The 72,089-nt window shown below is 40.4% G+C and overlaps 3 protein-coding genes across 6 annotated transcripts in view; 2 read left to right on the top strand and 1 right to left on the bottom strand.

Annotated features, from left to right (window-relative positions):
• Window positions 1–8,054: 8,054 nt before the first annotated feature.
• On the bottom strand, window positions 8,055–55,647 carry ranbp10 (RAN binding protein 10). The gene is made up of 15 exons (XM_034685788.1): window positions 55,164–55,647; window positions 35,932–36,043; window positions 33,786–33,838; window positions 22,768–22,935; window positions 22,667–22,689; window positions 21,280–21,464; window positions 20,744–20,856; window positions 19,567–19,675; window positions 17,561–17,709; window positions 17,218–17,440; window positions 15,396–15,535; window positions 14,062–14,210; window positions 12,999–13,110; window positions 10,276–10,417; window positions 8,055–8,579 (listed from the first exon to the last, which is right to left on the bottom strand). The coding sequence occupies exons 1-14, from the start codon at window positions 55,360–55,362 to the stop codon at window positions 10,287–10,289; spliced, it is 1,866 nt and encodes a 621-aa protein (XP_034541679.1). The 5' UTR covers window positions 55,363–55,647; the 3' UTR covers window positions 8,055–8,579; window positions 10,276–10,286.
• Window positions 55,648–59,254: 3,607 nt separating this feature from the next.
• On the top strand, window positions 59,255–69,239 carry tsnaxip1 (translin-associated factor X interacting protein 1). Of its 3 annotated transcripts, XM_034685782.1 has the most exons (10): window positions 59,264–59,468; window positions 59,553–59,640; window positions 61,712–61,739; window positions 61,972–62,112; window positions 62,239–62,332; window positions 65,053–65,249; window positions 65,388–65,541; window positions 67,194–67,357; window positions 67,593–67,706; window positions 68,948–69,239. In XM_034685782.1, exons 3-10 carry the CDS (start codon window positions 61,722–61,724, stop codon window positions 69,032–69,034), a joined length of 969 nt encoding a protein of 322 aa, XP_034541673.1. In that variant the 5' UTR covers window positions 59,264–59,468; window positions 59,553–59,640; window positions 61,712–61,721; the 3' UTR covers window positions 69,035–69,239. The 3 variants fall into 3 exon arrangements, with proteins under 3 accessions (XP_034541672.1, XP_034541673.1, XP_034541675.1); XM_034685781.1 differs by lacking the exon at window positions 61,712–61,739 and having other exon boundaries at window positions 59,255–59,468; XM_034685784.1 differs by lacking the exons at window positions 59,264–59,468; window positions 59,553–59,640 and having other exon boundaries at window positions 61,606–61,739.
• A 1,617-nt stretch (window positions 69,240–70,856) lies between these two features.
• Window positions 70,857–72,089, top strand: part of nutf2 (nuclear transport factor 2) — a 21,933-nt gene continuing 20,700 nt past the window's right edge. The window contains exon 1 of one of the 2 annotated variants that reach the window (XM_034686287.1): window positions 70,857–70,984. The gene's annotated coding sequence lies outside the window, so the exon portion shown is untranslated. Of the gene's footprint in view, window positions 70,985–71,121; window positions 71,239–72,089 lie in introns of those variants that run through there. The other variant, XM_034686288.1, reaches the window with a different exon arrangement.

The following is a 72,089-nucleotide window of genomic DNA, read 5'->3' on the forward strand; positions in this document are numbered from 1 at the left end:
AAGATAAATAAAAAAAAACTGTAAAAATTTAATTATTATAGTAAAACACATAAGACATTTAAAATGATTTAAAACACATTCAAACTCTGTGAAAAGGAAGAAAAGAAAATACACTTGCAGTTAATTTGAACAGGCATGCAGCTGTTATAAATCAGTGTGAAATGAACTCAAAGTCATACCTGTGTTTTGTTGATGCATGTCTGAGGAAGTAAAAAAGTAAAAGTGATAAAATAAAATTTCCTCAAGAAAGTGCAAAGTTCAGCCCAGGACTCACTTTCTACTACAGCTCCAATTTTGGTCTCTTGTTGTCCTGCTGTGTGTGTGTGTGTTTGTGTGTGTGTGTGTGTGTGTGTGTGTGTGTGTGTGTGTGTGTGTGTGTGTGTGTGTGTGTGTGTGTGTGAGAGAGAGAGAGAGAGAGAGAGGGAAAATGGGGAGAGGTAAAGGTAAGTTCTTTATATTCTTTGTATTACATACTGTAATGTATCCTGCAAAGAGAATAAACACAGAACAGCACATCTTGATATTCTGGTGCAGAGCTCGTGAACAAAGAGTAATTTTGCACACATGGATGAGACAGAACTAATCGAACAGCATAATAATAAAATAAAAAAAAGAAAACATATATTGTCTTGTCTTCATTTCTTGCATTCGATGGTATACATTTCCACCTGTGTCTGAAATAAAGTGAGAGCCTGCAGCATGTTTGTGTGAGCTGATTAATGTTCTGTGCTCTGCATATTCCACCCTATTGTACATCTCAGCCAGACTCCAACTGTGGCAATCAAATCAATCAGCAGTGCTTATGAACCCATTACAATCTGGCTGAGAGCAGGCAGGCTTTGCATCCTTCCACCGGCCGTGAGGTAATTACTGTGCAGTCGAGCCGGATCCGATGGAAGGAGAGAAAGATGGAGGTCTGACGGAGGGGTAGACAGAGTAATAAAACATGTCCCTAATGACTTGCATGTGACTGTGAATATGCATTACAGCGATCGGGTATAGACTCATTAACACCCTAACAAGCCCCCTCCGACTGTGGAGTACCTCAGAAACCATGCTGACTGTTACATCCCCTTTCTGTATGCCAGAGGTCTCAGCACTGTGAGGTAACGACGGCCCCTGAGGACTGAAGGAAATTTAAGGGCCACTACACCGACAGCCAGAGGAGGCCCACTCCTCTCACCCTGTGCACAATTACAGGCTCAGCGCTCTGCGGTGGGGGGTCACACTGAACCGGTCTGCAGCTTTATAATGACTAATAAGCCTTTCATTGTTTATTGCTTTTTTAAACCCTGATCAAACTTATATGGGCTTTTATTTATTTTATTCTTTTTCTTTTACGTCATTCTGACCATCAAACATTAAATTGATATCCCTCAGTTTGAAGGCAGGTCAGCAGGGACAAAGGGTTGAATAAATACAGGCAGATGGCACTCCACCAACAGCCTGAGGTCCAGGTGAAAAACACATCATTCACTAACACACTAGGGAGGATTTAAGAGCAATCGTTTGGGTAAAATGATGAACAGAATTTCTGATGTAAATATTTTATGTTGAGGTAGCAATAATAAAACATTGAATGTCACAGATATTTGCCTCCTTTTAAATGAAATGAGAAAAACGAAAATAACAGACAAACATGTCAACAAGTCAACAGGTATAGTGAGTAACACTCAATGAACAACAATACAAAATAAAAATAAAGGAAGAACAATAGGATAGGATAGCAGTTGCTGCTGACTTTTGTTAAACTCGAAAGTCTGATCAGAAACTGCAAACAGCACTAGAAGGGGGTCAGGTTTCAAAATGACATGCTACATTTCTGAAAGAGTATTGAATTATATTAGACCAAAACAAAGTTAATCTTGGGCAGTCAAAAAAACTATGAAGAAAGTTTGCTTCTCTGTGATGGCATTTGTCACAGAGTGGGGATACATCTGGAAAACATGTATGTAGCTTTGTTTTAGTGTAATGAAGTCTGTGAACTATCTTAGATTGAATAATGCGGTGTCTAGAGTTGACAGAGTGTTTATGTATGTTCTCTATAGAGCTTTATCCCAGAGAACATTTTCCATCGTTTCATCCCACTCCAGTTTGAACAGAATTTGGACCGGGCACTTTAGCTAACAACACATTCAAGAGCTTTTTAAAAAAAATGTAATTTCTATTTAACTTTCATTTTTAATTTTTAGATTTTAGATTTTTTTTAGCATGTTATCTACATTACTCAGGTCCTACGCTGCTGGACCTGAGTAATGTTTTTCATTCCTTCATGTTTTTAATATGATTGAATGACAATAAAGTGAACCTTGAACCTATAAACAAGTCCTTCTGACCACATTAACTTCTCCTCTGACTGCACTACTAGCAGTACATGGTTTTTATGTGTCCGACATCACAGTTTAACATTTATCTGATAAATATAAAGCACCAGTCAAAAGTTTGGAAACACCTTCTCATTCAAGGGTTTATATTAATTCTAATGATTGGAAACACTGTAGATTAATACTGAAGACATCCAAACTATGAAAGAACATATATGAAATTATTGAATGAAGAAAAAAGTGTTAAACAAAGCAGAATCTGTTTTATATTTTAGATTCTGTAAAGTAGCCCCCTTTTTCCTTCATGACAGCTTTGCACACTCTTGGTATTCTCTCAGTCTGCTTCATGAAGTGGTCTCCTGGAATGGTTTCTAATGAACATGAGCCTTGTCAAGAGTTCATTTGTAGAATGACTTGCCTTCTTAATGTGTTTGAGACCATCAGTTGTGTTGTTCAGAGGTAGGGTTAGTACACAATGGATAGCTCTATTTGACTACTTTGGTAATCCAGATTACGTTAAAACCAGATTATTTCATAGTTTTGATGTCTTCAGTATTAATCTACAATGTTGGAAATAATTATAATAAATAAAAACCATTGAAGGAGAAGGTGTGTCCAGACTTTTGACTGGTATTGTTCCTGAGGATGTGTGGTTTCTTTGGTTTAGGCACAAAAACAACCTGACTGTGTTTATGATAGATCTTATATTGGATTAAATGAAGCTCTCAGATGTGATAAGAGAAACAGCTTTAAATTATAGTTACCTTTATAGCATTGATAGATACATATTAATAAGACAACATGTTCAAGCTTCAGTCCCAGCATACTCTTTGATACCCTGTAATATTATCACAATCCTCCTTTGTTCCCGCTCTAAGAACAGGAGACCAAAAAGGCTTCATCACTAACATAGTCAGTGTTCGGGTGCTAGGGGACACACTGGGAACCCCTTATTGGTCCTTTGTTGTTTCTATAAACTGACTCTCATATACATAGCACAGCTTTTTCAGAATCACCAACAAGAGTTCTTCTGAGAAAGAAAATCCTGAAGGAAAATGTATGCAAGCATAGAATTAGAAAAGCACGAGAGGTGAAGAAACACAAGCTGACTTTGTCGTGCTGTCATCTGAATATATCTCCCTCTATCCCTCTCTCCAACACGGTCTCAGCAGATGTGTGTCTAACATGAGTCTGGTCCTGCTGGAGGTTTCTGCCTGTTAAAGGAAGTTTGTCCTTGCCACTGTAACTTGCTAAATGCTGCAAAGTGCTCTGCTCATGGTGGATTAAGATGAGATCAGACTGAGTCCTGTCTGTAAGATGGGACTGGATCTTACCTGTCTTGATGTTGGGTCTTTGTTGATATCAGAACATAGAGTACGGTCTAGACCTGCTCTGTTTTGTTGGGATTTGGCGCTTTATAAATAAAGATTGATTGACTAACTGACTTATATGATCTAGGTCGTGGCCTGTATCTGATCTGTATGTAAGAGTGATGATATAACTCTGTTGTTTTTCTGCTCTGTATGAATAATTAACATGTTTGTTGATTGAGACATTAACCCATCATTCTACTCTGATCCACTCCAGAGAGAACCAGAGATTTAATGTGGAACACACTACTGGATCCTACATGGCTCTCTTCTGCCCTCTACTGTCCAGAGACTGTTAGACAGAGAGGTACCACACAGTAAAGACTTAATGACTTACTTCATTTAAAGGAATACCTAACTTCAAATGTAGTATGCAGTATGCTGTACTTACTGCATACTGCATTACTAGGTAGCATGCAGGCCATTTCCAAACCAGCCGACAGTTGTGTTGTTCAGAGGTAGGGTTAGAACACAATGGATAGCCCTATTTGACTACTGTTGTAATCCAGATTATGGCAAAACCAGATTATTTCATAGTTTTGATGTCTTCAGTATTAATCTACAATGTTGAAAATAATTCAAAACTTTGGACCCTTAGATAATAGATATGTTGCACAGGTCTAGCTCCGCCTTTAATCATGTGCCCCATCCATCAACCAATCAACCAATCAACCAATCAATCAATCAATCAATCAATCAATCAATCAATCAATCAATCAATCAACCTCTGACCTCCAGAGTCACAGAGGTGGAGAAGGACAACCAAAGTTACTAACCATAGACCTTTCTGGAGTCCCTGAGCTCCCTTGTCTCGTAGGTTCCTCTGAGCTGCCGTAGACGTCCTCCTGCTGTGGACGTTCCAGACTCCAGCTGATACGGACGTGCTGGACTCCAGCGGCAACAGCTACTACTACTCATCTCATCACTATCACCGCTCCCTCTCTCTCTTATTCTCCTCTATCCCTCTTTCCAGACCCAACTGACTAACATGAGTCTGGTTTGCTCGAGGTTCTGCTATAGGGGGTTTGAAAACAGCCTGCCTCTGTCGGTTCATTGTGATGTCTTATGTCAAGTCTTACCATGTCGACTGTGTTCGTGTTTCAGGTGGTTTTGAAGTAAGTTTTTGTTTTGTTTTTGAATTCTGCATCTTGGGTCTCCCTTCCAGTTTTACCAAACGTGACAGCTTACAGCCTCAAATGGATCCTCCTCGGCCTTATTTGACTTCAGGAGAGTGAATCAGACAAAGAAGAAGAAAACAGGAAGAAGCAATAAAAACAGGAGGTCAGCGTTATGCTTATGGATGTATTTTAATAAAAATAATTCTGTCAAAATTAAACAGAATACAATATTTCTTTTTTTAAGATGTTTCCAGTACATAGTTTTTTTCAATTATAGTTTTTCCTTTTTTATTTTGTTTTAAAGGTTTTAAAAGTCATGCTAAGTAGAGGGTAACTCAATTTACATTTTTTTGTAACATTTTTATTTTTTGCTAAAACTCAAAATTCAAATTATGAAATAAAAATCATGACAAAAGTCAACGGTCTGTGATGCCTCAATCAGTTTCTCCAGCCTCCCCATGAGAAGTCCGTGTGGCTTCAGAGTCCACATCCCTCCGCTCGGCTAAAACAACCACTGATCACATCAGGGCCTAAGTCTATGTAGAGTCTGGAGGAACTAGGATGCGCAGGAACAGAGCTGAGATCCAGCCCGGGGTTAAACACAAAGGACAGCTGGGAGACGTGTTCCTTACAGGCAACAGAGGTTGTTCTTTAACAATAAGTGTGTATGTAACAGAAGTCCTTTACAGCTGTAGAAGCAGAGGTTGTGAGTGTGTGCTGTGTGTGCGGTTATTATTACAATAGTTCTTATCATACTGGAAGAGCTTTAGAAAAACAGCTGGGTAACATTTTGACCACATACCCTGTAGTAAACTCCACAGTGCATACACACATCTCCAGGATTACATCAGTCCACATGTCTCTACCACACACTCAAATCTTATAAATGGTAATATACACGTCCAGGTGGATCCACCAGCCATTTCCAGGAGTGACGGTCTGTCACACGCAACATTCAGTCAGTGCTATTTGGTAGAAAACAGGTCCAATGTACAAACTGAAGACTTTCAGATAAAGCTAAGGGGAGGAGATAAACACGTTCTTAATCAATAGGCAGCTACTGATGAACATGGAGATATGATACAGCTGATGTACAATGGTGTGAAAAAACAGGATGGCTGTGTCAGGATGTCAAATTACTGCATGAGGAACCAACAATCTCTACTTCAATAAAAACACATCATTAATAATAAAGGGGGCAACAAACGACTCCGGCCCAGGACTGACATGTTGTCAAATAAAGCCTCAGAGTCACGTCTTCTTCGTTAAAGTGATGTTGTGAATACCGCTGAGGAATAAATCCTGCTCCATGAGCCAGTCTTTAGCAGCTTAGCTTATCGGGCAGGTTAATATTTCACGCCTTGAGCTGAATACGGAGAGTTACGGGCAGGCAGGCAGAGCAGCGTGTAAATGAGCAGCTGCCGTTAAGAAGACAGATTACTACTACAACTAGCTAAACTAGCAGTTTCTGGGCCTACTAAGGGAAGCTGCTACAGCTTGGCTGAAGGGCAAGGGATCAGGAGATATATCTAAAACATAACAACAATGTGACGACAGAATAGTTTTAAAGGGGTGTTACAATTTAGACAAATGTTCTATTTGTCTGTTTCCATAACTTTTAGTATCAAACAGCGTGGGACAACAACGTCACTGCTGTTCAGGGGCTTTAAAGCATTGATCACTATTTTAGTTTGGTTACATCTGATCAGATTTGAAAACTTGACCCCCCTTGGACCAGATCAATGCGGTCACTTGAGCAGCATCAGACCTAAAAGAAATATGCTCCTTTCACATTATTCTTCACACAGAGCAGAACTCGTGGACACATTTGGGTGTTGGGCTGTATAAAGGAATCTGACTCAATGTTATGTGCCTGTTAAAAATAAAGGAGGTGTGGACAGAGCTGTAAGTAAGGGATACTAGTCTTAATCCACCTTTCTACCACACACAGCTCAAAGATGAACTAAACCTCGTCACCATCTGGTCGACAAAAGCTCCTTTAAGTGAGTAACATCATCTCTGATTGAGAGGCACGGGGCAGGGTGTGATTGTGCAGCAAAATAAAAATAATTCCACCAGATCAGTGTTCGGTCCGTCTCTGATCCGTCACAGCACCAGATCTGATAGGTTTCTATTCTAGTCAACGTGTTAACTTCCACTGGATCCTCTCCGTTGCGTTGAAGCTGCGTCTCTGATCCTGCAGGTCGGAGCATAGATTGTATAAAATATGGCCGTAGGTAGGATCCGTGACATCACCCATCTGTTTCTGAAGAGCTGTTTTGAAGCCAATTGTCGTCGGCAGCCATATTGCTGCTGTCGAGTGATTGTGACGTAAAGAGGCGGGCTTTGAGCCTCCTAGCCAACAGCTGCAGTGTTCCCGGCTGTCAATCAAGTCAGCTGTGCCACTCATTGGAAGACTTGTAATCTTAATATCTTAATAATTACCACGTTAGAAAAAAATTCACCCCCCTACAGTGTGTGCCGATCAAGAAATGAGCTATCCAGACTCCACTCGTCTTTTGAACCAGACTGTAAACATGTTTATTTCTGCTGTAAAGAGCGTCTCTTTGAATTGGTGTGTATGTGGTTTCTGGTGTTTCTGCAGACAGACTCAAGTGGACCCTCAATGAACTGCAGTTTTTAGCCAGGCCTGGAGTCAACAGGTCAGAGGTTTTCAGAGGACCAGAAAGACAACATGGATGAGGAGAGGAGGAGGAGGAGAATCCTTGATTCAGTGATTACTGCGGGAAAACCTTGGTCACATGACTCCAGCTGTCTGGAGGTTCTGTGCTACATTCCAAAAACGCAACTGGTGGGTGTTGACGGACGAGAGAGCATGGAGGCGGACCGCAGCGGATCAGAGACGGACCGGACATGGATCTGGTTGAAGTCCTGTGTTCAGGCTGTCAAGAAAACCATCTTCTCCATGCTGGCTGTGAAGCAGCTGTGCCCACACACCCCCACACACATCCACACCCACCCCCCCTCCCACACACACTCACCCACACACCCACACACACACACCACTGATTGGACTGATTAGAGACAGGCTGCAACATCTGTACTGATGTTTTGGTAACTGGCTCCAGATGCTGTCAGGTATGTTTTCTTCAAGGTGTGTCTTGTTCTTTGGCAAAAAGCCATCCACACCTCCACACAGCACTTTACCTCAAACCTACTAACACAATATGGGGCCCACATGATAGTCCTGTGTTAGTCCTGTGCATAGACCAGAATGAGGAAATGTTCCAGCTGTTTTAATGCTAAGCACTCTTCATCCTCACACGTGTATCTGAAGAAATGAACGTGGATGCTTTAGGAGACCTAGGTCGTTAGATGACAGATGAAACTGGGGTTCATCAGATGAGGGTATTATGGTCTGTGGTATGGTGAACAATAACAACGCGAGTGAAACACTGAACTTAGGGGATCAAAACGCACCCGTTACAACAGAAGCAAAAAGAACAGGGGAAGTTTGTTTTTGTCCAGAATGAGCACAACAAAGTGATAAAAACAGAACTATAAAAAAGGCTAGATAAACAGAATAATAATAATTATCTTTAAATAGTGTCACACATTTCTTTATTTGATAATACTAAATTAAAAGGAAGCTTTCTTCTTTCCCGCTCTCCTCTGCTTCTGTTTATACCGCTGGCTCGGTGTGGCAGACGGCCTAACACACCACTCACACGCTCGCTGTTTCCTCTGTCAGCATCATGACAACTACCTGCTGGACAAGCGTTCCCCCAGTGCTACTGAACATGAACCTGTGGAGAGAGAGGGATGGGTCATGTCTTCTTTCATGTTCTTTTATAGCATCCACTTTGTTGGTGTTATGAATTTGGTGAAAGTAAAGCCTGGTTCGTACTTCTGCGTCGACCCTATGCAGCAGTGGTCGTGAGCTCCCTTTTATCAGGCTGCCCTAATAAGTCTCTAAAGACTCTTCAGCTGCAGCTGGAGTACTGACTAGAACGAGGAAGAGTGAGCACATTTCTCCCGTGTTAGCTTCTCTACACTGACTCCCCATAAAATCCTTCTTCTGACTTACAAAGCTCTTAATGATCAGACACCTTTGTATCTTAAAGAGCTCATAGTGCCCTATTACCCCTCTAGAACACTACGCTCCCAACATGCAGGCCTGCTGGTCCTACCTAAAGTCCCTAAAAGCAGAATGGGAGGTAGAACATTCAGTTATCAGGACCCTCTCCTTTGGAATCATCTACCAGTCAGGGTCCGGGAGGCAGACACCCTCTCTACTTTTAAGAGTAGGCTTCAAACTTTCCTTTTTGATAAAGCTTATAGTTAGAGCTGGATCAGGCTTGGACCAGCTCTTAGTCATGCTGCTATAGGCCTAGACTGACATACTGGGATCCTGTCTTTCCCTTTCTCTCCCCTCTCTGCCTGTCTCTTACTCTAACTCTCCCTGTCCCATTAAAGTTACTAACCATAGACCTTTCTGGAGTCCCTGAGCTCCCTTGTCTCGTAGGTTCCTCTGAGCTGCCGTAGACGTCCTCCTGCTGTGGACGTTCCAGAATCCAGCTGATACGGACGTGCTGGACTCCAGCAGCAACAGCTACTGCTACTCGTCTCATCACTATCAGCGCTCCCTCTCTCTCTTATTCTCCTCTATCCCTCTTTCCAGACCCAACTCGGTCGAGGCAGATGTCTGTCTAACATGAGTCTGGTTCTGCTCGAGGTTTCTGCCTGTTAAAGGAAGTTTGTCCTCTCTGCTGTAACTAGCTAAATACTGTGAGGTGCAATGCTCATGGTGGATTAAGGTGGGGTCAGACTGAGTCTTATCCTGTCTTGGTGTTGGGTCTCTGTTCATAATTTGACATAGAGTGGTCTAGACCTGCTCTGTTTGTAAAAGAGTCTTGAGATAACGTTTGTTGTGATTTGGCGCTATACAAATAAAGATTGATTGATTGATTGGTTGATTGATTGGTTGATTGGTTGATTGATTGATTGGTTGGTTGATTGATTGATTGATTGATTGATTGATTGATTGATTATTAGATATACTTCTGCGTCAATGTGTCTGTGTGTCTGTGTGTGGACTTATCACGGGGCTTGTGGTTCGTGTGGTTTTGTTTCATAGTTTTGGGAGGAGGTGTGCGTCAGGCTACGTTTGTAGACTACTGTGTCAAAAAAGAGCTATGCAGAAGAATAAACCAGGCTTTTTTCTTTCCCCATTTGACTCGTGTACAGTATGATCAAGGTTTATTGTAAAGTTTAAAATTCTGCAACACTTAGACTCAAACCAAAATTTGAAACACAAATTAACTTTCTCAATAAGCTATTTCAGATAACCAAGCTGGCCGCACATAACTGATTCTTTTGTTTCACCATCTAAACATTGTCTGCAGATCTCATGCTGTGATTTTACGGCAAAATTAAAGACTTGAGTGACAAACACTGTTTCTGAATCCAGCACTTCATCCTTATCTAACATGAGTTACTCACCTGGACCTGGGCTAGTGCAAAAAGTTGTCTATTCTGGCGAAAGAGCAAGAACCAGACCGGACTCGGGCCATGAGCTGAACACACTCTGTGGCCTGGCCGAGTGCTAACATCAGTGGAGGCTGCTTGGGCAGATTTTGAGACTCTGGGGGGGAAAGAAGAAGTTGTTTTTTTATTTATTTTTTTACCAGGAGCTCGGCCTCGAGGTCTCCTTTTATTTGCCAGGTATAATGTAACAGATAAAATATACAATGTTAAATTCTAACAACATTGATTACTCTTGATTACTGAACAATATATTTACTCAGTGTTATCAGGATATTAATTCATTTCATTATATATCATGCATCATATCATATTATCTAGCAATCAATGTGACATGTAGCCAGACTGATGGTCCTATCATATCCATGTCTAGCACAGTTAAAGCTGAACTCTGGTCCCAGCATCCTCTGAAAAACACTGCATGTATGGTATGTACAGTTGCAAGAAAAAGTACGTGAACCCCGAGGCTAATGACTTTGGTAAGAGCTCATCTGAGTCTGCAGTCTGCCTATCTGGTGTCTGATCAATAAGAGGAGATTGGTGGTGTTGGTTAAAGCTGGCCTGCGCTATAAAAAACACAGACCAGTTTTGAGTTTACTATTTTCAAGAAGCCTGATGCCTCACACAAAAGAGCTCTCAGAAGACCTACCATTAAGACGTGTTGACTTGCATGAAGCTGGAAAGGGTTACATGAGTATTTCTAAAAGCCTTGATGTTCATCGTCCACAGTTAGATAAATGATCTATAAATAGAGACAGTTCAGCTCTGTTACTACTCTCCCTAGGAGTGACCATCCTGTAAAGATGACTGCAAGAGCAGAATGCTCAGTGAGGTGAAGAAGAATCCTAGAGTGTCAGATAAAGACTGACACAAATCTCTGGCGCATGCTAACATCTCTGTTGATGAATCTATGATACGTTAAACACTGAACAAGAATGGAGTCCATGGGAGGACACCACGGAGGAAGACACTGCTGTCCAAAAACATTACTGCTGCACCTGGATGTTCCACAGCACTACTGGATAATATTCTGTGGACAGATGAAACCAAAGTTGAGTTGTTTGGAAGGAACACACAACAGTTTGTGTGGAGAAATAAAGGCACAGCACACCAACATCAAAACCCCATCCCAACTGTGAAGTACGGTGGAGGGGGCTTCATGGTTTGGGGCTGCTTTGCTTCCTCAGGGCCTGGACAGATCGCTATCATCAACGGAAAAATGAATTCCCAAGTTTATCAGGATATTTTGCAGGAGAACTTCAGGAGGCCATCGATCCATCATGTCAAAAACCTGATCTCTATATTAGGGGGGAAGCTTGGTTTCTATTACAGAAACAAGTCATGTTTCTCCCTTAGAGCTCGGAAGCTCCTGATGTCAGCTACTTTCTTGCCTGTACTTGATTATGGCGATGTTGTGTATATGTGTGCTTCATCCAGCTGCCTGCAGACCTTGGTTCCGGACTACCACTGTGCTCTGAGGTTTATCACTGGTTGTAGCCGCCTCACCCACCACTGCGAACTGTATGCTAAAGCTGGCATGCCTTCCTTAAATGTAAGGAGGTATACACACTGGATGACTCTGGTTTATGAGGCTCTTCTTGGCTTGGCTCCTACTTATTTATGCACTTTTCTTTGGAGAACTGGAAGCCGTTCTGCCCTAGAATCAAATGACATTTTGTATCTTTCTACTCCTCGTGTTCGAACTGAAACAGAAAAAAAAGCACTCAGTTTCTCTGCCCCCTCTGCTTGGAATGCCCTCCATACTGAACTGAAACTGTCAGCATTTGTTTCAATGGAAGCTTTCCTCTCTATCTTAAGAAAACAACAATGTGTGTTCTTAAATTGTTACTGTAAAATAACTTCTGCACTTTATTTTGTCAAATTGCTTGTATTTTATATTCTAATGTTTGTTGTTGTTGTTATCTGTCTGTTTTGTTTACTATGACATATGTTGCTGCCTCTCTTGGCCAGGTCACCCTTGTGAAAGAGGTCTCGATCTCAATGGGTCTTCTATCTGGTTAAATAAAGGTTAAATAAATAGAAATAAAAATCAACTGATGCTCAACAGAAGATGGGGGATGCAACAGGACAACGACCCAAAGCACAGAAGTAAAAACCAACATCAGAATGTCTTCAACAGATGGAAACACACCTTCTGGAGCAGCTCTGTCAGAGTCCTGACCTCAACCTGATTGAGAAGCTGTGACATGACATCACAAGAGAGAGATTCACACCAGACATCTCAAGAACATTTCTGAATTGAAACAGTTCTGTAAAGAGTAATGGTCCAAAATTTCTCCTGAGTGTTGTGCAGGTCTGATCTGATCTACTGGAAACGTTTGGTTGAGGTTTTTGCTGCCAAAGAAGGGTCTACCAGTTATTAAACCCAAGGGGTCCCATACCTTTTCTACCCTGCACTGTGAATGTTTACATGGTGTGGTCAATAAAAACATGAACACATATCATTTTTTTGTGGTCTTAGTTTAAGCAGACTGTGTTTGTCTATTGTTGTGACTTAGATGAAGATCAAAACACATTTTCATGGCCAATTTATGCAGAAATCAGGTAACTCCAAAGGGTTCACATACTTTGTCTTGCAACTGTATCTCTCTCTCTGGTTGCTGCACTGTTGCAGTGTTACCATAAAAAGCTGCAGCTGACTTTGAAAACGTGCTCTTTACCCAGTATGGCACTGTTGAGTGCGGAGCAGAGTGATTCTCTCTGTGTAGGGTCTAGCTGCTGGCCCACGGGGCAGTTCCAGGGGTCTGAGTAAGCGAGTAGGCTGAATGCATCCTGCAGAGAGACACAGATAAACAGAGGAGATCACAACACTGTACTGCAAACATTCAGCAGCTTTAACGGGGAGTTTGATGTGCCAGTCTGCCTTCTCTGTATGAATTCATACTCCTTTGAATGAAGCAGTGATCAGATAATGACTTTACATTATAATAAAGCAACACACAGTGAATATGAGACAGGTCTTTCACAGGGAGTTGATCTCGTTTGAAAACATGTCTTGCTTTTTTTGCGTACATCATCGCTAAAGTTGAGCCAGGAAACTTAAATACTTAAATAATCACAATGAGTTATAAGAGCTCTCTAATGTGGACAAAAGCATGACACTGATGGGATAACAATGCTGCTCTGTGTCTGCAGGATGTGTGTGGAGGTATTCCATGATCAAGATGAAGTCAATCAGGAGTTTGTTTTTCTGGTGGTATGGAGTTTTCCTGACCCCTGGTGGTTAAAAGGATGTACTACAACATCATTAGAAAAACTGGAAGTAGTGTAATTTTATCCATCCAACACTTTCCAGCTCCTCCTGGGGAATCCCGAGGCGATCCCAGACAAGGTTGGATATATAATCCCTCCACCGAGTTCTGGGTCTACCCCGGGACCTTCTCCCAGTTGGACGTGCCAGGAACACCTCTAAAGGGAGGCGTCTGGGAGGCCTGAACCACCTCAGCTGACTCCTTTCAACGCGAAGGAGCAGCGGCTCTACTCCGAGCTCCCTCTGGATGTCTGGGCTCCTGACCCTCTCTTTAAGTCTGAGCCCAGACACAAAGATTCTTTATTTCTTATTATAGAACATCCTGAGTAAAACATCCTTTAAATTCCTGCAGCATGCTACCAGGGTTTGGTGAACTGGTGCCAACAAAGAGAAATCTCCACTCAGTTTCAGAGATCACCTTAGCGTGATGAATAGCACATGTTTGCTGGGATTGAGAGTGTGTGCACACACACCTGTAACATCTTCTTGTGTGTGGCGTTCTTGCCGTACTCGCGGCACAGCTGCTCACTGAGCGCCTGCAGCTCCCGTCCGAACTGGATCATCCTCTCCGTGGCCGCCTGGTTCCCTCCACAGAGCTGTCTACCATTACTCCAGCCCTCCTCTGCTCTCACAGAAACACAGAAACACACACACACACACAGTTAGATTATTCTGAGAGCTGAGTGTGAGGAATATGACAAGAGGCAGAAAGTATTAATATATCAAAGTAAGGGTGGAATTTGGGAAATAGAGAAAGAAGGAGCAAGAAAAAGTAAGTTAAGATCTCAATATGTACAGTATCTCACAAAAATGGGTACACCCCTCACATTTCTGCACATATTTATTCATATCTTTTCATGGGACAACACTGAAGAAATAACACTTTGATACAATGTAAAGTAGTCAGTGTACAGCTTGTATAACAGTGTAAATTTACTGTTCCCTCAAAATAACTCAACACACAGCCATTAATGTCTAAACCACCGGCAAAAAAGTTAGTACACCCCTAATTGAAAATGTCCAAATTGGGCCCAAAGTGTCAATATTTTGTGTGGCCACCATTATTTTCCAACACTGCCTTAACCCTCTTGGGCATGGAGTTCACCAGAGCTTCACAGGTTGCCAATGTAACCCTCTTCCACTCCTCCATGACGACATCACGGAGCTGGTGGATGTTAGAGACCTTGCGCTCCTCAACCTTCCGTCTGAGGATGCCCCACAGATGCTCAATAGGGTTTAAGTCTGAAGACATGCTTGGCCACTCCATCACCTTCACCCTCAGCTTCTTTAGCTAGGCAGGGGCCGTCTTGGAGGTGTGTTTGGGGTTGTTATCATGTTGGAATACTGCCCTGCGGCCCAGTTTTTGAAGGGAGGGGATCATGCTCTGCTTCAGTATGTCACAGTACATGTTGGCATTCATGGTTCCCTCAATGAACTGTAGCTCCCCAGTGCCGACAGCACTCATGCAGCCCCAGACCATGACACTCCCACCACCATGCTTGACTGTAGGCAAGACACACCTGTCTTTGTACTCCTCACCTGGTTGCCGCCACACATGCTTAACACCATCTGAACCAAGTAAGTTTATCTTGGTCTCATCAGACCACAAGACATGGTTCCAGTAATCCATGTCCTTAGTCTGCTGTATTTAGCAGATTGTTTGCAGACTTTCTTGTGCATCATCTTTAGAAGAAATGTGAGGGGTGTACTCAATTTTGTGAGATACTGTGTGTATGTGTGTGTGTGTGTGTGTGTGTGTGTGTGTGTGTGTGTGTGTGTGTGTGTGTGTGTGTGAAAGAGAGAGCACCTGTGACCCCGTTGCCGATGCTGTTGTCATCCGGCTGAAGGATTTCTTCATGTTTGTAAGTGCCATTCATGATCCGGGTTGAGGAGCCCTCAACAACCCCGTTTGTGTAGTGCTCTGCTTCAATTTCCATGTCGCTGTCACTAAACACACACACACACACACACACACACACACACACACACACGCACACACACACACAGGATGACACAAAGAGGTGTTAACCACAGTTTGAAAGCCCAGATTTGATTGACAGTGGCAGACAACCCTGATAAATACTACGACTGTCACCACATTCTGATCCACCTCTGACTCAACCTCGCCTCCTATCAATGGATCCCTGCCCATCTCAGGAGTGAACACAGCACAGACCAGTTCTCAGAGCAAATACCTTAAATCCTGTGTGACATAACTTCAAGTCTGGAGTCATGACAGACGATGGGAATAACATTCACTTACACAAATTAGATAGACATAATGGAAACGGTGCAGAGATCAAAAATGGAGCAGACGGAGCAGAGGGACTTTGGGGTAAAAAGGAAGAAGCAGTGATGATGGTTATGGTGTAAATGATACCATAGAATTATGGTTAGCACTATTGATATCATTACCATTATTATTATTATCATCATGATTAGAATTATTTAGTATTTAGTTATAGTATTCATATTTATTTATTATTTTTAATATATTGGAACTAATTACTATTATTATTATTATTATTATTATTATTATTATTATTATTATTACTCTTATTACTATTATGGTTATTATTATTATTACTCTTATTATTACTATTATTGTTATTATTATTATTATTACTATTATTGTTATTGTTATTATTATTATTATTACTCTTATTCTTACTATTATTGTTATTGTTATTATTATTATTATTATTATTATTATTAGTACAGGGTTCCCACTCTTTTCCAGAGATCATTTTCCAGGACATTTTCAGTGATGATTAAGCTGGTAAAACTGTCTAAATTGAGTTCCTAATTTAGTTCCTAAATAGTCTAATATGTTCCTCTCAGTGGAAGTCTACATTGAAAGATGTGCAGTCTATGGCTATCTATGAAATCATCTCTTACATGCTTAAAAATTATGGCAAATTAATTATAGAACAATTCAACCACAGATGTACAGCACTTCACTTTATTAGTGCAACCAAGTAACAATGATGGGCAGCTCTCATCTCAGCTTTCTCTTTTCTCAAAAAATATTAAATGAGCTAAGTAAAAAACAAAAGAGCCAGCAAAGGACTCTGGAAGCTGCCTTACTGAAATAAATAAATACTAATAATGATCAGAGGATCAGAGCATAAATTGACCTAAATAGAACTGAATGACAAAAATGGCCACAAATGTTGAATGGGGATGTGTTTTTTTTAACCTTGTCAGGTCGCACGCAGTCATGTTGGAATCATTTTCCAGGACAATCTGTGATTTTCCAGGACATTTTACTTTTTCTCCCATTTTCCAGGTGTTTTCCAGTATTGGAAAACAGGTCAACTGTTTTCCAGGTTTTCCAGGACGCATGGGAACACTGTAGTATTTATCTATCTTTTTTTTAATATATATTATTATTAATTGATTAATCTGTTATTATTTAATATTTGGTCTCTCTCTTAATTATTAATTTAATCTGAAATGTTCACTTGTAGGCTTGTCTTTCACTTTGTACAGTATTGTCATGTCTCTCACCCGTCTTGTATCGTTATGCAAAAAAAAAAAAAATGGAACAGACACAGGATGGCTCCTGTTCTGACACATTACATCAACCTGACCTCCTCTTACAAGCTCCACAGTAGCATTGTCCGTACCTGGTTTCCTGGGTGCTGTTGGCACTGTGAGGCTGGCTCTTTGTGGAGTCAGAGGAGTTGGACTCAGAGTAGTTGACGGAGGAAGGGGAGGAGGAGGTCGAGGATGAGTTGGAGGAGGACACGCTGGGGTATTTGACGCTGCTGCTGCCGCCGCCGGTGCCGCTGTGGCTCTTTGATTTGTTGGAGGGGGTCACCCCATTACTGCAGGTGGGGCTGTCTGCCCCTGGGTCAGGGTTCGAGGGTGAGAAGGAAACATGTTAAATCATTCTTTTAGGCTTTTTTTTTATCTCACTTAATATTTTGTGGAATAGTAAAAACACTGATGACAGATGAGCATCTGTACCTCCTGTGTGCAGGTGTGTGATGCTGGTGCCATGGCGGGGGCTGAGGCTGGGTGAGCCAGGATAGCTATCTTGGGACTTGGGTGAGCGGATGGTCAAGCAGCAGACCTCACTGTCTGTCCCATTCACCATCTCCACAAACTGACGACACCTAAAGAGCAAAGCGCACACACACAAGGTGGAGATGAAGAGGAGCAGACCAGAACATCACTCCAGGAGTGAGAGTACGGAGGGATGGCATCCTGACTCAGATCTGAAAAAACAATTTAATATTTGTGTCGGTGTGACTAAGTAAGTTAGTAAGTAAGAAAGTAAGTAAGCTTTATTTAGTATTGCACCTTTCACAGAGCATGGTCACAAAGTGCTTCACTGAGTATCAATATCAACAAGACAAATACAATGTGCAATAATCAAGACGATAGTGCATCATACAAAATCACAACAAATAACACGAGATGGTCAAAAACCATGACACACAAATGTGTCTTTAGCTGCTTTTTAAAAGTCTCTGTGGAATCAGCACAGCACACTTGGGGCGGAAGACTGTTCCAGAGAGATGGAGCCACATGCTCAAAGGCACGTTCACCTTTAGTTTTTAGCCTCATACGAGGCACAGCAAGCAGACCTTGGTCTGAGGATCTGAGGGGTCTACAGGGGATGTAAGGGATGAGCAGGTCGGAGATATAAGAGGGTGCTTGATGATGGATTGATTTGCATGTTAATATGAGGATCTTAAACTGTATTCTGGATTTGATTGGCAGTCAATGTAAGGAGAATAGGATGGGGTAATGTGAGTTGTTTTGCTGGACCTGGTCAACAGTCTTTCACTAGCGTTTTGGATTAACTGTAGTCGGTGAAGAGAGGATTTATTGAGGCTGGTGAAAAGAGAGAATTGCAATAGTCGAGCCGTGAGGAGATAAAAGCATGAATCAGCTTCTCTAACTCTGTGTGTGAGATATTTATATTTAGCGATGTTTCTTAGGTGGAAGAAGCATGAATGGGTTAAAGATTTAATGTGTTGGTCAAAAAGCAATCCATGATTAAAAGTTACACTGAGATTTCTGAGAGACTTTTTCACAGATGTAGAAAAATAACCCAAATTATAAGTAACCCTGGTGTGTGAACCTTTGATTTATATTGTGTACTTTCACCAAAGTTCAAACCAAAGACTTTTCATCCAATAGAAAGGCAGGACACATGTCTCAGAGGAGTGATTCTCTGTCATTGTTTTTATCTTTGGCTGTGCTGCAGGGTATCCAAAATCTCATGAATATCCATGGCTGTCTTACATGTTTGTGATCACTCCACACTCCTGTGCGCAGCTCTGTCACCTCGTTATGGACGATGGGAGCTTTTGAGTGGTGAGGTGTGCTTTGAGACTGTAGATCTGTTGTTTTTGAGCACTGAACCCTTCAAGGAGACACCACAAACCAACTTCCTCCAGGTAGTTTCAATGATGGCAGTTCAGTGGTATGTCCTTGTCAACGATACAGATCACTAAAGAATCACAAATGAATTGAATATGGCTCCCGCCGATGATTGGCTTCAAAACAGTGCTCAGGAACAGATGGGTGACGCCAGGGAATAACTATAAAAAGGAGCCAGACTTTTGAACAACTCTTTAAAAGAAACAGATCCACAAGATCCGGCTCCCTTCAAAGAGACTTAAATCCCTTCTCTATCCGCAGTAAAACAACAAAAATACAGATGATTCATACACACTTACAAAATGAATTTGCATAATTCATAAACAAAATAAACTTTAACTTAAATTTTAAATCAATTTGTTGTATTTAGTGTCAAAATGACATTTTTAGTTCTGTTTAGAGTAAAAAAGGAAGAACTGAAGTCGCTTGGAGGATCGGGCAGCACATGTTTCTCATCAGCTCCACGTCCACCGCAGTGTGAGCACAGGGCAAACAAATGTTGCTTAGCTTAAAGAATTAAGTGTTGCAACAGCATCCTGGAGCCCCATTTCATCATAATCCTTTACATCAGGTCTACTTACTTCAACATGAATAGTAGGTTGGGGTTGTGTTCTAACAGGCCGGGATAGAGTTGCTGAGTAGCTTCTATGGCTTCACCCACCCGCCCTGCCAACACCAGCTTCTGTATTCCTGTTAAAGAAAGAGTCAGAGTCATTCACAGAGCATTGATGAGAGAGCTTCACAGCAGACACACACTGATAATCATAGAGGTCAGTGGGGACAGAACACACTCATGGGATCTGATCTTCACATCTTTTCTCTTAGCACTGATTGGAAACTTGCTTATAAGATTACAAAATAATATCTAATAGAGAAAGGTAATATCCAGAGTATTATATAGGGAAACAGGCCATTACTCCCTATCAAGCTCAACAGAGAACTTCAACAGCAACGTATGGACAGAAGAAGAGTTTATTCTAGGACACAAAGGCTGACCTTCTGATTATTAATGATACATAGTGGCTATTCAACCCTTAACAGCTGCACTGTAACTGGAAATTAATACAGTATCATGCTAACATCACAAAGAGTGATGTGAGTCAAATGATCTAGGTTGCATAATTGTAAAACTGTGGCTTCCTTTGCAGGAGCAGAAGAGGATGAAACAGCTTCCCAGAGCTGACACAGCAGCAGCTCACTGCTCTTGAGCTACTTTAGCTAACGTTGCTAACAGAAAGAAAGCTGATTCAAAGCTGTGGTGTGGCTCAAAGAAGGCCCTGTAGTTTGTTTCCCATTCACAGAGCATGGCTGTGTGCACACAGGGAATCACAGCAAGCAGAGATATTTTAGTACTAGTTAGGGCTGGGCGATAATTTGATAAGGATAATTATCGTGAATTAGTTTTCTTCAATATAAATAAAACAAATGTTAAACGCTAGTTGCCACCCAACATTAGAAAGAAGAAGAAGACGGCATTGAACTGCCAATCATGTCGGAAGAGGAAGGCGGGACTTAAATACGTTTGGAGCGAAATGTTAAAGGCTGATTTATACTTCTGCATCGAATCGATGGTGTATCCTACACCGGAGGTCCGCGTAGCTCCTTTTGTAATATCGCCCAGCTCTAGCACTATTTGAGTATATTTGCAGGATTTGACATTAAAAGGACTTTTATATGACTTGGTACTGTGGAGTGTAACTGCAGCAAGTCACATTCAGTTCAGCTAAACACTAATATGTGGTTGGCTTGTTCCCTCACTCTGCCTGTTCTTTATAGATGTCTGGTCCTCTTGTATCATGGTCTCTGTGGCTCTGGCGAAGGCTGTTGCAGTGGCACAGTACCCATGATGCACCAGATAGCTGGACACCATACTGGAGAAAAAACATGAAAGCATTGTTTGATGGTTGAATCACTTAAATGATAGATTAAGTGATGCCTTATATTCACACTCTGAACTGATATCACTGGAGTACATGAGTCTATGGTAGTCTGTGCTTCTCCTAAAGCGTTTTTCAATGCCTGTGATACTTCTGTAGGTTTTATCATGTGCTTCCATACATGAGGAAACATGGATTAGTCTTAGGAGTGGGCTGAGATATGTGAAAAAGTCCTGTATCAGTTTATTAAAAGACGGTGTTTAACAAACAGTAACATCAGGCCTACAGCCATGATGGCTTTTTGTATCAACACCTGTGTTTTTGCTCCTCCGCTCCACCTGACATCTCCCTGATATAAAAAGGACAGTAGGTAGATTGGTGTTCATGTGTTCTCAGAGTTAAAGGGGTGCATCTTACTTCTGCAGGATGGCCTGCCACTCCCCAAGCCTCTCTCCTATGGGGAAGCGGGCGATCATGCTGTGGATCTTTGCCCTCCATTCGCTCATGTAGTCCTCGATGTCAAAGACAAACGGCTGCTGGCCAAAGTTAGCATCCACGATCTCACCTGGAGTTTGAAGCCCTACTGTCGGGTACAAATTGGGCTAAAAGACATTGATGCAGAGAGTAAACATAAGGACTTGTGTTAGTTTCTGTGGTTTTGAGTCATACAAATCACAGACTTGAACATTTCTAAGTTGTGTCTCAGTTGAAGGTTCCTGGTGGCATACTGTAGGTCTACAACTTAGCTTATTACCCGACTCTCTTACTGATCTTCTGGCTGTGTAAGATGCTTGATTCTGATTGGTCAAAATCCCTTGACAACTGTTATTAACTTTCACTAACATGATCACACGTCATGTCAAATCAATCCACAGAAAAGAGTTCAGACACATTTAGCTTCTGCTTGTTGACACCATAGACCGTAAGGTGAGGTAAAACCGTTAGCTTCAGTTAGCATCAAAACAATGTGGCTGAAACGTTAGCTTCCTTTAGCATCGAACAAGGTGGCTAAATGTTAGCTTCGATTAACATCAAAACAATGTGGCTAAAACGTTAGCTTCCGCTAGCATCAAACAATGTGGCTAAATGTTGGCTTCAATTAACATCAAAACAATGTGGCTAAACGTTAGCTTCGATTAAAATCAAAACAATGTGGCTTAAACGTTAGCTTCCTTTAGCATCAAACAATGTGGCTAAACATTAGCTTCCGTTAGCATCAAACAATGTGGCTAAACGTGAGCTTCGATTAACATCAAAACAATGTGGCTATAAACGTTAGCTTCCTTTAGCATCAAATAATGTGGCAAAAACGTTAACCTCCGTTAGCATCAAAAAAATTTGGCTAAAACGTTAGCTTCCTTTAGCATCAAACAATGTGGCTAATATGCTATTTTGATTAGCATCAATGTGGCTAAAATGCTAGTTTCGATTAGCATCAAAACAATGTGGCTAAAACGTAAGCCTCCGTTAGCATCAAAACAATGTGGCTGAAATGCTAGCTTCTATTAGCATTAATAAAATAATCTTTAATCAATGTTTTTTAACAACATGTTTGTATTTTAAGTTAGTAGCCGGGTAATAGCCTCCGTTTCGTGTCGGGGTCTTGTCTCACCCTGTTGGGATTCTATTTCCCATAACTACCTGCTAATCATACTTCTTTCAAACTGGGTCAATAAACAGCAAAACAGACTGATCAAAGGGTGTCTTGTTAGTTCTATTAGAAAAAGAAACCACGGGCAGCGTTTTGTTTATTCATCATGCAAACTGTGCTGCAGTTATGTGAGGCACATACGCTAATACTTACAGGGAGGTCTGTGAACGCCACACCTGAGGACAGAAGGACACACAGTTAGGCACCTTATGAGGACTTCAGGTTGTATATGAATCTGTGACTGATTCACTTACCCAAACTGATCCCATTTTTGGTGTAAAAGCAAGTGTTGTTGATGAGGTTAACACAGCAGCCGATGACATCCCCGGTGGTGAATGTCGGGCCATACGGCTGCCCGGTCCCAGAGGAGCAGAAGGAGTGGCCGTCATCCCCGTGGTATCCGTATGAATGCTTGTCCCATCCTGAAATAGAGCATGGATGGAAAGGAGTTATTAATAATAATAGAATAATAATAATAATTGATTTGATTTATATAGCGCTTTTCTCAGTCGCTTTAAATTTGTTTTAAAAATAATAATAATAAACATAAAATAAATAAAAATAAATAGATAAATAAAAATAAATAAATATATACAAATTTTAAAAAGTGCAAATTAAAAATACAAATAATATAAAAATTCTTTCATACTTAATCAGAAGGTGAGTGTGTGTGTTGAATGACATAAACAACCCGGTCTGAACACACACATGTAGGGTGAACTAACTGAGGTGCATAAAGTAATTTGCTTAGTCACTCGACAGTATTTGCTGCTGAAGGAGTGGAAACAGTTACTCATTGACTTTTGCTGCTCAGATTTTCCCATCTGACAACCCCCGCCTAAAAAACTCTCTCACTCACACACTTTCTGACTTTTTTAAGAAGTGCAGTGCTCTGGAGAACCAGCAGGGGGATCTGATCCATCTAAAGAAAAACTGGTGAGTCACTGCCAACAGGAATAGCAGCACAAGAGGCTAAACCAGGAGAGTATGGGGAGAAGGAGACGGTGTGATTTTGCACTTTACTGATAAAGTGGTGCTGAGGCATGTGTTTGAAACTGTGGGTTATTAAATAAGACAACAGAGACTTAGAACATGGTGTTTTGTTTATTCCTAGGAACTTTACCCCTGAACTACGTGCGTTTCGACTGGTGGACCCAGGGTCTAAATTTAGTTCATGGGTAGATAATCTCCCCCCCTAAAAAGCCCCTGCTAGGGGGGTGGTACTTTTCAAAGGTCCCGGGACTTTCTGGGGGCAGGGCCTCAGCCCACCGTGAATGCGTCTCTCCCGGTGTTCCGGTTTTAAAAGTGACCCTGTAAACTGGAGACCTTCAGCTGAACGTGTCAGTGTTTGTGGAGTTTACACAGCTGTTGAAACACAGAGGGAGTTCCTGGGAATGCAAACTAGTTTAGTTTTTATTAAGATTTCAAAATATCCTCATCAGATATTTAATGATCGTCTAAAGACGTTTATGAGGGATGCATCCGGCTGAAAGTCTGCAGTTAACAGGGTCGCTGTTTAAACCAAAACACCGGCCGATCTCTGCCACGGCTTTTTGAGTTCAAAAGGATTTTAAAGCCGTGTTGAAACGTCTTTGCTACTCGCGCTTATCTCCTCTCACGTGTTGATTCAGTGAATCCATCTGTGATGAAATATAGCACCATCTAAAACAGAGCCAGCTGAGTCTCTTCATGCTAACAGGCTAACTGTTGTGTTGCTCATAATGACCCCTGCCTGTCCATCTGCTTCTATGGTGTCATCTGTGATGAATGGCATTCCTCTTTGTTTTACTGCCCTCTACTGGTCTGGTGGTGTAGTGCATTTACTTTTTATTTTCTCCATACGTCACTGGCCTGATTTGCACAATCTACCCGGGACCTCAGCCCGCAGTCAAAACGCAGACAACAATAGGGGCACAGGAACCTTTTAGTTCAGGGTAGAGTAGTTCTGGGGGCTAAAAGACCCCAGAACTCTTGGTCAAAATGCACCTAATAAGAACCTTTTTCAAGGACACTCCTTAAAGCTCCGGTCCTCAACTTTTTGTTTGTGTTGATTTTGGCGCCCCCTGTGGTCAAGTGATACCTCTCTTGTTGCTGATCTTGCCTTGTACATGTGTTAAAAATCTCATCTTGCTTTCTTTAGAGTCAAATGTCTCACTCCCTCTGAGTATTTGCTCTGGACCTGCCTCCTCACAGCAGTTGCAGGGATTAAAAGTCACATTTATAAATTGTTAATCTTGATCCTTATGGTCTCATTTGTGTTTGTAGATCATTGAATTTAAAAATATATATATTTTAATAACTAACCAAAACTTTTCACAGGACCATTAAGAAATTGTTCTGCTTGTTGTTTTCAAATGATATCAACATCAAGTGTTCTCTGAAAACCATGTCCTCTCTTCTGATATCAGTGAACTGAACTGATGTCACCCTCTGCTGAGCAAACTGAACAACAAGACATGAAATGACCCCTGAAGAGGAGAAACAAGAAACTGTAAACAAAAACCACAAGATGATCAATCCATAGTCTGACCTCAGATAACCTCATCTTCAGCACTGTCTTCATAAAGCATCTCAACAGGGATACAGATCTCCAGGTTTAGTGCTCTCTGATACAAATGTACTGAGCCCAACAATGATCTACACTTTGAAAATAACAAGAACACCTTCCTTTAGTCCCAGGAATATTTACATCTGTCTGATACCCGCTCTCCTCTTTATATATATATTTTTTAAAGTTATATTTTTGGGCTTTTTTGCCTTAATTGATAGGACAGCTGGAGAGAGACAGCAAACGTGGGGAGTAGAGAGAGGGGGAAGACAATGCAGTAAATGGTCGTGGCCGGGAGTCGAACTTATCTATCTATCTATCTATCTATCTATCTATCTATCTATCTATCTATCTATCTATCTATCTATCTATCTATCTATCTATTTATTTATTTATTTATGTATTTATGTATTTATTTATTCAATTATTTTATGTATTTATTTATTCAATTATTTTATGTATTTATTCATTAATGTATTTATTTATTTATGTATTTATGTATTTATATTATTTATTTATTTTAAATAATAATAATAATAATAATAATAATAATAAAGACAATAATAATAATATTAAAATAATAATAATAATAATAATAATAATAATAATAATAATAATAATAATAATAATAATAATAATAAAAACAATAATATTAATATAGACAATAATAATCCTAATAATTATAATGGTTATTATTGTTAATACTATTCATAATAGTAATAATAATAATAATAATAATAATAATAATAATAATATTCTTCTTATTCTTATTCTTCTTCTTCTTATTATTATTATTATTATTATTCTTATTATTATTATTACATTATTCACTTATTTAGTCACTTATCTACTTATTTCTGTTTTCAAGTCATTGGGCATATATTCGGGGTATTGTTTTCCTTGTATAATATACATACATGTAATTTTGCAATATGTGTTCGTGTATAATGTGCATATCTGAACCTTGCAGTATTTTATGGACAATCTCAAGTGCCTTAATGTACATTTTCTCTTCAATAGGTAAATTTTTACTCCCTGATTTGCTAAGGTTGATCTTTGTACATAATGTGTTAAAATTAGAATAAACAAATCTTCGTAAAAAAAAAAAAAAAAAGGTGGTTTATTGGTACATGGACTGCCTGTCTGACCACGACGAGTGCTTTACCGTACACGCCAGTCACCCTCTTCACACATACACATTCATATACAGTTGTGCTCATAAGTTTACATACCCTGGCAGAATTTGTGATTTTTTTGGACATTTTTCAGAGAATATGAATGATAAGAGAAAAACTTTTTTTCACTCATGGTTAGTGGTTGGGTGAAGCAAAATTTTTATCCAACAACTGTGTTTACTCTATTTATATCATAAAGACAACAGAAACTACCCAAGAAACCATAAATTATGCCAGGGTATGTAAACTTATGAGCACAACTGTATTGTTGAGGCTCAGTCTCCAGTACAACAGAAGCAGTAATAATGAGCTGCTGATAGATCCACCAATATATCCTTGAGTAGACTCTTTACCATCTGAGACACTCACTCACAGATTTTCACAATCTGAAGTTTCTTCTTATCTATTTTTCCAGGAATCCTTTCTCCTGAACTGACCACAAGGGACCTGAACCTGACAGCACTGAGCTTTCTGCCGCTCTGTTTGTGTCTCTTCAATCACAGCTTGTCTGTTGTTGCCAAAAAGCAAAGGGGGGTTAGTGAAAGTAGGTCGTCGGTGAGCTGACATATTAGATGCATACTTGAATCTGTGTATCTGTGAGCATGGACAGAGTATTCAACTCAGCTAACTGTTTGTTTTTGTGTTGAAGTCATGTGTACTGGCTAATTTCTCTTAATTTGACCTCATACTGTGTAGTGTGTGTGTACCACTCTGTGTGTGTCCCTGTGTGTGTGTGTGTCCCTGTGTGTGTGGGTGTGTAGAGGTATTAGATTAATCTGCTGACAAGGATATTGCCTCTAATGCCTGGCTAGCTGCTCCAACATGCTAATGAAATGGGCAGGCCTCCACAGCAGGATCAGACACAGAGGTCAGCAGTGGAGAAATTGTACTGTTAAAGCAACACTCTGCTCAAAATTACAAACAGGAGCCCAGATTGGATCCACTGTAATTGACTGGGACAATGTAGCACCAGTTTAACTCTTAACCAGACTCCTGCTCCCTCTGTCACTCTGTCTTTCCTCTGCTCCGTCTGAATCCTGCTCAGTCTCCTCTCCTGATGGGAACAGCAGAAAGCAGGGCTGTACTTCAGGGAGATCAGAGCAGTTACACCCAAGATGTATTGTGCAAAAATGGGTTTAAACCAAATAACTAGACGGTCTAAAAGCCAGACTCTGAGCTTCAAAACAACAGTCCACTACTGACGCCCCAATGGCTGTCCTCTGTCATGTCAAAGCAAACAGTTGCATTAGCTTCTTTAACTTAAGTATATCCTAACCAAGCAGCAACGAGAATTGAAACCAATCAAAAGTGTTAAAAACTGCAGTTCCTCGTGTGTCCACTGGAGGCTGCAGAAACACCAGAAACCACTCATACCTCTTTTCGACAAACGCTAACAAGGTTGTATTTCCTGGCTGGTGCTCGTGCTGGTTCCGAGCTGGTTGAACTCACGAACCAACACGCTACCCGTTTGTTCTTCCGCCTGCTCGAGCCGGTGGAAGATGCACGTCATGATGTCAGATTTACGTGACCGCTTTCCCTCACAACAACAATGATGGAGGACAACGGCAGCGTGTCTCCTCGGCCGACCACTGCTTTGCCTCAGAATCCATTAGTCTCTTTTAATTTTTCGCTGCAGGACAATGGAGGAAACACGTTTGGTTTGTGTTTTTGATCACAGAAACTCCGCCCCTCGCCCGTTGCCCTGACGTAAGCGGTTCACGGTTCTAGACTTGTTTTTGTTTGCTGCTGTAACTCCATGAATTTCCCCATTGTAGGACGAATAAAGGAGTATCTTATCTTATCTTATCTTATCTTAGACCAGTAAAGAGTTGGAGCCACTCTGGAATTGGTTTTCCCAGCTGGGAACCAGTTCACTCGCAGTCGAAACACGAAAAAACGTTTCTCAATTGAGCGCTGGCTCCGAACCGGCCCTGAAACTGCCTCGGTCAGAAAGGGGTAATACACACCCATTCAAAGAAGACGATCTTTACAGCAGAAATAAACATGTTTACAGCCTGGTTCAAAACACAGTCTAGGACTGAGTAGCTCATTTCTTGATCGGCACACACTGTACGGAGCTGAATTTTGGTATAAAACAGCAGTTTTCAAAGATATTAAGATTATGAGTTTTCCAATATGAGAGGCACAGCTGACTTGATTGACAGGCAGGAACACTGTAGCTGTTAGCAAGGAGGCTCAAAGCCCGCCTCTTTACCTCACACTTGCTCCACAGAAGTTAGGTTGAGTTCAGCATTTCAAATATGGCTGCCGCCGCCACCAAACAGGCTTCCAAACAGCGCTTCATAAACAGATGTGTGACGTCACGGAGACTACGTCCATTATTTATACAGTCTATGGTTGTAACTAGTTAGCCATTTCACTTACATTGAAAGTGGAAACCAGTCAGACAAGTGTGTTAACCTCAACCCTAACTCTCAGATAAGGATACCGTTCATTCACATTCCCCACACACAGATTTATGGTTCGGTTTTAGGTTGTTCGTCTCTGAGGTCCATACTTGTTATCGCCCAATCAAAAGTAATGAACCCTCCTTGGCTTCAATACTGTTAAATCAAGGATATCGAATATATAAACCATGAAGCTACAATTTTATGTTTGTTAATTATCAATCAATCAATCAGACTTTATTTATAAAGCGCTTTTCATACAATGACATTGTAACACAAAGTACTGTACATAAAAACAACTTCAAATAGAATACATTCAAAAAAAGAAAGAGATATAAAAATATGGTCGCGAATCAGCGGCACTCGTGTGAGCGGGGGCGTCGTTTTGGAGGAGCTCCGAGGGAAAGGGGGAGGAAGCGCTGTTTGAGGCAAATCGGCCGTGGCAGCCATATTGCTGCTGTTGAGCCAGTGTGACGTACAGAGGCGGAGTTTGAGCCTCCTAGCCGACAGCTGCAGCGCTCCCGCAGTCAGCTGTGCCTCTCATTGGAAGACTGGTAATCTCAATATCTTCGAAATTGCCGAATTAGAAAAAAATTCACCCCCCTCACAGTGAGAGCACATCGAGCAATGAGGTATTCAGACTACACTCGTCTTTTATACCAGGCTATAAACATGTTTATTAATGCTGTAAAGATCGTCTTTTTCCCATCCATGTGTATGTGACTTCCAGTACTACCAGAGCCAGCCTCAAGTGGATCCTCAATGAACTGCAGCTTTTAACACTTCCGCATTGGACTCATATTTTTAGACCGGAGGTTGCCGCTTGGGTTAGACAGAGTCCTGAGGAAATGCTACATTCAAATTAATGCTAGTTTTCCGTGACTACCAACCCTAGCTTTAAGTACTTTATTCGTCTCATTAATATGGTGCTACATTTGATGCAACGTTCATTGAATGCAAGGGAACATCACTCCTACAGATTCAATACTGGAAACTCCCTCACATTATAGATAACTCATATGCATCTCACACCACAGACTTTATGAAGTGTTGTTGTTGTTGTGGACGTTTTTCTAGATCTGGCTCTGGTCACTTTGGTTGATACCTTCCTCTGTGTTTGCACCGATATCACACAGCAAGTTGTTTCACTATTTAAAGGTCTCTTTAAATTATTCTAAAGACAATGGTCACAGGATCATCTACTAACACGAGGGAGTACTGAGGGCAAAAACTGACAGATGACGACAGGGTTTTTCCCTCACAACATCTTAAAAACAGCATTTTTTAAAGGCATTTCATGCTGAAAATATGTGGAGATACTTAGCCTAAGAGGTTTGATGAACCAAGTCCATGTGCAGATGGATAAAGAGCGTTTAAAATCCACACATATACACAGGCCAGGAGTGAGAAACACAAACACGTACACTGAGAGACGTAATCAGTCAGGCCAGGACACACATAGATAAATCCATGGAGTTGGGAGCAAACACACACTGGCACACAAATACACTGAGTCAGTCAGAGTTAAGGCAATCAACAGTAATCTGTCTACCAGGGCTATAGACCATCTGTAGAGTCCTAAAACATTCCCCTACATAATGTGTGAGCCCGCTGTGCAAAACACGTTCATCCACGCACAATCTTCCATGCTCTTCCACCCTTTGTGTGTCACTGGACACGTGTGAATCAAGAAGAGGGCAGAACGAATGATCTTTGTGTTTGTATGTGAAAGTGTGTTAGTGTGTGTGTGGATCTGCAGTCTGCTGAATTGACTGCCCTGGTGTCCACAGCATTCCACAAACCTCGGCCACAGGACAGATCTTGACTAGTCAATAGGCGGGTCAGGTGGCCCCAGACAGAGCTGGATCCCCGCGGGGTGATTGGTTAGAGCAGCGGTGTGGTCCGATTGGTTCACAGAGGCAAGGGGCTTTATTCAGGCTGGAGGCTGCTATATGGCTACAACACTTCCTCTCATGTCATCAGAGGTTGCTGAACCATTCGTGAATGTCATTGTGCTTGTGCGTGTGCGTGTGCGTGTGTGTGTGTGTGTGTGTGTGTGTGTGTGTGTGGTGACTGTATAGAGGCACAGGGTGAGGGCACTGGAAGAAACATACAGCCCCAGTTAAAAAAGACTAAACTTTAGACTAAAGGAAGTTGAAGAAAACAAAGAAATCAGACATATTCTTCCTTTGCTTTCAATTCTTTTTCAAATTCAAATTCATTAAAATAAGTGAGACAATGTATGTCAATATTTTGCCATTTGGTAGGAACTAACCATAGACAAAAAGTAGAACTCAAAGGCTGAGCAACTCGTTTAAAAACTTGGATTTTTCCTGTGACAATAACAATAATAAAAGTTTTGTTTAATGCTGAAGACTCTGGAAAGTGTCAAGATGTCTGAGCTCATGCCTCTTCAGTGTACAGTGGAGGGCCAAGAAGGGGCCTTTGGAGCGGCAGACCAGGGTAGTGGTTCCCATTTTTAAAAAGAGGGACTGGAAAGTGAGCTCCAAATTCAGCCTCCTGGGAAAAGCTTATTCTAGGGGCTTCGGCCGATCATTGTACTTCCGATACAGGAGGAACAATGTGGATTTCATTGGACCAACTCTTTACCCTCACAGGGCTTCTGGTGTTTTGAGATTTGGGGGGTGCATGTTCTTGGTGCAATTTGACCTCCACCAGGGCTGCAACCCTCCCCTACGGTCACAAGCTACAAGCAGTGATACTAAGAATGAGACTGTGCATACGAGCGGCAGAAATGAGTTTCCTCCTTAGACAGGGTCAGGAGGTTCGACATCCATAGGGGGCTCAAAGAGCCATCTTGAGGAGGGTAAGGGTGGGCTGAGTTGGTTTGACATTTGATAAGGATGCCTCCCTCTAGAAGTGTTTTGGGTACGTCCATCTGGAAGGAGGCCTTGGGGTAGAACCAGAGCGATTATATATCCAACTCTTTACCCTTGCAGGGCTTCTGGAGGGGTCATTGGAGTTTGGCCAACCAGTCTACATGTGTTTTGACATTAGGGGGGCACATGTTCTTGGTGCACGTTGACCTCCACCAGGTCTGCAACCCTACCCTATGGTCACAAGCTACAGGGAGTGACCATACGAATGAGACTGTGGTCACAAGAAACGAGTTTCCTCCTTAGAAGATAGGGTCAGGAGCTTAGACATCCATAGGGACCCCAAAGTATGCTCCTTCCCATCAAAGAGAGTCAGCTGAGCTGGTTCAGCATTTGATGATGATGCCTCCTGGGCGCCTCCCTTCAGAGGTGTTATGGGCACGTCCACCTGGGAGGAGGCCTTTGGGTAGACCCAGAGAGATTATATATCCCATCTGGCCTGGAAACGCATCCAGATCCCCTAAGAGGAGCTGGAAAATGTTGCTTAGGATTCTAGAGGGGTCATGGGAGTTTGGCCAACCAGTTTACTTTTTTTTTGTCTTTTGGGGCGTACAAAGTCAGTCATGTTCTTGGTGCACGTTGACCTCCACCAGGGCTGCAACCCTACCCCAAGGTCACAAGCTACGGGGAGTGACCGTAAGAATGAGACTGCAGACACAAGTGGCAGAAATGTGTTCCTAGGGAGCTCAGAGTGGAGTCATTGCTCCTTCGCATCAAAAGGAGTCAGCTGAGCTGGTTCAGCATTTGAGGTGTTATGGGCACACCTGGGAGGGGGCCTTGAGGTAGACCCAGAGAGATTATATACCCATCTGGCCTGGAATCACATCCAGAACCCCAAGGAGGAGCTGTAAAACGTTGCTGGGGAGTGGGATGTCTGGGTCAAGGTGCTTAGACTGCTGCCCCCATGACCTGATCCTGGATATGCGGGATGGATGGATGGATGGATGGATGGATGGATGGATGGATGGATGGATGGATGGATGGATGGATGGATGGATGGATGGATGGATCACACGGTTGTATTTTGAAGTGCATGCGTAATGGATACTGTTCAGTCTTTATGAATACCTGGGGCACTATGGTAAGTGGTACTAAGAGCAGTATTTGAGGATTTTAGAAAACCAAACAAATCCTTTGATGTGTGATGTGTGTCTGTTTCTGAGTGTGTATGATGGAGAACTTGGTGACGTCTCTGGATGTAGTTCTTAGCCTCTGCAGGGCTGAGGTGAAGCAGGCAGTGGACATAATGCTGACGGTGTCCTCGTCTTTTAGCATCAATAGATCAGCCCCATACAAAAAGTTGAACCATGATGTATGAGGATGAGGGAAAACTATTCTGGTCTCTGAGTCCTCTGTCCCAATTAAAGTAATCAGTTTCACTCTATCAGAAAAACAGCTGATAGTTAATCAGGAGAGGGATCCTGTGTTTGTGTGTAAACGTTGTGAGCTCTTGGGCCTTACTGTCTCACTAATGTTTGTTCTGAATATCAAGAAAGAACTGCACCACTGACTTAAGACCTTATACCAGGTTTTTGTTGGTCTAAGGTGCAGACACATCACACCTCATGTTAAGACAAACACACCCATGGTCGCTAACGTAGGCACCCGTTTACGTTGCTTTGCACCATGTGCACAATTGGGCCAAAGGTTGTAAAACATTTACCTTTCTAGTGGTTTCATTATTAGATAAGAACCCCGCCCACTTTGTTATGTAAATTCTTGAGCAAACCAACTCCCAGCACTGTCAATGCATGATTGTAATCTGAGTCAATAGAGTCAGAGGGCTGGAACTATGGGCCAAAAAGTAATTAGCAAAGTTCAGGGTCAAGCTTTTGGCCAGTCGCACCAGACCTGCTTAATTGCACTGTGCAGACTGTCCTGTGTGTAAACCAAACTAAACAAAGGCAGCGAGCACTGCAGGACAGTTTTCATCATCTCCGTTTGACAAAAGCACTGCTCCAAATCATGCCCAGCAAGCCAGCGTTATTGCTTTATATTACCCTGATTAAATGCGTGCCAAACACGCTGTTAAGTAACCTTGGGAATCCTCAATTCACCCCACTTAGTTAGATTGTTCCAACCAAAGACTTTGTCCTGTTGTTCTACAACCCTTTAACTTGTTACGTTGACATCCAGCCTCCCACTGGACCGTCCTAAAACTCATTTCAGCATGATTCATTTCACTAATGTCTATATAACTGTTCATTACTCTACGCTTGTTGGTCACATCATCATTTCACTCACCAGGCAGTCTGTTCATGTTGACTCCCTGAGCAGACAGGCCGATGCCCATGTATCTGCAAACAACAAGAGAAGAAGATGTTATAGAGTTCTTTCACAATGAATACAAAATAAATGGATATAACCAGTTTGTACTTTCTCTTTCAGCCTAGAAATAACTAGTTTAAGCTTTTGATCATATTTTTAAGAGTATTGTGGAGAAGTGACTTGGCACTAGGGATGGGCAGTGATTTTCGAATATTCTAATATTCGTTCACTTTGTAAAAATTGAAGAGTAACTTTGAATATTTTCTAATTTTAAAAGTACAATTGTTCATTGTTTTCCCCATAGGCTGGTTGTATTACAGTATTCCCGCCAGACAGAGGCTATAGAGTGTCTTAAAGCTGTTTGCTAACTGCATTAAATAACAGAAGAAGAAGAATGCTAACTGCATTTAATAGCAAAAGAAGAAGAAAAGATTAGCGAATGTCGCAGCATTTTCTCCAGTTGTCAAAAACAAACAACAATATTTCAAGTTATATTCAGTAGGGATGGGTACCGAATTCGGTACTTTTATAGGTACCGACCAAATTCTGTCGGTACTACCGAGTACCGACTCACGTAAAATCAAACGGTACCATGTTTTGGTACCTGAACGCATCTCAGTGACTATGAGGGAGTGGAAGAGGAGGCGAGTTTCCATACTTTCGCCCTGTAATAAAGTCAGAGACTGACCGGGTGGACGTCTCTGCTCTCTGCTCTCTGCTCTCTGTTCTCTGTTCTCTGCATCTGCGCGGAAGCGCCAAACGGAGCCTGCAGCTGACGGGCGCGCACACTCACTGCGAGGCAGAGCAGGAGGATTATGTTTATTTTATACATTCTATGGTTGAGACTGACCCTCTCGCTCCGACTACCTGCCCTGTTTATAAGCGTTCCTGTGTGCGTGAATGCCCAACAAGTAAGTTGTGTGTCCTGTTCTTATAAAGAGACGGAGAACTGACTTTTTCCCATCTGCAGACATTCACCTGTGTTCATTGATAAACTCCAGAAAGAGCAATTAGACGCCACGAGCACATGTCAGCTAATATATCTGTAATATATCTATCACCTATATAATCCTGTTTCTGTTCATTTCATGTTAAATTAAATAAATATGTTAAATTAAACAAATTTGAGATTTAAATGTTTTTTTAAATTAACATTTATTACCACATAAACACACAAAAGTACCGAAAATTGGTACCGTTGAGTACCGGTAACGATTCCCAGGTACCGGGTATTGGTACCGTATCGGTTCAAATGTGAAAGGTACCCATCCCTACTATTCAGAAAGATTTAATATATTTAAAATGCTTACTTTCAGAAAAGACCCTTACCATTTCAGAAAAGGTTATCGTTGGTGGTTTCCAGTAGCTTTAAAGTTATAATTTCATAATATAATTTTATAATCAGTAACTTCTTTTTTATTTTTCATTTCTCTTTAAGCATGTATCGTGAGCGCTCTAGAAAAAGCTTTGTAAACACAAGTAGGTAAAACCCAAACAGCAGCCTCCTGCCACGAGAATTGAAGCCAATGTGGAATCGTTAAAAACTGCAGTTCCTCGAGTGTCCACTTGAGGCTGGCTCCGGAAGTACCGGAAATCACATATACACCCATTCAAAGAGACGATCTTTACAGCAGAAATAAACATGTTTACAGCCTGGTTCAAAAACAGTTCAGGTCTGAAGAGCTCATTTCTCTACTGTGAATTTATTTATAACTCTTTATTTTTTAAGATATTAAGATTACGGGTTTTGCCCAAATAAGGGCATGGCTGACACGGACTTGACTGACAGGCGGGAACACTGTAGCTGTTGGCGAGGAGGCTAAAGGCCCTTTACCTCACACTAGCTCCACAGAAGTTAGGTTGAGTTCAACATTTGCAATATTGCACCCACCGAGGATAGGCTTCAGAAACAGATGGGTGATGTCACGGATGGTAAAACCATGCCTAGTAACATCTACATTCTTTTTAGGGGTTGACTTTTTTTTAGATTTTCTGGAGCATAGTCAGTGTAAGATGATGATCCATAACTTCAGTAAACACAAAAGTATTTAAAATTCCAAAGGCCAGTATCCAGAGTACCACAGGACGCATGCACTAAAGGTTCAGGGTTGTATCTGCTTACCCATCTCGACCTTTGCTGACAATCTTGACTTCAAAGTAGTAGATCCCGCAGGCGGCAGGGATCGGGTGTGTGGCTCGTACTGACGCTGCGTCCTTGTGGTTCTTTCCGTGGCCTGCAAGTGGAGGAAGAAAAACATGGTAAGACGATTTAAAGTGAAGAGCAAGACCTTTAGTAATAATGGAGAACACCTGGTATTACTTTTCCACTGTATACGTACACATAATACAGTGAGGGACAGGCCTAATGTCATGAAGTATCATTGGTTGGATCGTTAAAATAGGTCCCTCTGGGTGCATTTTGACCAAGAGTCCCGGGGTCTTTAAGTCCCCAGAACTACTTTCCCCTGAACTAAAAGGTTCCTGTGCCCCCATTGTTGTCTGCGTTTCGACCGCGGGCTGAAGTCCCGGGTAGATTGTGCAAATCAGGCCAGTGACGTATGGAGAAAAAAAAGTAAATGCACTACACCACCAGACCAGTAGAGGGCAGTAAAACAAAGACGTATGCCATTCATCACAGATGACACCATAGAAGCAGACGGACAGGCAGGTATCATTATGAGCAACACAACAGTTAGCCTGTTAGCATGAAGAGACTCAGCTGGTCTGTTTTAGATGGTGCTATATTTCATCACAGATGGATTCACTGAATCAACACGTGAGAGGAGATAAGCGCGAGTAGCAAAGACGTTTCAACACGGCTTTAAAATCCTTTTGAACTCAAAAAGCCGTGGCAGAGATCGACCGGTGTTTTGGTTTAAACAGCAACCCTGTTAACTGGAGACTTTCAGCCGGATGCATCCCTCATAATCGTCTTTAGACCATCATTAAATATCTGATGAGGATATTTTGAAATCTTAATAAAAACTAAACTAGTTTGCATTCCCAGGAACTCCCTCTGTGTTTCAACAGCTGTGTAAACTCCACAAACACTGACACGTTCAGCTGAAGGTCTCCAGTTTACAGGGTCACTTTTAAAACCGGAACACCGGGAGAGACGCATTCACGGTGGGCTGAGAGAAGACTACTGTTACAAGCTGCTAAATCAAGAGAATCACAGCTTCTTCTTTTGAAAAGTACACACACATACAAAAAAGATAGAACAAATAAAAACTAATGAAAGAAAGAGAAATCAAGTGAATCACAGATGTGTGTGATGTTATTGTGGACGGAGGGAGGAATAAAAACACTGCGGTTAATCTACCAATCAGACACGTTCAGCATTGCAGGCCCTGCCCCTGAAAGTCAGGGGACCTTTGAAAAGTACTACCCCCCTAGCAGAGGCTTTTCAGGGGGGAGATTAACTACCCCTGAACTAAATTTAGACCCTGGGTCCACCGGTCGAAACGCACGTAGTTCAGGGGTAAAGTTCCTACTGTCCAAAAACGCCTTTTTACACTCAGTCACTTAGTACACCCATCAAAGAGGAACTTTTAAACTCTCATGTGTTTGGCAAAAAAGTAAGAAACTGAAGCAGTCATAATCCTACATAAACATGAATAGGTCACACTCACATCTGTACACACTCTCTTTGTGTTCATCACCCTGTTGAGCCTGTTTCCTTCGTGTTATGCAGCATGTTTGTCTAATTCTGTGTATATACACTGAGAGCGACAAACTGTGTCAAACTGTCTTAAAGTGCACGTTAACCTGGTCCATACTCTCTCAGCTGAGTGTGGAAACAAATACCAGTTCTATCTTTGGTGGGCCTGATCCACGAGAAGAGGAAGAGCTATGAAAACACAGGCCGACAGCTGACTGGAGTCTGACCGGCCTCGGTTAAAGGACTGAGCCGGTGAAAAGTCACTTCTCAGTCTTGTGACAGAGTTTTGTCAAGAGCAGACTTTGCTTTCATGAGCTTTTACTCTTACATCTCATACTCAAGAGAATGTTCTATCAATAAGTCATAAAGTCATCTATTTGTTATTAACCTGATGTATGGGGACAGACCTCCATGTTATAACAGTTAGATTAAAGCACAGTCAGTAAGGTGTTCTTCCATAGTCAGATCACTGCTTATGCAATTCTGGAGTTCACGGGAGAGCAAGGAGGGTTGTATAACAGATCTACAGTAAACATGTGTATTTCTTTCATGACATGGAATCACACCATCGACAGGGATCACCAGGCTGTGTGTGTGTGTGTGTGTGTGTGTGTGTGTGTGTGTGTGTGTGTGTGTGTGTGTGTGTGTGTGTGTGTGTGTGTGTGTGTGTGCGTGTGAAATGTAGAAAGGCTGTAACCCTAAACCAAGCAACTGGCCGTCAGCAGACACCTTGAAGCTGTTGCTGTGTGAGCATGTATGTGATAGATGGAATATGGAAGCTCCTCACACACAGCCAGCTGGGAACACACACACACAGAGGGAGTGTGAGAGCAAGAAGAAATGTGAACAATTAAAATGATTTAGTTCGAATGATAACGGTGTTATCACTATTTTATCAGGTTTAGTTTTGAGACTATTTGATTCCTGATTTAAAAGTAAAAGAACAAAGAAAATCAGATCCCTTTTTAAACTCTTTTAATCTTTGTTTGTGATTTGAACACCTCATGCAGAGTACAGTGGACATGAAACAAGAATGTGGATATGCAGAAGACTTGAAGTGTACTCAGTCTCTAACTTTTTGCTTCATTCAAACATTAACATTCATTTGAAAAGGTGAACACTCAGGTAAAGTGCACACTTGCCTAATAACAACTTGCTTATCAAGCTAGCGTAACAGCATTCACTTCATTTTGTTTGAGGCAGCACTCAGAATGTTACATTTCTGGTACTTCCTGTATGGATTTCACTTTGTTTGTTTTTTTAAGTTAAATGTTGGGCTTTTTTGCTTTTAATGGACAGGACAGCTGAGAGAGACAGGACATGTGGGGACAGAGAGGAGGGGGAGACATGCAGCAAATGGTCTGCAACCTCTGCGACCAGGACTATAGCCTCTGTATATGGAGCACACGCTTAAGGCTGGATTATACTTCTGCATCGCCCCTACGCTGCAGTGGTCGATGCAGACATGAGCACCACATACTTGTGTGTCGATTAGAGCTGTCAAAATTGCTCCAAAATGACGTTCAAATATTTGCTCTAAAAAAAACCAGAGATTCGAACCATTCGAATATCTATATTTATGCATTATGTCAATAACAGGTGGACAAACTAATACAAGGAGACATAACTACTTGTATATGTATTTTTATTTAAGATATAACATGCCTAAAACATACCTACACTTACAAAACAAGTAAATGACCTAATGGTCTATATCTTAACACTTTGAAGACCTCTCGCTCGCTCGCCCCCCTCCCCTCTCTGTGTGCAATGCACTGAGTGAGTGCTGAACAAGACTTGTGTGAGCAATTAAAGGCCCCGACTCTTGTCCCTAATATAGGCAGGCTTCATTCAGTGATTCAAGCAAATATTATTCACATTAATTGAAGTTAAAAATGAAAAAGTAGTCCACTTACATTCTTGGCTCTAGTATGAAAAAAATGAGAAAAAACTGCATTTTATCCCAGTGTCACTGATTGTCAGGCTCTTTTAGTCCACTGTCAATGTAGGGTCTTAGGCCTGACAGGTTATTTGTCAAAAACACAAGACAGTCCACATGTGAAGAAGACAGTCCACATGTGAAGAGGCCAGTGCCGATCAGACAGTCCACATGTGAAGAGGACAGTGCCGATCAGACAGTCCACATGTGAATAAGACAGTCCACATGTGAAGAGGCCAGAGCCGATCAGACAGTCCACATGTGAAGAGGCCAGTGCCGATCAGACAGTCCACATGTGAAGAGGACAGTGCCGATCAGACAGTCCACATGTGAAGAGGCCAGTGCCGATCAGACAGTCCACATGTGAATAAGACAGTCCACATGTGAAGAGGCCAGAGCCGATCAGACAGTCCACATGTGACGAGGCCAGTGCCAATCAGACAGTCCACATGTGAAGAGGCCAGAGCCGATCAGACAGTCCACATGTGAAGAGGCCAGTGCCGATCAGACAGTCCACATGTGAATAAGACAGTCCACATGTGAAGAGGCCAGAGCCGATCAGACAGTCCACATGTGACGAGGCCAGTGCCAATCAGACAGTCCACATGTGAAGAGGCCAGAGCCGATCAGACAGTCCACATGTGAAGAGGCCAGTGCCGATCAGACAGTCCACATGTGAATAAGACAGTCCACATGTGAAGAGGCCAGAGCCGATCAGACAGTCCACATGTGACGAGGCCAGTGCCAATCAGACAGTCCACATGAGAAGAGGCCAGTGCCGATCAGACAGTCCACATGTGAAGAGGCCCGATCTCTTTTTATTCACTATGTTCCCAGCGGAGGAAAAGATGCGTTCAGAGCGCACTGAGGATCCGGGGACGGAAGGATTTCTCTCTGCCGTCTGCTTCATGCTGTACATGTGTGACTCCTGTGACCTGTCCCTGACCCGTCATGCAGTGCGCCCACTCGCAAAGCAGCCGCTGATGTGTTTGTTTTCCACAATCGAATCACTGTTTTTTTTTAATATTCAAATATATATTCAAATTTAGAATATTCGTTGACAGTCCTAGTGTTGCGCAGCATTTCTCCCTGAAACGCCTGAGGGCAGTGTGGTCTCTGGTAGGCCCCACTATGATCTCTGTTTACTTTTCCACAGTGATTCAGAGTGTGTTATGTTAATCTACAGCTGATACATGTTGCTGTTTATCATACAGACATGATTACATGAAGAATAGAGAGGAGGAGATGAAATACACGGACGATGAGCGGGGATCCTGGACGTGCTGTAAATACAGGAAACACAATGCCCCCGAGCGGACCAATCACAGGTCTTGTGGTCTGCATCGATTCTACACGTAGTTACATTTTGGAGGAGGTGCACGTCAGCTACGTGCGTAGGCCTCTGCGTAGGTACGGAAGCTACGCGGTCCTCCGGCGTAGGGTACGCTGTCGATTCGACGCAGATTGTATAAATCTAGATTTAGACTGCTAGGCCACCAGCGCCCCTGGATTTCACTTTCTGGTAAGATTTAAAGTGACATCATTCACGTGGTTTTCTCTGATCTGAAGGAAATTCAAATGATATTCTCAATAAAGACAGAAGGTGGTTTAACTTTAACTGAAAACTACTCGAGCCTATACTCAAACTTTAACATGACCATACAGTTTAGTATCCATACAGGCTGAAACTAGTAGTTTAATCAGCTCTCTTTACATTTTAAAAGCACATTTAAAATCATTTAAACTCAAATTTGTTTCCAGTAATAAAGAAATCTGAGTAAGTTAGGATTGTAGTGCACTATTATTATTATTATCCTTTTTGTTAAACAAGTGAGACTGGCTGTTTTCAAAACGATTCTTCTTATTCAGCAGACTCGTTCCCACCTGTGTTCTTAAATTGTTGAATGCCATGTCCTCCTCAAGTTTGAAGCCCATGCTTGATGTTCCCAATAAGCACAGGTGTACTCCCCTTGAATGCCCATATATGGGCATGTGACTGCTGTGCCACAGAGAGAAACCACAGGGTTGAGAAGAGGGGAAGTGGAGAGACAACAACTGTTTCACACTCGACTCCAAGGGTTAGAAGATAACTCAGATAACCAAGCTGATCTGAAACTGAGGTGTTACTGCAGGAAGTTAAGATGGGTTTGTCTATAGCCCGGGTAGCATTATCAGAAATAGTGTGCTCTCACCAGAACGGGGTGCTCACCAGAGGAAGTGAAAAATAAAAAGTTTGATGTCAAATCTGAAAAAAATCTGAAAGACCCACACTTTGGGAACCCCTGCCATAAAGGATAAGAACAAAAGAATAAACAGATACCTTGAATAACTACGATTGTAAATATAAATCAACAATGTCAACTCTGGCACCAGGACATGTTGGAGCATCTTTATTCATGTGCACAGCATGCATCTGCAGTGTGTGTGTGTGCGTGCGTGTGCGTGTGTGTGGGGCGGTCGTCTAGTCTCATGGTTGCAGCAACATTCACAGTATCTATTTATAGCAGCTTCATGTGATAAGGTGTTGTCCCCTGGCCAACAGGTCTCTTTACAACTGTTCAGATGGGCAGAAGAAATGGACACTACTCAGACCGCTCCACTTTCTGATCTCAGACCGACATGAGGAACTTCTCTGAGCTATCTGTTCTTCTGTTACATCAATATACGCACTAGAGCTGGGTCCTGCTGCCGATAACCTCACAGTTCAATGTGATTCTTTGGGTCATAATCTGATTGATCAACATATTTCAAATTGATTCAACAATCTGCTCAGATGACCCTGATCATTCATTAAAGCTGCTGTGAGGAACTTTTGATTTACATCAATTTTGGCTCCCCATTGTGGACAAAGTGATACCTCTTATCTCTTGTTCTGTACATGCAAAAGTAGTGTTTTCAACAAAAACCTCATCCTGCTGTCTTTTAACAGCCAGATTTATCACTCAGTGTGATTATCTGTCATGAAAACAGCCAAAAAAGGGTGTTTCTAAAGCCAAATGTCAATCATGTGGACTGACACCTACCCCCTCAGAGTGGTTTAAGGCATTAAAAATGACAACAGAGAAGGTATCAGTGTTGTTGTTTATGGTTTTGTTTGCTTTTGAAGGTCATAAAGAGGCATCAGTGTTGGTTTCAGTCTGTTTCTCAGCTGGTGAAAAACTCCTCATAGTTCCTTTAAAGTACCTTCTAATGTTATTAAATAGATACTATGTGTGCATTGTATATGTTGGTTTAGAAATGACTGAACACTTGACACAAACAGCTGCTCATTAGAAATGAAATAGGGAACACTGTAGCTGTTAGCGAGGAAATTAAAGGCCCCGCCTCTTTACCTCACACTAGCTCCACAGAAGTTAGGTTGAGTTCAAGATTTCCAATATGGCACCCACCGATGATTGGCTTCAAAACATACTACGTCCATTTCTTATACAGTCTATGTTCTGAGTGTATTATCCGAGCACATTATGTTGAAGTTGGAGCTGAAACATGTTGAACAGCAGTCGATCATATGGGAATTAATGCAAAGAAGAAAAGAGAGGAGAAGTTGGAGTGGTTGTAATGTACAGGGAATCTAAACCTGCTGACAGGAAGCTCAAGTCGCACAAAGGTCAGCAGGTTAAGACTCCTTCCATTGAGATCGTTGGGTGTTAAGTTGTTGCATCACTTTCCTTGTGGCCAACAATTAATTCAAACCACCAAAACACCTGATGTTAGCAAGATGCAGAGTCCATTGGCCAAGCAGAAATTCACAGCCCCAGTCAAACAGGATGCCAGAACTTATTCTATGTACATGCCAAAAGACACAGCTCTGGATGAACTGAACAGGTTGCAGGTCTTTAAGATGGGACTGAGGCTTACATTACATACTGTACATGTTCTTCTCCCACAGCACAGCAAGGCCTTATTTACCTCTTAGATCAGCGGTTCTCAAAGTGTGGGTCGGGACTAGGGTTGCATAATTCTGTGAATTTTCAAAGTTGGAAACTTTATTTGCATGCTCAATGGGATTTTGTTGGAGGGAGAGGGGCTCTTTAGATTTAACATTTTGAATGGGACTTTGTTGGGATTGCATTTTTGTTAATTTTTGAATGGGTTGGGTCGGGGGGGGTGAGTAATATTTAACTCAACGTTCATGTTTTTGTTCTTCAATGAAAGAACTGATTGTTCAATAAAATATTTAACACTTGATAAAGTTCTACTTATAAATAAATCTGTTTGAATTGTGTTATTTTGGATGGATGTCTGCTTATCAAAAACAAATATTTATGCTTGGATGTGATACCTTTACATTAAATTACCCTCAATTCCCAGTTAATTCCCATAATTCCCATGGAAAGTTTCCAATTTGGAATATTTCCAAAATTCCCCATCTTAACTTCCCATGGAAATTTACTGGAAACTTTCCACCCCTTTGCAACCCTACGTCTCACTCATCTGTAGAAGGATTATGTGCTGCTGTGGTTTCATAGTTGTTTCTCTCTCTGTAGGATCTGGTGGACTGGAGGAAGCCCCTGGCGTGGCAGGTCGGCTACCTCGGTGAGAAATATGATGCCTGGGTTCACCAGCCCGTCGACAGACCAATAAGACTGTTTGGAAACCCCTTTCTGGAGGCCGGTACCAAGACTTCACAAATGGGGGGTCATGCGATGTATTCCAGAATTATTTGTTTTAAAGTTAGCTAAAATATTTATTATAAATCATCTTCTTCTTCTTCTTCTTCTTCTTATTATTATTATTATTATTATTATTATGTATATTTCTTTTTGTTTATTTACCTTGTTTTCTTATGTTTATCTTCCTTTTTGTTTGTACTGTTAATTATTATTATTATTTCTTTATTATTATTATTGTATTTTTTATTTTTTATTTATTTTTCTTCTCTTTTTTGGTTTTGTATTACTAATTTGTTTACTTGTGTTAAACAAAGAAATACTGAAAAAATGTAATAAAAAAAGTTGAATGACAAAAGTCTAAAAATAGTATATTTTACCCATCATAGTAAAAAATATCCACAAAAATGGTAGCTAAACTTGAAATAAAACCTTGAAAATAGAAACTGTAATGAGTTTTCTGCCTTTCTTTGTTTCCAGATGACTCCTAAGTTTAGGGTTAGTGAACAGTTAATTATCTAAAGCATCAGCAGCAGCAGGTTCATTCATAACAGCACAGGAAACACAGACACATGCTCATATAGGTAGGGTCATTTTCTGCAGACCAGCTAAATGAAGCCACATTAAATCACTTTGAGGGACAGTGGGGGTCACGAGTCTTTGGCACCTATATTTTGGGGGTCGCGGGCTGAAAAGTTTGGGAACCCCTGTCTTAGACCCCCAGCTATCCCACCCCGGGTTTCATCCCTGATCACAAGAAGGGCAAAGCTCAACATCTGTCGGTTAAAACAAAGGCACTAAAACTAAAGGCCACAGTGCAACATTTCACTCATCTTATCTACAGCCACAGGAGAAGATAATAACACCATGTCACCAATGAAACAGAGAGAGATACATTACTTAAGCTGTTACTGAAGAAACAGATGACACCACAGAAGAAGAAAGCTTACAGAGCAGTTCACTGTCTTTCATATCAAACTGGTCATATCCAGAGCTGAGGCCTTACTCACTTCAATCAGTGCATCTCTGAAGCAGCTCCTTTTAAAGCTCATTCACTGAGCTTAAGAGAGATTCTTTAATGACAAGACAAAGTGCTAGAACCATGAAAACAAGAACCCGGTTCTAATAAACCAGACAAACCGACTAAAGGCTCTACACAACCATGGAGCATTCACACAAAGGTTTCCACTCAATTATCTGTCAGATACTCACAAATATTATATTTAACACCTGTTAGTGAGGAGTGTTATTTTCATCTGGACTGTATTATGTAAAGAACTACTGCAACCCGATGTTGGTGTAACTAGGGCTAGGCAATATTTCGGATTATTATCGTGACGTAATTTTTCTCAATATAAATATAAAAAATGTTCAATACAAATTTGATAATGTAATTGCACCCCACAACCACTGGAAAAGGTGGGGGGCGCTAATGTGCCTTAAACGCTAGTTGCCACTTAACATTAGAGTGCATTGAACAGCCAATCATGTTGCAGGGTGAGATGTAGGCGGGGCTTAAAGATGTTTGGAGTAGAATGTAAACACAGCTGAGACGAGCGACAGCAACACTGAAGAAAGCTTAAAACCTAGCAGCTCAAAGCAGAGTCGTTAGTCTGACACTGAGTCGACTCTGAGTTAACTATTAACTTCATACACTTCATTAAATAAACTTTCAGGATGTGGGTAAAGGAAGAGCACAGAGACAACTTCTGCTGTGAACACGTTTAATGTCCACCACGACTGTAGGACAACTGAACACTGAATAACCGTGATGCATTCACTGCACTGTGGGAAACAACAACACTCTGCCTGTAACTCTTAATAATCTTAAAGGGGAGAGCACAACTCAAAACAATCCTCTATAAACTGATACACAGAAAACAATTTGATATATATTTGTTGTAAATTTAAATCAAATTATGGAAAAGAGCTCAACGTGAAAAAATCTGAATCTAAAAACTAAAACTTCACAAAAATCTCATTTTACATTAAAGACCTGCTTCCTGTTAGTGGAGTCTGGGATCACGAGACGATCTGACCTTATCTTAAATAGGCTAACTGACAAGGTGTGAACATAGACTGTATGAATAATGGATGTAGTATCCGTGACGTCAACCGTCTGTTTCTGAAGCGCTCTTTTGAGGCCAATCGTCGGCAGGAGCAATATTGCTGTTGTTGAGCGATTGTGAGTTAAAGAGGCGGGCTTTGAGCCTCCTAGACAACAGCTACAGTGTTCCCGCCTGTCAATCAAGTCAGATGTACCTCTCATTGGAAGACTTGTAATCTCAATATCTTCAAAATCACCGCGTTACAAAAAATGTTCACCCCCTGTACAGTGTGTGCCGATTGGGAAATGATCTATCCAGACTACACTGGTCTTTTGAACCCGGCTGTAAACATGTTTATTTCTGCTGTAAAGATCAGCTGTTTTTAATTGGTGTGTATGTGGTTTACGGTACTTCCAGAGCCAGCCTCAAGTGGATCCTGAATGAACTGCAGTTTTTAGCACTTCCGCATTGGACTCATATTTTTAGACCGGAGGTTGCCACTTGGGTGCAACATACTGTAGTTATCCTTTGCAGTTATAATATTCAAATGCAGGGCGGTTCACAAGTTAACAGGTGTTGTCCATTCGTTGGTGAGGCCAGAAAGTTAGACATATGGTATAGGTTTTCTTGTCAACGATTGTACATTACCATGAATCTAATCAATAAACTTTGCTCTCTTATTTCCATTGTTAGAGATTTATCCAAAATATCAGCCATGTTAGAAATTACCGGTGTGGGCTTGTCAGCCTTCCTGCTGTTTAAGATGTGACTGCTGAATCTCAAAGGTCTTTACGTTACATAATACACTGGCTGAGATGGACACTAACCAGATGATGGTTAGGAAGAGTAACCTAGGCACAATCTTCCCCTAATGCCCCAGTCTAAGCCCAGCCTAAGAAGTACATGGAGCTGCATTGTTTTACAGAAGTCTTGTTGGAGCTATGCAAAACGCCTGAATAAGAGTCTAATCAGCAAAGACGACGGATATCTCCTTTGTGAATGTGAGGAGCCTTCCACAGCTGAAATGTTGTTAGTTGCTTAATTTCTTCCACTTTCTTGAGAGGAATCAAAAGAATATCAAACATGGAGCAGAACTTGACATGACATGTGGAGTCTGTTAATCAATCAATCAATCAATCAATCAATCAATCAATCAATCAATCAATCAATCAATCAATCAATCAATCAATCAATCAATCTTTAAATATGTCACCAAATTCCAACAAATGTTATCTCAAGGTCACTTTGGACAGGTCTAGACCGTACTCTTTGTTATATTATTAACAAAGACCAGCATTTAGCAAGTTACAGTGCCAAGGACAAACTTCCTTTAACAGGCAGAAACCTCCAGCAGGACCAGACTCATGTTAAACCCCTTTTCGACCGAGGCGGTTTCAGGCACCCGGCTGGGAAAACCGGATCCAGAGCAGCTCCTTTGCTTCAAAAACACAAACCCAAAGTGTTTCCTCCATTGTCCTGCAGCAAAAAACTAAAACTAATGGATTCCAAGGCAAAGCAGTGGTCGGCAGAGGAGACAAGCTGCCGTTGTCCGCCACCGTTGTTGTGAGTGAAAGTTAGCGCTAGCACTGCTGGGAAAAGTGGTCACCTAAATCTGACGTCATGACGTGCCTCTTCCACGGGCTCAAGAGGGCGGAAAAACAAACGGGTGCCGTGTTGGAGCGCGAGTTCAACCAGCTCTGAACCAGCACGAGCACCAGCCCGGAAATACAACCCGGTTTGCGTTGGTCAAAAAGAGGTATTAGACACACATCTGCTGAGGCTTTGTTGGTCCTTGGGGGTTCCATTTGTTGTAAGTTTGTAGTCCAAGCAAAACAGACCAATTACTAATCAGCTGGCTTTTGGTCACAGCTCCTATTTGTGGTAATCTAAAGACTCTTTGTTTATCTTTTTAAACACGTGTGCATGCAAAGGTAGCTAACAATCCGGCTTAGATCAAACCTTTCAAATGAGTAACTAATCCACTTGACGCTTAGTTTGTGTTGCTAAAGACAATCATTGTTTAGATTTCCCAACGTCCTTGAATGCACCAGAGATGATTGATCTGACCTCCATTCAAAAAACAACTTTCTTCTTGGGGGCAGAGTTGAAACTTTTAAACTTTACTCTTAATCAAGTTGTTTTTCAGCAAACTTAAGACCTTGTTGTTGCAAGTAAATCACCAAGAGAATTGTTTTTTGGGTTCATGCTGAACTGAGACTCACCAGTAAGAGATAAACAGGAGCTCATTCTGGGGGAGCAAAAAGCCAAGAACTGATGGAAAAAGGAAGTCTTGGCAGGGAGTCATTTAACACTTACTGCTGGCTACACGAGAATCACCAAGAAGTTGGTGTCGACTCCCAGAGACATATTGTCTATCGATGATAGATGATGACTGACAAAGGGTCCAGAGATTGCCCTACTTTTATCTCTGTGTCAAAGTAGTTCTGTCTGGAGCCAATGGCTGCTCAACATGAGTCTGGTTCTGCTGTGGGTTTCTGCCTGTTAAAGCTAGGGTTTGGTCGTCACGGAAAACTAGCATGAATTTGAATGTAGCATTTCCTCAGGACTCCGTCTGACCCCTCCCTCCCTCCCCTCGGAGCTCCTACAAAACGACGCCCCCGCTCACATGCACGAGCGCCGCTGATTAACGACCATATGATGGAGACTGATTCAAAACCGGTCCTCAGAACATGGTTTGTGTTTTGCACTACGTCAACTCATGTCTCACTCAGCGGTAAGAAAACACCAAAACATTCTCATAGTGAAAGTTAAAAACAAACAAACAAACATGAAATGTACGCTCTGCAGGAGGCGGGCAGAACGTACAGGACAGGATCTGATTGGTTTCAACATTTGGCTCCTGATGGCAGGGATTGGTTGGTGTTTTCCCAGGTTTACTCCGGCTGTAGATAGCAGCTCTTTTTACCTCTTTTTTAAGAACACATTATGTATTGATTACCATCAGGACATAAAGATCATTTAAACCAGTATAACAAAAAGTGGATCTAAATCTGACTACCAACCCCAGCTTTAATGTTAAATTTGTATTTTATCAAAATGAACAGTTGATTAAATTATATTTGGCATATTGACACATCCAGAAGCCCAACCTAACATTTGCGTTCAATGTGTGTCTCTGTAGCTTTATGTTGTCACACCTGTTTATTTTAAAGATAATAGCTACCTTTGTCTTTAAGCTGTTTGCTTCTCAGCAAGCTGGATAACATCCGCCTCTCACAGCCTGAACTTGAGTTCATCATTCAGAGAATTCAAATACTCATAGCATTAAGTTACAAATCAATTTACTTTGTGGAGTGTAGTTCACAGTCACATGACAGGTATCACGGGTAAGTTATCCCAGAAGCATCCCTCCTTTTTACTGTAGCTAAAACACCTATACTACAATTTATAGTTTATTGACAACAGGCAGAAGCTAATTTGAGTCGTTATGCTAACCAAAGCTAATTTAAATGGCAGCAGCTTTAATCTTTCATTCAACTGTTGGAGAACAATATAAAACAAGCAGCTTTACTTTTAGCTTTTGAAAAATAAACATATTTAATGTCAGCTCTCAGATGATAACATTCATTCAACTTAACTGTTTGAAGTATTATTAGCCTATAAAGTATATGCCTTATATAATAAGCACTATCCCTCTTTGGTCGAGGCAGATGTCTGTCTAACATGAGTCTGGTTCTGCTCGAGGTTTCTGCCTGTTAAAGGAAGTTTGTCCTCTCTGCTGTAACTAGCTAAATACTGTGAGGTGCAATGCTCATGGTGGATTAAGGTGGGGTCAGACTGAGTCTTATCCTGTCTTGGTGTTGGGTCTATGTTCATAATTTGACATAGAGTGGTCTAGACCAGGGCCCGTATGCACGTCCAGCCATTAGTGATGAAAACGGGACGTTTGTACTAATGGTGAAAAAGAAATGGATTAGCGGTCTGCATGAGCCAGGTTAACACCCCAACAAAGCATTACATTTAATGGAGGTAGACCCCACCATTACAGGTGCTAACGGCAGGATTACCTCACCTATTAGGCTGTTTAAAGGATGGAGGACATCGTGCTTATGTGTTACCGTTTAAGACCAAATATGTGAAGACAACAGATATTTAGGGATCGAACCAATCCTTTAGAAAAGTATGACGATGTCGAAATATACAGCAAATTTAGATTTAGGAGACATGACATCATTCTTATGTAACCTACCAGCAACCCCGTGAAGTGAATCCTTCCCAAACAACTCCATTAACAAGTCCTCATCCTTCAATGGGGGGTCAGGTGGTCCTCCACCTGGACCACGTTGGTGACGGTGCTTGTTGCTCAAAGCCTCTTTCATGTTGCTTATTTTATTTTGTAGGTCTTCTACTGAGCGCGCTCAGAAACACCACACGCATTTACCCGGTTCAAGATCTGAAGCCAAACTTTCCCTTTCTACTTGTTTGTTCTCTTTGAGGATTGACTTGCTGATAACAGCTGTTTGTTCATTCTAGATTCTTCTAATCAAATGTTCATTTCTTCTTCACCTGAAACATTGTTTTTCTTGATCTTCTCTCAGTCACAGCGGTACTGCTCACCATGTTTATTGTTGTTAATGCGTGGTAGGCATGCTCAGTTTGAATTTGTTGGATCAGGGTTTTCCAGGAGGACATAAGACGTTTTGCACCAGCCTTGCTTTCATGGCGCGGTTAATTAATTGGCCAATTATTTTCAGCCATGCATGCGGCTAACGCTACGGCCAAATGGGCCGTTCCATAACGGTACGTTAAGACCAAGCGGCAACCTCCGGTCTAAAAATATGAGTCAATGCGGAAGTGTTAGAAGCTGCAGTTCATTGAGGATCCGCTTGAGGCTGGCTCCGGAAGTACCGGAAGTCACATACACATGAATGGGAAAAAGACGATCTTTGCAGCATTAATAAACATGTTTACAGCCTGGTACAAAAGACGAGTGTAGTCTGAATAGCTAATTTCTTGATGTCCTCTCACTGTGAGGGGGGTGAATTTTTCAATTTCAAAGGTATTGAGATTACGAGTCTTCCAATGAGAGGCTCAGCTGCCTGCAGGAACACTGCAGCTGTTGGCTAGGAGGCTCAAAGCCCGCCTCTTTACGTCACACTGGCTCGACAGAAGCAATATGGCTGCCGCTCCCGATTGGCTTCAAAACAGCGTTCAGAAACAGATGGGTGACATCACGGATACTACGTCCATATTTTATACAGTCTATGGTTAAGACTAATGGTCCCGTTTGTGTAATGGCTGGACGTGCATACGGGCCCTGCTTTGTTTGTAAAAGCATCTTGAGGTAGCGTTTGTTGTGATTTGGCGCTATACAAATAAAGATTGATTGATTGATTGATAGTTATACACTTATATAAAAGTAAGTTCAACTGGATGGTATATGAAATCAGGTTTTAAGTGCTTATGTGGATTATCTTTGTCTATATATGTGTGTTTATGTATATGATTTATTATTTTTGATAGGGTTTATCTGTGTCTTTGTTAAAAGGATCAGTGACACGCTGCAGCTCGAACAGGGAAAATTGGCACACCAGTCAAAATAGCATTCAAACCACAAGGGTAAGAGAAGCAAGCAGTAGCTAGAACATTCAGGGAGAAAATTATCTTGCACACTCCAGAAAAGACCTATTTATATACCCCTGGACAATTGTGCTGTGTCACTACATCTCTGCACTTTCCATAGACATGACGACTCAATCACCAAACAGGTATTCACAGGACCTTATGACCTATACGGGGCCTTCATTGTGTGTGGCTGTAGCACAGCTTGAACATGTGTGGGGGAGTTCTTGACTAAAGCAAGACTTTTAAATGTACCCAGAGTCAGATCAAAGTCTGGGGAAGGGGTTTTTAGATACTGTGGTCCTTCTCTCTGGAACAAACTGCCTGCTGACCTCGATGCATCACAACTGTCTGTACTTTTAAAACTAAACTCAAAACATATTTAATCTCTAGTGTATGAATAATAATATGATGATGACTGATGTGACTGGCTGCATGTGCAGTGACATTTGCTCTTTGTTTGATTGCTGTGTCTGATGTATGTTGGATGTATCTAGAGCTGGGTGATATAGGAAAAGATGTTATCACGATAACAATTTCCACATCAGTTGGTATCGATAATTTTCTCAATAAATATCAAATTGTTCTTTCATATCGTTTTAAATGCAGACTTCTGAGTGAACTTTGAAGAAACCAGATGTTTTGTTAGCTTGTATCTGGATTTAGTAATCCAGTAAACAGCCAAAGTATCTTAACTATGAGGTTTAGTGGCCTTTCTTGTCAAGCATGTTTTCACTCTGCTGTGAGCTGCTAGGTTTTGCATTTTCTTCAGTGTCGCTGTCGGCTGTTTACATTTAGCTTCAAACGTCTTTAAGCCCCGCCTACCTCTCGTCCTGCAACATGATTGGCTGTTCAATGCCCACTTCTTCTTCTGTTCAATGTTGGGTGGGAACTAGCATTTAAGACACACTCCCTATCCAGTGGTTGGGAGGTGTAATCCCAGGTTTAATGCAACGCAATGAAAATTCTTGGCCGAAACCAAAAAACGAAGATGAGGAAACCAAGGCCGAAAACGGAAACACAGAAATAAATGATTATGCCAATTAATAGTACCATTACATGTATGGCTATGACTGTGTACTAGGGATGTCAACAATTAATCGAGTATTGATTAATTAATTACTCCAACACAATTTTTGTTTTGATTTTCTATCACATGGATCAAACATCATGTGGTCTCATATTTGGTTCATCTATCAGGGAGGTGTTTGAAGTTTAAAGCATGTTTCAGAATCAGCTGACTAAAGGTGTTGCTCACAGTGGAGACGCTCGACTGGGGGCTGCAGCTGAGTGACAGGTCTCCACGAGCGCTTTTTTTCTCCTCCTGCAGACTGATTCTGACTTGGTTGATCTCCCAGCTGCATCTTTACTGTGTACTAAACTTAGTAAAATCAAGGCAAGCGGGTTCCCCGCATCCATCTTGGCCTGGATCATTTCTCGTGTGCACTGCTTTATTCCCACATCCAAGTAATGATCTTTATAATGCGGATCAAGTCCAGTTGTGATGAAGTGCAGAGGATCTGAATAGATCTCAGTGAAACGTGACAGACTCTAAGAGTGAACTTCTCATTGTTTTCACTCCGTGGTCCGTCTCAACCTCTTTGATTAGAAGACACTTTAGTGCTGCAATTAAAGGAAGAACGGATGCAGACATGTTGGCCCTTATCCAGACATGCGCGGACTGTCCGTGGTTTTTGCTTGCGTCATCACAACATTCTGTTTCGACCGTGTTGTTTCGCTGATAAAAGTATACAGTTTTGGGCCATTTTCGGTGGCAGAACTTTCGGTGTATCCCTAATAATTAGTGTTATCGTTTTATTGCCCAGCCCTATGTCCACCTTCTGCAGCAATGACAGCAGCACATCTCTCTGACTTATTGTCCATATATGTCCTGAGAACTTCAACACTAATGTTATCTCATGCCTTATGCAACCCTTCCTTTGAATGTAAAATAGATCCATCCAGTTTCTTCTCTAACTCGCCACAAATTAGCTGTGTTTGAGATCTGGACTTCAAGGGGTCCAGTCCATTTTCAAAGTTTCAGGAGATTCCTTCTGTCGCAGGTAGTTCCAGCAATAGTACGTACATTTGTTATACTTATATTGAGAAAAATAATATCACAATAATTAGCGTTGTCGTTTTATCGCCCAGCCCTAGATGTATCTATTGTTTTTCTCAAATCTGTAAAGCACATTGAGCTTACGTGTAATAAAATGTGCTTTATGAATACAATTGCTGTTGCTATTAAGTGCATCCGCAACACTGATCAACTAAATGTAGGCTTGACTATGTCCAATGTCCCTATATAAACCTGCTGACTTTCCAAAGTGTTGTGGGGTATATGTGCCTTGCTGACCTGATTCAAATACATCAGAGGGCTTCCTTCCAACCAATCTCAGGTATGTTCCCAAAGAAGCAAATAAAGAATCAAAATGGGTAGACAGCCTGCCTGCATCCTCTCCTCCTCTGCATGCATAACTGATGTAAACAGCGAGCAGGGCCCAGTGTGGCCTTACAATGCCTCTGTGGCTGCCCTGACGTGCTGCCTGACCAGAAATAACAGAAAGAGATTAATAACATAACTTTTACATAACTAGATTACATCTAGTTCTGATTAATGGGCTGAATGTAAAGCATGACCCAGCAGATAGGTCATACATGTTGGTTCCTCGCCACCCAGCTGATTGTCACCATCGTCACACAAGTTGTTATCCTGCGGACAAATCTGATTTATTCATCAGGTTATTTTGGCTTTAATAAAGCGCTCACGCCTGTCCCCTCTCCCCTGTGTGTGGTTGTGTAAAGCAGGGAGGCTGTTCTGAGTCAGGCCTGCTGGAGGACGGATCTTTAATGGAGTTGGACCGGTTGATTTTCGGACTCAAAAATCGCGATAACACAGCAATGTCACTTTTATTCTATTTTCTGACATCACTGGAGCCAAACACGATGTAACTGAACCATTACAGCCTCAATGCCACATTATACAACGTTAATAACAAGTTTGTCGAGGGTCCATCTTGTATTATGTTGTTTTTATCACAAGGAACAGCTAGGTTAGCTTGTTAGCCTCAGAGCTAGCTTGCATGTTGCTAGCCCCTGTTTGATTAATGCCGTTAGTGAGCTTGTTGTCAAAGCTAGCCAACGTCAGTGTTCAGGATACACTCTGGAGAGGGCAAAGGAGGGAGATAAGAACGAATAAGGACATAAATGTTGAATAAACAAAAGGGGGGAGTCGTGTTGTTGAAGGTGAATTTAAGAGACGGGTTAACGAGTTCACTGTCATCCGTTTGGAGGATTCAGCTCCTCATCTGGGAAACAAAGCAAGGTTACAGGACAGGAGAGGCTTTACCAGGAGGGCACACACGCACATACACAATCAACATAATCTCATACAGTGTGAGTGTGTGCGTGTATGTGTGAGACAGAGCCCCCGCACCAGCACAGTGACAGATATGAGACCCTCCTCTGCGCCTGACGTGCTGCAGACTGAGAGGACTAAGATAGCTCTCTAACCTTTATAGTGGACCCGCAGGTTGTTCTGTGACAGCCCGATGTAGCTGTATTTATCCTTGGGGCTCCAGGATCGGGGTAAAGGGGTCTCTTCCTCGTTCACAGCCGGGTAGATCCGCTTCAGTCGCTCGTTCAGCTCGTGTTCCTGGTAATTAAAAGCAGGATCTCCTAATGGCAGGCTTCCCGCTGCGAGCTCTGCCATGTTGGGCTTCAGCTGAGTCTCTTATTGTCTCTGTCTGTCCAGAGCTCTGGAGCTGTAGGCTGAGAGTGAGAGGGACTGAGGGGAGAAAATAGCAGCGGTGTGACATCCCCGGATAAGCAGCAGAATGCACTGTAGGCTAGAGCAGAGCATTCTGGGTAATGTAGTTCATGCGCGTCATAGCTTCTGTGACAAAGCGTCTAGAAATAACTACACTGCCTTCATCGTAAACACGGGTAGGTGCTTCTGCTGAGGGGGAAGATGGGACATATATGCTTTAGCTGTGTTGTAAACATGGAAACACTACGGTGGCCCTGAAGGACAAAAAACATTTACAAAAGATGAGACACTTTTACAAAGTTGGAGACAAATCTACATTTTGGAAAACATTTTTACATTTTATAAACAAAATTACATTTAAGAAAACAAATTTACAAAATCAGAAAAACACTTTTACAAGCGGTGAGACAATTATACAAACGACGTAACACTTTCACCATTTCTGAATCAAATTTACATTTATTTTTAACGGAAAGGGAATGTACCAAATACTGGAAGTGATCCGGGTGTGATCGAGTGAGGGGTCATTTAGTTTGTTTGGATGGAGAGAAACCAAATGGAGCAACTTTACACAAAGTGGTTCCTACACTTCATGTTACATCGCTCCGTTTGGTACCGGATCACCTCCTGTACTCCGTTTGGTACCGGATCACTTCCTGTACTCCGTTTGGTACCGGATATAGATATGTATATATGTGCATGTGTATGTATCTATTTTTTTCCTTAGAATTTATTTAATTGTAATTGTGTGTCTTTGAAAATGTTTAAAAATTCAAATAACATATTGTTAAAAAAAAGTTTGCCGGGAAAATTGCATATGCTAATGAGATAGATACATTATTAATTATTCTTATAAAAGTCTTATTCCATCTTACTTTATTTATTTATTTATGTAGTTCAAATTTTAGTCACCTTTTAAATATTGTCTTATTTTAAATATTACAAACCTAGATAGAATATTTATTCAGTTATTTTATTTTATTTGATTGATTTTCTTTAAAATAACTATTTATTTAGTTATTAATTAGATCTATTATTTTTACAGATTACCTCTCAGCATTTTAATATTTTACTCTGTTTTACTTTGCTGTATTTACTTTTACATACCCCTATATATTTGCCATACATCTATACATACCCACATATTTATTTATGTGTATTCATGTCAAGTCAAGTCAAACTTTATTTATATAGCATATTTAATAAACAACCGCTGTTGGCCAAAGTGCTGCACAAGCTTAAAAACACATTCAATAAAAACAAATGTAAATTAAAAAAGAATAGAATAGATATATTTTTGGGTTTTTATGTTGCTTCCATTTTGTCATAACCAAACCATAATCACATCATGACAACCTGTTGCTACAGAATAATACTTGCCTACTGCCTTCAATTATAACTATTTACACCATGTGTAACATTTTTATTTTTATCTCTATGTATCTATTTTTATTTTACTTTTACTTATCGAAACGTATGTCTCGATTTCCCCTGGGGATCAATAAAGAATTATCTCATCTTATCTAGCATCTCAGTTTATTTTACTGGTTTAATATTTTAGTGTTTTATTATCTTAGTAATTTATTTTATTTTGGTGAGTTTTAACATCATATTTTACCTCCAGTACTTTCTCATAAAGATATCATGACAGCGTTTCCTCAGTTCATCAGCAACTAAGGATCACTCCTAGATAAAAAATATAATAATAAATTGATAAGGAATAATCCTAATGAAATACTTTTCCCAGGTAGACAGAACAGGAATCATATTTTACACAAATTTGACAAATAATCAAGGGAAAAATTAAGAACAATGTATCTCACATTCCCTATACCACCCAAAGCAAAAGAGACACACTTTAAAACTATGAACAATATGTACTCTTCTAAAGGTGGGGGGGTCATATCTTTTTAAGATTTTAATTTATTCTATTTGAACTATTTTTTATGTACAGCGCTTTATGTTTATCATTGTATGAAAAGCGCTCTACAAATAAAGTCTGATTGATTGATTGATTGATTGATTGATTGATTGATTGATTGATTGATTGATTAAATTAATTGCAAGAAGTAATCACAGTATTAATTTCACACAAAAAAAAGAAATTGCAACACTACTCCTTAATAAACAGAAGCCTACTTTTAATTCATGCTTTTATTACAAGCCGCATTAACTACTGTAACTGTAAAAAGTCTCTCAAGAAACTGCAGCTTGTTTTCTCCTCTTCTTAAAACTCTGCACAGGCTCCCTGTTTCTTTTAGAATTGATTTTAAAGTTATTTTACTTGTTTTTAAAGCTTTTAACAGCCTTGCTCCTCCATATATCACTGATCTCCTGTCTTTTTTCCAGCTCCATCACTGAGGTCCTCGAATGCTTCCTTTTTAAATGTTCCTCCTGTGTCTCACACACAGAGAGAGAGAACTTTTTGTTTTTAAGCCCCTAAGCCAGGGGTGTCAAACTCATTTCAGTTCAGGGGCCACATACAGCCCAATTTGATCTCAAGTGAGCCGGACTTAATAACAAAAATTCCAAATTGTTCTGTTTGTTTTAGTGCAAGAAGGTATCAGTAACATGAAAATGTTCACATTTAATGAACTATCTTTTTACTAAAACAGCTGTTGTATTTTTCGCCATATTGAGTCTCAAAGTGGGGCCAAATATGATATTCTTTAAGCTCTGAAACCTGCTGTGAAAAACACCAAACACACAGGATTCCCATTCAGCTGACACACAGAGTGTTATATTTACAGCAAAAGAACAGAGATTATCAGAATGAAGAAGGTAAAGTTGAATATTGTTGACTCCTCAGCTCCAGCATGAACGGTTTGCTTGCTGGACAGTGTTGTATGCAGGGGTCCAAAAAGTCTATGAATTTCCGCCAGATTATGCAAATATTAATTTTCCTCACTGTGAGAAAAAAAATCCTGGAGCGTTGTTCATGTGCCTTCTGTCAGCTGTTTGATTGTATGTGACCCCCAGAGAACAAATTTGAAATAGTAGTTACTTTTATTGAAAAGTTAATGTCTTCTCTGTCATTTTTTTACTTTGCAAAGTCGTCCTGTGGGCCAGATTGGAACCTCTGACGGGCCGGATTTGGCCCGCGGGCCGTATGTTTGACACCCCTGCCCTAAGCTGTGGAACTCTGCCTCTGGACATCCAAACAGCGAGCTCTCTGTGTGTTTTTAAAAGTAAACTTAAGACTTACCTTTTTAATCTAGCTTTTAATTTGGAGTAATTTATTTTTAGCCCTGGACTGCATTATTATAATTATTTTAATTATTTTTTAAATCATAATTATTGTAATCATTGCTTCAACATTTATTTATCTTATTCAATTATTTATTTATCTTTTTATTTCCTGTATTCATCTGGTCTTGTTAATGCCACCTTATTTTTAACTTTCCTTTCTACTCTTACTTATTTTATTAATTGTATTGTATTGATTTTATTTTTAAATATTTTATTTGTTATCATGCCTTTTATAAGTTTACCATTGCTGTTGTTTCTGTCTCTGTTATTTTGTGAAGCATTTTGGGCTGCATGTTAATATCATAGGTTAATATGTATGAAAGGTGCTTTATGAATAAAGCTGAGTTGAATACTTCTCTAGTGGAAATTCAAAACAGCCTTGTTTTAAAGGCCGCTGCTCACATTACACAACGTTATACAACCTTATTATTAGACGACGCAGTAATGATATGTCTTATGAGGGTTCGCTGTGTTTTAGTTATTAATGATGTTAGGTATTAGTTTGGGTTTAGTGCTGAGGTAACATCGTGTTTATGAACTATCTCAACATTTTAATACATATTTAATGTAAACTGGACATTTCGACAGGCGCGTCTCGGTCTACTGTGTTGGTCTTTCTGCGAGCTCCGCCCCCTTTACCATGGAAACCTCCTCGTAGTGTTGTGATCATGGTTGTGATGTGTGTTGTTTTTTCCTGCAGCCAACCTTAAAGGCAAAAAGACACTACTGAGGATGTTTGAGAACATGTCACTACACAGCAGGGTTACATTTCCTCCCATAACACCTTCACATAAAAACAGGTCAGTGATCAACAGATTGTCAAATAACTGTTATATTCAAAGTGATTTATCCCTGTGCATAAACTTCATCCTGTCTAACCTTAGTCCACAAAGTGACCGTGTCCAGTCTGAGGAGGAGGAACAAGAGAAGAAAGGTGCTGGACCTGCTTCTGTCCAACGTGCTGCCAGAAAGGTAAGCAGACAAAGTACACAATACTCACCACATTATCATCCACAGAGTAACCACTAACTGTGTTCATGTGAGAACTGAATAACAGAACTACGGAAGCCCTAAAAGGACATGAGGAAACACATTTGATTTCTTTGTTTACTGGAGTTAAAGAGAAAAATAAGAGGAGAAAACTGAGAATATGAAATGTATGAAATCATGTTCTTCTAAGGCTTCCTTACTAAACATAAAGGAGCACATAGATACATATGTAACCAAGTAGGTAATAGGAAAGACCTGTTATCAATTTATTTTATTTTATTTAATTTTTTCTCAAACATTGTTTAGAAAATTTTGCCTCAGTAAAGAATAAAAAGACATTTTGTTACGAGACATTAATCTTACAGGTTGAAGATTAAATACACAATAAACAAACTTCATTCTCCAAATGAAATGAGATAAATGATCCCTTTATCACAAGAAATAGAAGTGGAGATAACAAGCTTTGTTTTCTCGAGATAACGACAAAATTAACTCGTTATCTCAAGATGACAGAGAAAATAAAATGTATTTAATCAGGTCCTTTTAGGGCTTCCATACAGAAATATTAAGACTGCTTTACATTTTTTTTCGATTGCTTGAACATGGTTTTATAATAATAATAATAATAATACCTAAGTTTTATATAGCGCTTTTAAATAACTCAAAGACGCTTTACAAGAGAGACAATAAATAAATACAATAAAGACATATAAGACAAGGTTTTGAAAACAGGACCCAACACACAGTTCACACAAACACACACACAAGTAGCAGAACACCTCAGATCCTTTGCAGAATGAAACACTCTTATAAAAACTAAACACTAATTTATCAAAACCATATTTTGTTACCACATGAAACACACACGTATCATATGACTTCATTCTGTTTGAACCAGTTACACACTGCTGCTGCTAACACACTTTATATTCTACTTCTCAGGGATCAGAGTCCTGTAAGTGAAGTACACAGAGAAAGTGCAGATATACAATAAATTCACCAAACACTACACAAGACCAACGCTGCAGACAGATGAACATATCATTTATTTCTCTCTATATACCCAAACATGTCAACATGTCAACATGGAGAATCACAACATGTCCCAGTTTTCATGCTGCTACAGTAGTGTGTGTGTAAAACTGTAAGCTCAGCAAATATCAGACAAACATTAAATACTGGATCCAGTTGAAGACAGGTGAACTCACCTGCTGCATTGTTACAGTGCTTTAACCTGATCAGTGGCTGTTTCCGCAATCGCCTACTATACTAGCAGTACGTACTGATATGTCCAAAATTCAGTATGTAGTAAGTAGTCTGTGAACAAGAGCAAAATCTGCAGTAAGCCAAAACTCCCCGGATGTCTACTGATACAGGAAAATATCTCAGTATGCATCGGACCAGTCTGCCTCGCGTACTGTTTCCCATAATGCACAGCACTCGTTCTGCTTTTTCTTTTTCCTCATTTTTTGACGGGAGGAAATCCGTTTTTGGGTGCTGTGAAAGTTATCAAATTACATATAAACCACTTCTTAACTTTTTAAATCACAAATGGATGCTAAATAAGCATTTTATTTATCGGCTTCGCCGTTGTTTACTTCCGCTTTCCGAAACCGGAAATCCAGCGAAGTCTGGCTCAGCATGCTGCATGACAGATCGGACAGAACAGTCATACTACATACTAAATTCAAACGCAGTATGTAGTAGGCAATACCTACTGCCTACTACATTAGTAAGTAGTATGTAGCAGGCCATTTCGGAAACAGCCTCAGACAAACATCAAATACTGGATCCAGTTGAAGACAGGTGAACTCACCTGCTGCCTTGTTATGGTGCTTTAACCTGATCAGTGTGTCTACAATTAAGCAATCATGTGTTTGTGCACCTGATGGCTGTGTTTAACCAATCGGCTCATAGGCGTGGTCATGTGACAGTCAGGGCTTTGGAATTGCAAGGAAGTGACATCATGATATACTTCTGTGTCTAATGTATACACGTGTGTTTAGTGTTTTGCAGAAAGTGTGAGGCTGACATTGTGCTTATATTTGTGCAGATCTGGGCCGATGTTTTGCTCCTTGAATGTAAGGATTTGATAATTGTGTTATATGATTATAGTGTTTATGCAGTCGAACCACAATTTATCCAAATAGCAAATCACTGTCTCCTCTCTCACAGTGTTACCACAATGTCAGTGTCTGGGCAATGTGTGTGTGTGTGTGTGTGTGTGTGTGTGTGTGTGTGTGTGTGTGTGTGTGTGTGTGTGTGTGCGTGTGCGTGTGTGTATTTGCACTCATCTTTTGATTAACCCTTTAGTTGTGCAGGATGGAGACTTGTTACATTTATGCGACTCCAGAGCGACAGCCTGAGCTTCTGAAGCACTTAGAGAGCTACGTTAACAAGGAGCTGCAAACTTTCAGCTCTAATGAGCCAAAATCCCAGGAACTCAAACTTCAGGTGCTGTGGTATTTTCTGCTTTTTTATCTTTTGAATTCTTTTGCTAAAAAACAGACAAGGTCTTACTGTACCCATGTTTTTTGTTCTTTTGTCAGAGCTCACATATTAACATTTTCTCTCCAACAGATCTACCGGAATGTCTTTGGACGCTTCATCAAAGAGTTCACAGCCTACCAACCACTTTTATCTGCTATCAAAAAGGAATATGAAAACACAATAGGTTAGTTGGAGACTCCTTTAATATGCCTGCTCGGTTATTTTTCATACTGGTGAACAATGGAGACATTACAACATTAAATCTACATCTTGTCCTACAGTAACTAGATTAATATGATGCTGTAATTGTGAGATTTGGATTGCATGTTGACCCAAAAGTAAAGGTTATTGTGGTTCACAGTTCTGTGTCCATTCCAGTTATTATTTCTGGTAGCAAGTCTGGCTAGAGATCTTAATCAAAGAAGAATTAGAAAAAGTTATCTGAAACAAAAACAAGTTCAGAATCCTCAAAGAAACACTTCACATTCAAGGTGTTCATAAAGTTTATTGCAGTTAATCAGTACAATCTAAGCTGCTGCAAGAGACTGAGGTAACTCTCATTTAATCAGTACATTTTTAGCTACTGACAAGTGGCAACCTCCAGTCTTAAAATATGAAGCCCATGCGGAACTGCAGTTCATCGAGAATCCACTTGAGGCTGGCTGCAGATACACCGGAAATCACACACACACCCATTCAAAGAAGACGATCTTTACAGCTGAAATAAACATGTTTACAGCCTGGTTCAAAAAACAGCTTGGCTCTACGTAGCTAATGTCTCTATCCGCATACCCTATATTGGGGGGAAATTTTTTCCTAATGCGTCTGTTCAGAAGATATGAAGATTACTAGTTTTTGCCCAAATAAGGACATGACTGACTTGACTGACAGGAGGGAACACAGTCTGTATAAAATAATGGACGTAGTATCCGTGACGTCACCCATCTGTTGCTGAGTGCTGTTTTGAAGCCAATCGTCGGTGGGAGCCATATTGGAAATGCTGAGCAACAGTAGGCAGTACGTAATGCCTACTACATACTGCGTTTGTCTGTACAGCCTGTAGTATGTCCGCTCTGTTGGATCTGGTCTGCAGGATGCTGGGTCAGGCGTTGTTGGATTTCCGGTTTCAGAAAGTGGAAGTAAACAACGACCAAGCTGATAGATAAACTGTTTCTTTAGCAACACTGATGATTTAAAAAGCTAAGAAGTGGTTTATATTGAATTTAATCATTTTCACAGCACATAAAAACTGAGTTCCCCCCATCATATACGGAAAAAAGGGAAAGAAGAAGAGGATCGTGAGCTGTGCATTGTGGGAAACAGTATGTGAGGGAGACTGGTCCGCTGCAGACTGAGAAATGTTCCTGAATCAGTACGACATCCAGGTAGTTTTGGTATACTGCAGATTTGCTCTTGTTCACATACTATATACTGAATTAAGGCTGAATCAGTACGTACTGCTAGTGTAGGAGACGGTTTGAAAACAGCCCTGGTGTGAGGTAAAGAGACGGGGTTTGAGCCTCCTAGCCAACAGCAATGTGTTCCCGCCAAGCGGCAAACTCTGGTCTCAAACGATGAAGCCAATGCGGAAGTGATATAAACTGCAATACATCGAAAATCCGCTTGAGGCTGGCTGCAGAAACACTGGAAACCACATAGATATGAATGGGAAAAAGACGATCTTTGCAGCATTAATAAACATGTTTACAGCCTGGTTCAAAAAACGGCTTGGCCCTATGAAGCTAATCTCTCTAATGGCACAAACTGTACGGGGGGTGAATTTTTTTCTAACATGACGGTTAAGAAGATATTAAGATTATGCGTTTTGACCAAATAAGGACATGACTGACGTGACTCCCGGCCGGGAACACACAGCCATTGGCTAAGAGGCTCACACTACGTCACACTCTGCCTAGTTGAGTTCCGCATTACCAATATGGCTGCTGCCGTCGATTTGCTTCAAAACAGCTCTCAGGAACAGATGGGTGACGTCACGGATACTACGTCCATATTTTTTACAGTCTATGGTTCCCGCCTGTCAGTCAAGTCAGTCATGTCCTTATTTGGGCAAAACTCGTAATCTTAATATCTTCTGAACCGTCGGGTTAGAAAAAATTCACCCTGTACAGTGTGTGCTGATAGAGAAATAAGCTATGTAGACTGAACCCGTTTTTGAACCAGGCTGTAAACATGTTTATTTCTGCTGTAAAGATCGTCTTCTTTGAATGGGTGTCTATGTATTCCAGTGTTTCTGCAGCCAGCCTCTAGGGGACGCTCAATGAACTGCAGTTGTTAACACATATATATCATGGACTTCATAGTTTGAGACCAGAGGTTGCTGCTTGGCGAGGAGGCTCAAACCCCGCCTCTTTACCTCAGCATTACCAATATGGCTCTCGCCGCCGCCGATTGGCTTCAAAACAGCGCTCAGGAAAAAAGGGGTGACATCACGGATACCACGTCTATTATTTATACAGACTATGGGTACTGATTGAGCCAGAAAAAGTTAAGTCTTAACTTCTAATGAATTTGATCAAAGTTTATGATTTTTTTGTACATATTACTTAAAAAATACAAACAAAGAAATGGCACAGAAATGTATGTGTGAAAAATACAGATCAAACTTTGTTTCATGAGTTCACTGTTTTCTGAGAATAACTTACAGAAAGATATTTGATTGATGCAAATGAATCAAAGCAGCAGACCCTGAAAGGAGCTTGAACAGACTGTAGAGCAGATGTAGTTCTGTTTGAGGAGGCTTGTTATCACAGATCCATAATACCGAATTCTGCCATGAAAACCCACAGATCTTTAAAACGTATAAGCCTTGAAGGTTAAATTGCATTAAATGAATCCATGTTCTGTTGTTCACGAGGTTATTTAAATGATTGTACATCTTCACAGTGTGTCAGCAGGATCGAATCAGAGAACTGGAACCTCTGCAGTCCCATCTGAGGATAGTAACAGAGGAATGTGACAGAAAGATTCAAGCTCGCTGGGAAGAGGAGCAGACTGAGATAGGAGCTTTAAAGAGGGAGAAGCAGCAGCTACAGAAGGACCTTAAGGCTACGAGGGAGGAGAAAAAGGACATGCAAGAAGTGGTACATGACTGCAAAGTGGTGTTCTGATTACTTTTAACTCAGTCATACGTGTTACCTGTTGGGGAATAGAGCCTGGTGTGATCTGTAACATGTCAGGTCCTCTTTTTCACCCTCCTCTTCTTTTCTATTCCCCTTCAGGTGGACCATCTGCAGGCTGAAGTCGCTCACCAATATCTGCAGTACCGAGAGGAGCGTGATGCCCGCAAGTTGCTGATCTGGCAGCTCAATGACCTAACAAGAGGCTCTGTGAAGGAGCAGAATCCTGCAGATAGAAGTACAAGTGGAACTGCAGGTCAGAGATGATCAGTCATACTGTCAGTTGATTGTTTTACTGAAAAATAACCTGAAAACATTTATATTCAGTTAGTAAATGTTCTAAACCAAGTACTTCATTGTGCATATATCTTTTATTTAGTCTCTACCAATGTCAACTAAATATGTTTGGAATTAAAGTTGTTGATGAGACAGAGTAAGACACCTGAAGACATCATTATGAGCCCAAGGATGTCATGTGATTGGTATTCTTCACAGTTTCTTAGATTTTGTAGACGTAATGATTAATGATGAATAAAGAAATGAAAGAAATATTCATACTAAAACACAATCAGCCAAAACATGCAGGAGGGAAGGGGGTGAGACAGGATCCCAGTGTGTCAGTCTAAGCCTATAGCAGCATAACTAATAGCTCGTCACAGCCTGATCCAGCTCTAACTATAAGCTTTATCAAAAAGGAAAGTTTGAAGCCTACTCTTAAAAGTAGAGAGGGTGTCTTCCTCCCGGACCCTGACTGGTAGATGATTCCAAAGGAGAGGGGCCTGATAACTGAAGACTCTACCTCCCATACTACTTTTAGAGACTTTAGGTACGACCAGCAGGTCTGCATGTTGGGAGCATAGTGTTCCAGAGGGGTAATAGGGCACTATGAGCTCTTTAACCCTCCTGTTATGTTCGTTTCTCTGGAGCAGCAATAATGTTCCTGGGTCAATTTGACCCGGAGTATATTCAATTATCCAAAAGCGTCAGAGCCCCAAAAAATCCCAATAGACATTTTTTAAAATCTCATTTTTAACTCTGTTACTGACCATTTAAATCCAGATTTGGTCCATTGGTGTTCTTTAATCCTCAAAGATCACGGTTCAATGAAGATAACTCACTCGTTTTTCATTCAAATCAATGTTAAAACTTTTTTAATGTAAATTGGAAATCCCTAAATATAAATACAATAGTTTTACATGACATAGATTTTTGTTTTATTTTAAATTTTGATTTTGATTTTGATTTTTTTTTTATGAAGTGATGTTGATAAATTAACAGGACTCCTCTTCTGTCGCATGCTGCCCAGTTTTTTATGCTGCATTTAGCTGGTTGGGAGGCATATATTGCCTAAAATAGACTTTAAAAAGGGTGAATGTGACCCACAACATAACAGGAGGGTTAAGATACGAAGGTGTCTGATCATTAAGACCTTTGTAGGTCAGAAGAAGGATTTTAGATTCTAGTCTAAAGCATAGAGACTCAACAAAGAGGATAACAGCAAGACTGGCTTTGGCTAAATGTAAAAATATCATCAGATAAAACCTGTAAAGCTCATTAGTTCAAAGGCTTCAGATGCTTTTTTTTGTCTGTACCAAAACTAAATTGAAAATCATGATGCATGTTATCACTGAGGCCATTTGCTGGGCTTTTCTTTGAGCTTCAGTCACTGGCTTAGGAATGAGTTTGCCCTGGCTGCAGCTTCATATCTACTGTACAAACATGAGAACTGTACAAATCATGTCTTCTAAATCTCTGCAAGACAATTAATTAGTCCAACGAAGGCAACGCATTGAATGATGACATACAGAACAAGAGGTCCAACCAAATCCCTAACATAGGTATACAAACAAACAAACATCCTAAATGATGCATACTTTTGTCTGAAATGTGTTTCCTCTGTTATAAAAGAGAGTGAGGACCCAGTGGAGCTGCAGCTTGCTTTGAAGGTGTGTCGGGGAGACCTCACCAAAACCCAGAAGGAGCTGCTCAAGTTAAAGGCAGAGTACTGGGATGTGGTGCCACGATGCAACTGGGACACGCTGACTCATACACACACTCAGACCCTCCTTCAGGTGGCTTATTGAGACACATACACTGCACAGAGCAAACAAGCATGTATTCTCAGAACTCTTGATTTCAAACCTCAACAGCCTGAATGATAGTCTTGATTGTGTGTGTGTGTGTGTGTGTGTGTGTGTGTGTGTGTGTGTGTGTGTGTGTGTGTGTGTGTGTGTGTGTGTGTGTGTGTGCGTGCGTGCGTGCGTGTGTGTGTGTGTGTGTATGTTTTATTGTTTTGTGTACTTCCAGTTGAAGACGCTGCAGGGAGACTTTGACCAGCTGAATAGCGAGTATGACACTCTGCTGGATCTCCACGCAACAAGCCACATGCAGAATGAGAGACAAGACCCCATCAGTGCCCTGGTACTTTACAAGACTCATAGGATCAGTAGTTACCACAATATGTAGTAATCACATGTCCTGTCTCAAATATAATAATAATAATAATAATAATAATAATAATAATAATAATAATAATAATAATAATAAAAATAATAATAATAATAATAATAATAATAATAATAAAATTATTATTATTATTATTATTATTATAACTTTATTTATATTTCACCTTTAGAAACAAATGTTTACAAAGTGCTTTGAGAAACAAAGCATGGCAGGATTCAGGAGGATGACGGAATAAACCTTTAACAGACAAATTTCTAACAATGCAAAAAGCAAAATACAACTAAATTATTAAAAACAATAAAAACAAATCAAACACAATAAAAGTGATGAGACAGTAGACCAATAAATCATTGTTAAAGAGGTTTTTCAAAAAATAGATAAATGAATAAATAAATAGATAAATAAATAAATTGATAAGTAAATAAATAAATACATAAATAAAAACATAAATAAATAGATAAATAAATACATAAATAAAAAGATAAATAAATGAATAAGTAAATAAATAAATACATAATTAAATAAATAGATAAATAAATAAATAGATAAATAAATAGATAGATAGATACATAAATATATAAATAAATATATAAATAAATAAATAGATAAATAAATAGATACATAAATAAATAAATAGATGAATAAATAGATAAATAATTGAATAGATAAATATATAGCTAAAAAGATAAATAGATATATAAATAGAAAAATGAATAAATAAATACATAAATAGAAAAATAAATAGATGAATAATTAGATACATAAATGAATAGAAAAAGAAATTGATAAATGAATAAATACAAATGTAAATAAAGGCATTAGAGGGCAATAGAGAGGGTTTAAGAAGAAGACAACATCACATCAGGGAAAATTGAAAGGGTAGATTAAGAACATTAAAATAATACAGTAAAAAAGAAATAGTAGAACAATAAATAATTGTAATAGAAATAATTAATTATTTAGATAAAAAAAATAAATAAATAAAGATAGGTTAAGGGTGAAGTCACATAAAATCAAGTCTGTAAAATGGGTTTTGGGAGAAAATGGGAGCCTCGACTTTTAAACGACCAGAAGTGCTCCACCTGAGGATCTAAAGCATTAAGATATTTATATATGAATAGGAATATTTCTGGTGTCTTTGTTGTTCTCAGTTTGTGATTGTATATATTTTTGATTTGTTGTACATCTGTGTGTAGGATCCACCTGAGAAAGGTAATCCTTCAGAATTCGGGCAAGAAGTCCCTGATGAACTCGACTCAGAACAGAGCGGACAGCAACTTTGACCCTCAATTTTATTCTTTTTACCTGCTCCAATGCTTCAACAGCTTTCAGAATCACGTGCAGTGGCCGTGCATCGTTTTCTAAAGAATTGAATGAAAATGTTGCATTAAATTATACTCCATGTACAGCTTATTAAATACTGAATAAATTGTTAACTGGGAAGGAAGGCCAACTTGCCAGCCTATTAAATGCAATGTGAAAATGGTGCATGAGTTTCTTCTTTTTTGTCCTATCAACACATTTAAGCAGCTTCTACATCCATATGACCAAATCAGTATCTGTTATCAAGAGTTTCATGGAGCAATCCTCACATCAACATTTGAGAGTAAATAGTGAATGTTAAATGAAATTTGAATTATGAAAAATCATTTTTAAAGAGGTCAAAGCATTTTAACATTTCTCTAGGGTTATCAGCAGTGGTGCACCAAGTCCATGTATTCAGGAATTAAGTCAGAGTATAGATCCTTCTGGTCAAACATTACTCCAATACAAGGTTCAAGGTTAATTTTAATGTCATTCAGTCATATTTAAAAACATGAAGGAACGAAACACATTACTCAGGTCCAGCAGTATACAGTAAAGATAACAAGCTAAAAGAAGACTCTACAAATAAAGAAATAAATACATAACCTCGAGCCTAAGCCTACAAGTGAAAGTTGTTCAGTCAGATTCTGACTTGAGTTAAAGTCCTGGAGGACTTGCTTTTAAAAATACTGAAGTATTCAAAGTACTTTTTAAAATATCTCTAAACTTATTTTCACAAAGCATGAGGTCAGTCAAGAATGCATGGGTGTACATTCTGCTGCGTTCTGTTTATCTAGAAAACATGATTTCACATCTAAAAAGTCTACCATGAAATCTAAACTAAGTTACTACAAGCACAGACAAGTTTACTATGTTCCTCTGGATTCAAAGCAGTGTGTTAGCTCCAGCTTTTTTTAACCTCTTTTTTAAGAACACATTATGTATTGATTACCATCGGGACATAAAGATCATTTTAACCAGTATAACTAAAAGTGGATCTAAATCTGACTACCAACCCCAGCTTTAAGGGCAGTACTCAAGTAAATGTAACATGTTACATTCCACCACTGATTAGCAGGGAAAATCTACAACAGGATTATGTTTATAAGACATTGTGATTCAGTTTATATATATATATATATATATATATATATATATATATATATATATATATATATATATATATATATATATATATATCAGAATCAGAATCAGAATCAGCTTTATTGGCCAGGTATGCTTGAACACACAAGGAATTTGACTTAGGTAAACTGTGCTCTCTTTGTACAAGGCATAAGAATAAGACCTACAAATAAAAATAAAATAAAAATAATAACAATGACATCAGCTATAAATACAAAAGAACAACAAATAGGCATGACTAATATGTACAGGCTAAAATAATATGATAATAGTACAGTGGTGAGTAGCAGTAATATGATAAAGTGCAGTGGTGAGTAGCAGAGGTAGATTTACATTAAAAAATAGTAGTTCAATAATACAAAATATAGAAATATGGAATTGATTTATTCATTTATATATATATATATATATATATATATATATATATATATATATATATATATATATATATATATATATATATAAAGTAACTAAACGACATAAAAAATACACATATATATATATATGTGTATTTTTTATGTCGTTTAGTTACTTTTTTAAATTTAATTTAATTATTCAATTATTTCTACTTCCTAAAATCTCCTGCTCATCACTCCAGTCCAGTTGGTGGCGGTAATGCACCTATAAGCTGGTTTGCCAACCGCCAATAAACTACAAAGAAGAAGAAGAAGCTGTCCGAGACTACATTTCCCACAATCCACCGCGTTGGTCAATGCTTTGAGTGCGTGCCCTCGAAGGGTAGCAGACTAGTGCGATAGTGCAGCCGGCCTCGGCGTTGGTTAGAGGTAAGTTTTCATTACTCATGTTGAGATTATTCCCTGAGAGAACAGTCAATGGAAACATTACCCAAAATGAAGGCGCAGATTTAATCCGACATGTGAAGCAGAATGTCAAAGCAGAAGTGTTTAAATAGGCTGCCCCTCTCCGGCTGGCGGCTAACGCTGGGCACGCCTATGAAGGGGAGCTGCTCCGGGGTCCGAGAGCTGAGCGCTGGGGCCTGGAGGAGGAGGAGGCATCAACACACTGAGGAGGAGGCAGGGTATTTATAGAAGCAGGGAGAAGCCAGTTGGCTAACGCATAGAAATGTCATTCCATTAGCTGGAGGAGAGAGAGGCATGCTGAGAGATCGACTCTCCAACACTGGCTGTTAGCAAACAACACAGCTCTCAAGCTAGCAGCTAGTTAGCTCACAGTAACTAGCCACACATAATAAGCTTTCCATTTATTCTCCTGAACGTGAAGCTCTCTCCCTCCTCTGTGTTACACCTGGAAGGGCCGGGCTCACGCTGTGTGTGTGTGTGTGTTACAGTAACGCAGTGTTATTGAACCGTCGAAGCGTCTCCATAGCTCCAGATTGTTCCAGTAACAACAGTGAGAGTGTCGCTATGTAGGAGAAGAAGAAGAGGGAGCACATGACTCGAGCTGTCAGTGTCATCCAGGCGTTGAGACTGCAGCGTGTTCAACACAACACAGCTGCTGCTGCTGCTGCTGCCCCCCTTTAGAGAAGTCACCTGTCAGCGTGTTTCTCACTCTGCTAGCATTAGCACACTGTTAATGCACTTATAAGTACTATTATTACTAATAACAGTATTATTGTAGCATGCTAAATAAGCATGTAGAGGTTAGGTTTTTCATTTGATTTGGTTTGAAAGTGTTTATTTCGGACATGTCAATAAAACAAAAACAAATAAACAAAAAGACATACCCCAAATAAGAAAAATGCAAACGTTACAAACAATGCAAAAAATAGTAAAAAATAGCAAAACAAAGCTGTTTCATCACTATTATGAATTCTGTAACATGTCCAAAATGGAGTGGGAAGAAGTAACACTTATTAAATCACACCTCTTCTCCTTAATTAATTAGTAATTAATAATCAAGTAAACTTTA

The sequence above is a fragment of the Notolabrus celidotus genome, chromosome 6 (genome assembly GCF_009762535.1).
Source record: "Notolabrus celidotus isolate fNotCel1 chromosome 6, fNotCel1.pri, whole genome shotgun sequence".
Lineage (NCBI taxonomy): Eukaryota > Metazoa > Chordata > Actinopteri > Labriformes > Labridae > Notolabrus > Notolabrus celidotus.

What these genes read in the sequence shown, in the direction of transcription:
- ranbp10 (XM_034685788.1), bottom strand. Translation starts at nt 55,362, where the DNA reads ATGGCAGAGCTCGCAGCGGGAAGCCTGCCATTAGGAGATCCTGCTTTT. An exon ending in TGGCAGGCCATCCTGCAGAA is followed by an intron (nt 20,857 to 21,279) that starts GTAAGATGCACC and finishes TTTTTTCTCCAG; the next exon opens with TATGGTGTCCAGCTATCTGG. An exon ending in AACAGCACCCAGGAAACCAG is followed by an intron (nt 15,536 to 17,217) that starts GTACGGACAATG and finishes GTGTGTGTTTAG; the next exon opens with TGACAGCGACATGGAAATTG.
- tsnaxip1 (XM_034685781.1), top strand. Translation starts at nt 59,401, where the DNA reads ATGTTTGAGAACATGTCACTACACAGCAGGGTTACATTTCCTCCCATA. An exon ending in TCCAACGTGCTGCCAGAAAG is followed by an intron (nt 59,641 to 61,971) that starts GTAAGCAGACAA and finishes TTAACCCTTTAG; the next exon opens with TTGTGCAGGATGGAGACTTG. An exon ending in AAGTACAAGTGGAACTGCAG is followed by an intron (nt 65,542 to 67,193) that starts GTCAGAGATGAT and finishes CTGTTATAAAAG; the next exon opens with AGAGTGAGGACCCAGTGGAG.